We start from the raw sequence: 72,089 nt of genomic DNA, 5'->3' as shown, positions 1-72,089 counted from the left end.
GTATAATAACATTATATATAAAATAATACAGTAATATATATAGTATATGTAAAATAACATAATAATAATATAAAATTAATAATACTATTAAGTAGAAACTGTTTGTAATATTGGACCCTGTCTTTGCCCTCATTAAATCAACTGGATCAATGAATCAATTAAGCAACTTTTATTAAGGCTTCTTATATAATATAATATTATATATTATGTATAATAATATTATATATAAAATAATAGAATAACATATATTGAACTCTATCTTATATCTAACGTTAAACCAGGATGTACAAACGCAAAACTGAACCTGTCTTTGCCCTAATTAAATCAACTAGATCAACAAATCAATTAAAAAGCATTTCTTAAGTAGCTACTATTGGTCAAGTCCCATACTGTACCCTAGGTGTACAAAGGCAAATCTGAAGCTGAATATAATAGCTACTATTTGCCAAGTCTTATATTGAACCCTATCTTATATCTAACCCTAACCCTGGATGTAAAAAAGCAAAACTGAAGCTGTCTTTGCCCTCATTAAATCAACTGGATCAATGAATCAATTAAGGAGCTTTTATTACTACTTATTATATAATATAATATTATATTTTATGTATAATAATATTGTATATAAAATAATGGACTCATATTTATTATATGTAAAATAACATAATAATAATATAAAAGAAATAATACTATTAAGCAGCTATTTTTTGTCATATTAGACCCTGTCTTTGCCCTCATTAAATCAATTGGATCAATGAATCAATTAAGCAGCTTTTATTAACGCTTCTTATATAATGTAATATTATATATTATGTATAATAATATTATATATGAAATAATACAGTAATATATATATATAGTTTAGGTAAAATGATATAATAATAATAATAATATAAAATTAATAATACTATTAAGTAGCTACTATTTGTCATATTGGACTCTGTCTTGGCCCTCAATAAATCAACTGGATCAATGAATCAATTAAGAAGCTTTTATTAATGCTTCTTATATAATAAAATATAATGTAATATTATATTTTATGTATAATAATATTATATGTAAAATAGTAGAATAATATATATTGAACCCTATCTTCTATCTAACCCTGACTCTGGATGTACAAACGCAAAACTGAAGCTATGTTTGCCCTGATTAAATCAAGGGGATCAATACATTAATTAAAAAGCATTTGTTAAGTAGCTACAATTGGTCAAGTCTCATACTGGACCCTAGGTTTACAAAGGCAAATCTGAAGCTAAATATAAGAGCCACTATTTGCCAAGTCTTATATTGAACCCTATCTTATATCTAACCCTAACCCTTGATGTACAAAAGCAAAACTTAAGCTGTCTTTGCCCTCATTAAATCAACCGGATCAATGAATCAATTAAGAAGCTTTTATTAATGCTTCTTATATAATATAATATTATATTTTATATATAATAATGTTGTATATAAAATAATAGAGTAATATATATTATATGTAAAATAATACAAAAATAATATAAAAGAAATAATACTATTAAGCAGCTGTTATTTGTCATATTGGACCCTGTCATTGCCCTCATTAAATCAACTGGATCAAATAATCAATTAAGAAGCTTTTATTAATATTTCTTATATCATATAATATTATATTTTATGTATAATAATGTTTTATATAAAAAATACAGTAATATATATTATATGTAAAATAATATAATAATGATATAAAAGAAATAATACTATTAAGCAGCTGTTATTTGTCATATTGGACCCTGTCTTTGCCCTGATTAAATCAACTAGATCAATGAATCAATTAAGCAGCTTTTATTAAGGCTTCTTATGTAATATAATATCATATATTATGTATAATAATATTATATATAAAATAATATATTAATATATATAGTTTATGTATAATAATATAATAATAATATAAAATTAATAGTACTATTAAGTAGCTACTATTTGTCATATTGGACTCTGTCTTGGCCCTCATTAAATCAACTGGATCAATGAAGCAATTAAGAAGCTTTTATTAATGCTTCTTATATAATATTGTATAATATTATATTTTATGTATAATAATGTTGTATATGAAATAATAGAGTAATATATATTATATGAAAATAATATAATAATAATATAAAAGAAATAATACTATTACGCAGCTACTATTTGTCATATTGGACACTGTCTTTGCCCTCATTAAATCAACTGGATCAATGAATCAATTAAGCAGCTTTTATTAAGGCTTCTTATATAATGTAATATTATATATAATGTATAAAAATATTATAAATAAAATAATACAGTAATATATATAGTATATCTAAAATAATATAATAATAATAAAACATTAATAATACTATTAAGTAGCTACTATTTGTCATATTGGAACCTCTCTTTGCGCACATTAAATCAACTGGATCAATGAATCAATTAAGAAAATTTATTATTGCTTCTTATATAATATAACATAATATTATATTATATTTTATGTATAATAATATTATATATACAATAATAGAATAATATATATTGAACCGTATCTTATATCTAACCCTAACCCTGCATGTACAAACGCAAAACTGAAGCTGTCTTTGCCCTGATTAAATCAACCGGATCAATGAATCAATTAAGAAGCTTTTATTAATGCTTCTTATAAAATATAATATAATATTTTATGTATAATAATATTGTATATAAAATAATACAGTAGTATATACAATATGTAAAATAATATAATAATCATATAAAAGAAATAATACTATTAAGCAGCTACTATTTGTCATATTGGACCCTGTCTTTGCCCTCATTAAATCAACTGGATCAATGAAGCAATTAAGAAGCTTTTATTAATGCTTCTTATGTAATATAATATAATATTATATTTTATGTAGGATAATGTTGTATATAAAATAATAGAGTAATATATATTATATGTAAAATAATATAATAATAATATAAAAGAAATAACACTATTAAGCAGCTACTATTTGTCATATTGGACCCTGTCTTTGCCTTCATTAAATCAAATGGATCAATGGATCAATTTAAGAAGCTTTTATTAACACTTCTTATATAATGGAATATTATATTTAATGTATAATAATATTATATATAAATAATACAGTAATATATGTAGTTTATGTAAAATAATATAATAATAATATAAAATTAATGGTACTATTAAGTAGCTACTATTGGTCATATTGGACCCTATCTTTGCCCTGATTAAATCAACTGGATCAATGAATCAATTAAACAGCATTTATTAAGGCTTCTTATATAATATAATATTATATTTTATGTATAATAATATTATATATAAAATAATAGAGTAATATATATATAGTTTATGTAAAATAATATAATAATAATATAAAATTAATAGTAATATTATACAGCTACTATTTATCATATTGGACCCTATCTTTGCTCTCATTAAATCAACTGGATCAATGAATCAATTAAAAAGCTTTTATTAATGCTCCTTATATAATATAATTTTATATTATATTATATATAATGTATAATAATATTATATATAAAATAATACAGTAATATATAGTTTATATAAAATAATATAAAATTAATAATACTATTAAGTAGTTACTATTTGTCATATTGGACTGTTTCTTGGCCCTCATTAAATCAACTGGATCAATGAATCAATTAGGAAGCTTTTATTAATGCTTCTTATGTAATATAATAAATATAATATTATATTTGATGTATAATAATATTATATATAAAAATATAGAATAACATATATTGAACCCTATACTATATCTAACACTAACCCTGGATGTACAAACGCAAAACTGAAGCTGTCTTTCCCCTGATTAAATCAATGGGATCAATAAATCAATTAAAAAGCATTTGTTAAGTATCTACTATTGGTCAAGTCCCATACGGGAACCTAGGTGTGCAAAGGCAAATCTGAAGCTAAATATAATAGCTACTATTTGCCAAGTCTTATATTGAACCCTCTCTTCAATCTAACCCTAACGCTGGATGTACAAAAGCAAAACTGAAGCTGTCTTTGCCCTCATTTAATCAACAGGATCAATGAATCAATTAAGAAGCCTTTATTAATGCTTCTTACATAATATAATATTTTATTTTAGTCTTAATAATGATGTATATAAAATAATAGAGTAATGTATACTATATGTAAAATAATATAATAATAATATAAAAGAAATAACACTATTAAGCAGCTACCATTTTTCATATTGGACCCTGTCTTTGCCCTCATTAAATCAACTGGATCAATGAATCAATTAAGAAGCTTTTATTAACGCTTCTTATATAATATAATATTATATTTTATGTATAATAATATTATATATAAAATAATACAGTAATATATATAGTTTATGTAAAATAATATAATAATAATAAAAAATTAATAGTACTATTAAGTAGCTACTATTGGTCATATTGGACCCTATCTTTGCCCTCATTAAATCAACTGGATCAATGAATCAATTAAACAGCTTTTATTAAGGCTTCTTATATAATATAATATTATATTTTATGTATAATAATATTATATATAAAATAATACAGTAATATATATAGTTTATGTAAAATAATATAAAAATAATATAAAATTAATAGTACTATTAAGTAGCTACTATTTGTCATATTGGACTCTGTCTTGGCCCTCATTAAATCAACTGGATCAATGAATCAATTAAGAAGCTTTTATTAATGCTTCTAATAATATAATATAATATAATATTATATATAATGTATAATAATATTATGTATAAAATAATACAGTAATATATATTGTTTATATAAAATAATATAATAATAATATAAAATTAATAATACTATTAAGTAGTTATTATTTGTCATATTGGACTGTGTCTTGGCCCTCATGAAATAAACTGGATCAATGAATCAATTAAGAAGCTTTTATTAATGCTTCTTATTTAATATAATAAATATAATATTATATTTTATGTATAATAATATTATATATAAAAATTATAGAATAATATATATTGAACCCTATCATATATCTAACCCTAACCCTGGATGTACAAATGCAAAACTGAAGCTGTCTTTGCCCTAATTAAATCAACGGGATCAATAAATCAATTAAAAAGCATTTGTTAAGTATCTACTATTGGTCAAGTCCCATACTGGACCCTAGGTGTACAAAGGCAAATCTGAAGCTAAATATAATAGCTACTATTTGCCAAGTCTTATATTGAACCCTCTCTTGAATCTAACCCTAACGCTGGATGTACAAAAGCAAAACTGAAGCTGTCTTTGCCCTCATTTAATCAACAGGATCAATGAATCAATTAAGAATCCTTTATTAATGCTTCTTACATAATATAATATTTTATTTTTTGCATAATAAAGTTGTATATAAAATAATAGAGCAATATGTATTATATGTAAAATAATATAATAATAATATAAAACTAATAATACTATTAAGTAGCTACTATTTGTCATATTGGACTCTGTCTTGGCCCTCATTAAATCAACTGGATCAATGAATCAATTAAGAAGCTTTTATTAATGCTTCTTATATAATATAATATTATATTTTATGTATAATAATGTTGTATATAAAATAATAGAGTAATATATATTGTATGTAAAATATAATAATAATAATAATATAAAAGAAATAACACTATTAAGCAGCTACTATTGGTCACATTGGACCCTGAATTTTGCCCTCATTAAATCAACTGGATCAATGAATCAATGAAACAGCTTTTATTAAGGCTTCTTATATAATATAATATATTATATTTTATGTATGATAATGTTGTATATAAAATAATAGAGTAATATATATTTTATGTAAAATATAATAATAATAATAATATAAAAGAAATAACACTATTAAGCAGCTACCATTTTTCATAACGGACCCTGTCTTTGCCCTCATTAAATCAACTGGATCAATGAATCAATTAAGAAGCTTTTATTAAGGCTTCTTATATAATATAATATTATATATTATGTAGAATAATATTATATATAAAATAATACAGTAATATATATAGTTTATGTAACATAATATAATAATAATAAAAAATTAATAGTAATATTACGCAGCTACTATTTATCATATTGGACCCTGTCTTTGCTCTCATTAAATCAACTGGATCAATGAATCAATTAAAAAGCTTTTATTAATGCTCCTTATGTAACAATATAATATTATATTATATATAATGTATAATAATATTATATATAAAATAATACAGTAATATATATAGTTTATATAAAATAATATAATAATAATATAAAAATAATAATACTATCAAGTAGGTACTATTTGTCGTATTGGACTCTGTCTTGGCCCTCATCAAATCAACTAGAACAATGAATCAATTAAGAAGCTTTTATTAAGACTTCTTATATAATATAATATTATATATTATATATAATAATATTATATATAAAATAATACAGTAATATATATAGTTTATGTAAAATAATATAATAATAATATAAAATTAATAGTACTATTAAGTAGCTACTATTTGTCATATTGGACTCTGTCTTGGCCCTCATTAAATCAACTGGATCCATGAATCAATTAAGAAGCTTTTATTAATGCTTCTTATGTAATATAATAAATATATTACATTTTATATATAATAATATTTTATATGAAATTATAGAATAATATATATTGAACCCTATCATATATCTAACCCTAACCCTGAATGTACAAAGGCAAAACTGAAGCTGTCTTTGCCCTGATGAAATCAACGTGATCAATAAATCAATTAGAAAGCATTTATTAAGTATCTACTATTGGTCAAGTCCCATACTGGACCTTAGGTGTACAAAGGCAAATCTAAAGCTAAATATATTAGCTACTATTTGCAAAGTCTTATATTGAGCCCTATCTTATATCTAACCGTAACCCTGGATGTACAAAAGCAAAACTGAAGCTGTCTTTGCCCTCATTAAATCAACCGGATCAATGAATCAATTAAGAAGCTTTTATTAATGCTTCTTATATAATATAATATTATATTTTATGTATAATAATGTTGTATATAAAAAAACAGAGTAATATATATTATATGTAAAATAATATAATAATAATATAAAAGAAATAATACTCTTAAGCAGCTCTTATTTGTCATATTGGACCCTGTCTTTGCCCTCATTAAATCAACTGGATCAATGAATCAATTAAGCAGCTTTTATTAAGGCTTCTTATATCATGTAGTATTATATATAATGTATAATGATATTATATATAAAATAATAAACTAATATGTATATAGTTTATGTAAAATAATATAATAATAATATAAAATTAATGGTAACATTAAGTAGCTACTATTTGTCATATTGGACTCTGTCTTGGTCCTCATTAAATCAACTGGATAAATAAATCAATTAAGAAGCTTTTATTAGTTCTTCTTATGCAATATAATATAATATTTTATGTATAATAATATTATATATAAAATTATAGAGTAATATATATTAAACCCTATATTATATGTAACCATAACCCTTGATGTACAAAAGCAAAACTGAAGCTGTCTTTGCCGTCATTAAATCAACCGGATCAATGAATCAATTAAGAAGCTTTTATTAATGCTTTTAATACAATATTATATTATATTTTATGTATAATAATGTTATATAAAAAATAATAGAGTAATATATATTATATGTAAAATAATATAATAATAATATAAAAGAAATAATAATATTAAGCAGCTGTTATTTGTCATATTGGACCCTGTCTTTGCCCTCATTAAATCAACTGGATCAATGAATCAATAAAGCAGCGTTTATTAAGGCTTCTTATATCATATAATATTATTTATTATGTGTAATAATATTATATATATAATAATACAGTAATATATATAGTTTATGTAAAATAATATAATAATAATATAAAATTAATGGTACTATTAAGTAGCTACTATTTGTCATACTGGGCCCTGTCTTTGCCCTGATTAAATCAACCAGATCAATGCATCAATTAAAAAGCTTTTATTAATGCTTCTTATATAATATAATATAATATTTTATGTATAATAATATTTTATGTAACATAATAGAGTAATATATATTATATGTACAATAATATAATAATAATACAAAGAAATAGTATTATTAAGGAGCTTCTATTTATCATATTAGACCCTGTCTTTGCCCTCATTAAATCAACTGGATCAATGAATCAATTCAGCAGCTTTTATTAATGCTTCTTATATAATGTAATATTATATATTATGTATAAAAATATTATATATAAAATAACATAGTAATATATATATATATATAGTATATGTAAAATAATATAATAATTATATAATATTAATAATACTATTAAGTAGCTACTGTGTGTCATATTGGACCCAGTCTTTGCCCCCATTAAATCAACTGAATCAATGAATCAATTAACAAGCTTTTATTAATGTTTCTTATATAGTAAAATATAATATTATTTTTATGTATAATTATATTATATATAAAATAATAGAATAATATATATTGAACCCTATTTATATCTAATCCTAATCCAGGTTGTACAAACGCAAAACTGAAGCTGTTTTTACCCTCATCAAATCAACCAGATAAATGAATAATTTAAGAAGGTTTCTTAATGCTTCTTGTATAGTATAATATTAGATTTTATGCATAATAATATTGTATATAAAGTAAAAAAATAATATATATATAGTATGTGTAAAATAATATAATAATAATATAAAAGTAATAATACTTTTAAAGAGCTACTATTTGTCATATTGGACCCTGTCCGTGCCCTCATTAAATCAACTGGATCAATGAATCAATTAAGCAGCTTTTATTAATGCTTCTTTTATAATATAATATTATATATTATGTAGAATAATATTATATATAAAATAATAGAATAATATATATTGAACCCTATCTTCTATCTAACCCTGACCCTGGATGTACAAACATAGCAAAACAAGCTATGTTTGCCCTGATTAAATCAAGGGGATCAATACATTAATTAAAAAGCATTTGTTAAGTAGCTACTATTGGTCAAGTCTCATACTGGACCCGAGGTTTACAAAGGCAAATCTGAAGCTAAATATAAGAGCCACTATTTGCCATGTCTTATATTGAACCCTATCTTATATCTAACCCTAACCCTTGATGTACAAAAGCAAAACAGAAGCTGTCTTTGCCCTCATTAAATCAACCGGATCAATGAATCAATTAAAAAGCTTTTATTAATGCTTCTTATATAATATAATATTATATTTTATGTATAATAATGTTTTATATTAAAAAATAGAGTAATATATATTATATGTAAAATAATATAATAATAATATAAAAGAAATAATACTATTAAGCAGCTGTTATTTGTCATATTGGACCCTGTCTTTGCCCTCATTAAATCAACTGGATCAATGAATCAATTAAGAAGCTTTTATCAATACTTCTTATATAATATAATATTATATTTTATGTATAATAATGTTTTATATAAAAAAATAGAGTAATATATATTATATGTAAAATAATATAATAATAATATAAAAGAAATAATACTATTAAGCAGCTGTTATTTGTCATATTGGACCCTGTCTTTGCCCTCATTAAATCAACTGGATCAATGAATCAATTAAGCAGCTTTTATTAAGGCTTCTTATATAATATAATATTATATATTATGTATAATAATATTATATATAAAATAATACAGTAATATATATAGTTTATGTAAAATAATATAATAATAATATAAAATTAATAGTACTATTAAGCAGCTACTATTTGTCATATTGGACTCTGTCTTGGCCCTCATTAAATCAACTGGATCAATGAATCAATTAAGAAGCTTTTATTAATGCTTCTTATATAATATTGTATAATATTATATTTTATGTATAATAATATTGTATATAAAATAATAGAGTAATATATATTATATGAAAATAATATAATAATAATATAAAAGAAATAATACTATTAAGCAGCTACTATTTGTCATATTGGACACTGTCTTTGCCCTCATTAAATCAACTGGATCAATGAATCAATTAAGCAGCTTTTATTAAGGCTTCTTATATAATATAATATTATATATTATGTATAAAAATATTATAAATAAAATATTACAGTAATATATATATAGTATAACTAAAATAATATAATAATAATAAAAAATTAATAATACTATTAAGTAGCTACTATTTGTCATATTGGACCCTCTCTTTGCGCTCATTAAATCAACTGGATCAATGAATCAATTAAGAAAATTTATTATTTCTTCTTATATAATATAACATAATATTATATTATATTTTATGTATAATAATATTATATATACAATAATAGAATAATATATATTGAACCGTATCTTATATCTAACCCTAACCCTGCATGTACAAACGCAAAACTGAAGCTGTCTTTGCCCTGATTAAATCAACCGGATCAATGAATCAATTAAGAAGCTTTTATTAATGCTTCTTATAAAATATAATATAATATTTTATGTATAATAATATTGTATATAAAATAATAGAGTAGTATATACAATATGTAAAATAATATAATAATAATATAAAAGAAATAATACTATTAAGCAGCTACTATTTGTCATATTGGACCCTGTCTTTGCCCTCATTAAATCAACTGGATCAATGAATCAATTAAGCAGCTTTTATAAAGGCTTCTTATAAAATATAATATTATATATTATATATAATAATGTTATATATAAAATAATACAGTAATATATATAGGATTTGCAAAATAATATAATAATAATATGAAAGAACTAATACTATTAACTAGCTACTATTTGTCATATTGGACTCTGTCTTTGCCCTCATTAAATCAACTGGATCAATGAATCAATTAAGAAGCTTTTATTAAGGCTTCTTATATAATATAATATTATATTTTATGTATAATAATATTATATATAAAATAATACAGTAACATATATAGTTTATGTAAAATAATATAATAATAATATAAAATTAATAGTACTATTAAGTAGCTACTATTTGTCATATTGGACTCTGTCTTGGCCCTCATTAAATCAACTGGATCAATGAATCAATTAAGAAGCTTTTATTAATGCTTCTTATGTAATATAATATAATATTATATTTTATGTAGGATAATGTTGTATATAAAATAATAGAGTAATATATATTATATGTAAAATAATATAATAATAATATAAAAGAAATAACACTATTAAGCAGCTACTATTGGTCATATTGGACCCTGTCTTTGCCCTCATTAAATCAACTGGATCAATGGATCAATTTAAGAAGCTTTTATTAATACTTCTTATATAATGTAATATTATATTTTATGTATAATAATATTATATATAAAATAATACAGTAATATATATATTTATGTAAAATAATATAATAATAATATAAAATTAATAGTACTATTAAGTAGCTACTATTGGTCATATTGGACCCTATCTTTGCCCTCATTAAATCAACTGGATCAATGAATCAATTAAACAGCTTTTATTAAGGCTTCTTATATAATATAATATTATATTTTATGTATAATAATATTATATATAAAATCATACAGTAATATATATATAGTATAAGTAAAATCATATCGTAATAATATAAAATTAATAGTAGTATTAAGTAGCTACTATTTGTCATATTGGACTCTGTCTTGGCCCTCATTAATTCAAGTGCATCAATGAATCACTTAAGAAGCTTTTATTAATGCGTCTTATGTAATATAATACAATATAATATTTTATGTATAATAATGTTGTATATAAAATAATAGAGTAGTATATACTCTATGTAAAATAATATAATAATAATATAAAAGAAATAACACTATTAAGCAGCTACTATTTGTCATATTGGACCTTGAATTTGCCCTCATTAAATCAACTGGATCAATGAATCGATTAAACAGCTTCTATTAAGGCTTCTTATATAATATAATATTATATATTATGTATAATAATATTATATATAAAATAGTACAGTAATATATATAGTTTTTGTAAAATAATATTATAATAATATAAAATTAATAATACTATTAAGTAGCTACTATTTGTCATATTGGACTGTGTCTTGGCCCTCATTAAATCACCTGGATCCATGAATCAATTAAGAAGCTTTTATTAATGCTTCTTATGTAATATAATAAATATAATATTATATTTTATGTATAATAATATTTTATATAAAATTATAGAATAATATATATTGAACCCTATCATATATCTAACCCTAACCCTGAATGTACAAAGGCAAAACTGAAGCTGTCTTTGCCCTGATGAAATCAACGGGATCAATAAATCAATTAGAAAGCATTTATTAAGTATCTACTATTGGTCATGTCCCATACTGGACCCTAGGTGTACAAAGGCAAATCTGAAGCTAAATATATTAGCTACTATTTGCCAAGTCTTATATTGAGCCCTATCTTATATCTAACCGTAACCCTGGATGTACAAAAGCAAAACTGAAGCTGTCTTTGCCCTCATTAAATCAACCGGATCAATGAATCAATTAAGAAGCTTTTATTAATGCTTCTTATATAATATAATATTATATTTTATGTATAATAATGTTGTATATAAAATAATAGAGTAATATATATTATATGTAAAATAATATAATAATAATATAAAAGAAATAATAATATTAAGCAGCTGTTATTTGTCATATTGGACCCTGTCTTTGCCCTCATTAAATCAACTGGATCAATGAATCAATTAAGCAGCGTTTATTAAGGCTTCTTATATCATATAATATTATTTATTATGTATAATAATATTATATATAAAATAATACAGTAATATATATAGTTTATGTAAAATAATATAATAATAATATAAAATGAATGGTACCATTAAGTAGCTACTATTTGTCATACTGGGCCCTGTCTTGGCCCTGATTAAATCAACCAGATCAATGCATCAATTAAAAAGCTTTTATTAATGCTTCTTATATAATATAATATAATATTTTATGTATAATATTATTTTATGTAACATAATAGAGTAATATATATTATATGTAAAATAATATAATAATAATACAAACGAAATAGTAGTATTAAGGAGTTTCTATTTATCATATTGGACCCTGTCTTTGCCCTCATTAAATCAACTGGATCAATGAATCAATTCAGCAGCTTTTATTAATGCTTCTTATATAATATAATATTATATATTATGTATAAAAATATTATATATAAAATAACATAGTAATATATATAGTATATGTAAAATAATATAATAATCATATAAAATTAATAATACTATTAAGTAGCTACTGTGTATCATATTGGACCCTGTCTTTGCCCCCATTAAATCAACTGAATCAATTAACAAGCTTTTATTAATGTTTCTTATATAGTATAATATAATATTATTTTTTATGTATAATTATATTATATATGAAATAATAGAATAATATATATTGAACCCTATTTATATCTAATCCTAACCCTGCTTGTACAAACGCAAAACTGAAGCTGTCTTTACCCTCATTAAATCAACCAGATAAATGAATTAATTAAGAAGCTTTTCTTAATGCTTCTTAAATAGTATAATATTAGATTTTATGTATTATAATATTGTATATAAAATAAAAAAATAATATATATATATTATGTGTAAAATAATATAATAATAATATAAAAGTAATAATACTTTTCACGAGCTACTATTTCTCATATTGGACCCTGTCTTTGCCCTCATTAAATCAACTGGATCAATGAATCAATTAAGCAGCTTTTATTAAGGCTTCTTATATAATATAATATTATATATTATGTATAATAATATTATATATAAAATAATACAGTAATATATATATATATAGTATATCTAATATAATATAATAATAATATAAAATTAATAATACTATTAGGTAGCTACTATTTGTCATATTGGACTCTGTCTTTGCGCTCTTTAAATCAACTGGATCAATGAATCAATTAAAAAGCTTTTATTAATGCTTCTTATATAATATAATATAATATAATATTTTATGTATAATAATATTATATATAAAATTATAGAATAATATATATTGAACCCTATCATATATCTAACCCTAACCCTGGATGTAAAAACGCAAAACTGAAGCTGGCTTTGCCCTGATTGAATCAACAGGATCAATAAATCAATTAAAAATCATTTGTTAAGTAGGTACTATTGGTCAAGTCCCATACTGGACCCTAGGTGTACAAAGGCAAATTTGAAGCTAAATATAATAGTTCCTATTTGCCAAGTCTTATATGGAACCCTATCTTATATCTAACCCTAACCCTGGATGTACAAAAGCAAAACTGAAGCTGTCTTTGCCCTCATTAAATCAACCGGATCAATGAATCAATTAAGAAGCTTTTATTAATGCTTCTTATATAATATAATATCATATTTTATGTATAATAATATTGTGTATAAAATAATAGAGTAATATATATTATATGTAAAATAATATAATAATAATATAAAAGAAATAATGCTATTAAGCAGCTACTATTTATCATATTGGACCCTGGATGTACAAAAACAAAACTGAAGTTGTCTTTGCCCTCATTAAGTCTACTGGATCAACGAATCAATTAAGAGGCATTTATGAAGTAGCTACTATTGGCCAAGTCCCATATTGGACCCTGGTTGTATGAAGCCAAAATTGAAGCTCTCTTTGCCCTCAAGGAACTTAGGTCCTTACAATTTGTCTTTATTGTGAACTTCACAAATGCCAAGTAAAATGCACATTGCTGTATACATATGTGTATGTGTATATATATGTATATATTTATATATACGTATATACATACACATATATATACAAACACATTTGTATTTAGTAGAATAGGGAAAGGGAAATAGATTTTTATTATGTATAACTCACTTCTTTTAAAAGATATAATCAATTCTATATATATCTTGCAAAGCTGTCTTACTTGTCTAATATTTTTCTTCAAGTTTCTTCAATATAATTTTTGGAAATATATTTCAATGGCTCTTTGTTCAATTCTTGAAACCCTATCCTTATCCTTTAGTTCCCTTCCCTCATTCTCTACCCCAAGAAAATTGAAAAAAAAAATGAAAATCTTTATAAGAAGGGGATAGCGCAGTGTATAGAGCACCAGTCCTGGAGTTAGGGGGGCATGAGTTCAAATGTGGTCTTGGACACGTATTAACTGTGTGGTCTGGGCAAGTCATTTAACTCCAACCCCAACTGTCTCTCCCTCAAAATAATGAATTTAAAATAAATTTTAAAAAGCAAAAAATAAAAATAAGGAGAAACTGTAACATTAAAAAAAGGAGGCGAGGATGGCTACATAGTGCATTGGATAAAGGACTGGTCCTAGAGTCAGTAGGACCTGACTTCAAATTTGGCCTCAGATACTTACTAGCTGTGTGAACTTGGGCAAATCACTTAACCTCAGTTGCCTAAAAAATTATAACAAATATGTATGGAGAAGAAAAATAAATTTCCATATTGTTTGTGTCTGAAAATACAGATTTTGTTCTGTACCCTGGGTCTATTACCTCTCTGGCAGGAGAGATGGCAAATTTTTTGTGAGTGAATGTGCTGCTTGGTCATTATGTGGGGTGGCCAGAATATTGAAGGAGCTATGTAACAGGCTTCTCGAGCGATTGAAAAGCACCATCTTCAAGATAGCGAGTGGCCATTTGGTGGTTGTATCTAGCTCCTTTGGTGATCACATCCGGACATCGTCATGAATGAGACAGATTGGATCATTTCATTATTTCTTAGTGTACTGTGTACTAAGCAGGACACAGCTCAGAGAGCCTTAGTGCTCATGCATCATCTAGTCAGGTCCTTATCCCATGGTATCCTGGTACAGTGGAAGGAGTATGGAACTTGAAGTCAGAGATCCTAGGTTTTGCAACCTATGTGACTTTGGCCCAGTCATTTATCATCTTAAGGTCCCATTTTTAATGTATGTAAAATGAGAGAGGGGAAGGGGATATATTTTGCCATGATGCTGAGTGATCTTTAAGGTCCCTTCTAGCTTTAAATCATGTAGATTAATAATAATAATAGCTAGTACTTATATAGCATCTTTATGTGCCAGACACTGTACTAAGTGCTTCATAATTATTATCGCACTAGATCCTCACAATGGCTTTGCAAGGCAGGTACTATTGTCATCGATTTGCTTCCATTGTGTCCATCTCTTTGTGATATCATCTGGGGTTTTCTTTTATTTGTTTATTTAGAGCTTTTAATAGCATTTTATTTTTCCAAATACATGCAAAGATAGTTTTCAACATTCACCTTTGCAAACCATTTTATTCCAATATTTTCCCTCTTCCTCTCTCCCCTCCATCATCCCTCATTTGGAGTTTTCTTGACAAAGATGCTGAGGTGATCTTTGATGTCCTCCTGACTCATTTTACAGATGAGAAAATTGAGGCAAAGAGGGTGAAGTGACTTGCCCAGGGTCACACAGCTAGTAAGTGTCTGAGGTCAGATTTGAACTCGGGTTTTCCTGATGCTAGACCCATTGCTGTATCCCCCATACCATCTAGTTTCCTTGATTGTGACCCATTCCACTTTTGAGTCTCCTGAACTGTTAGGAAATTTTTCTTTATATTGAGCTGGAATTCTTTCCCACTTCCCCCTTCTCCCAGACCTCAACTCCAGCATATCAACAGGATTTAGGATTAGAAGAAATATTAGAGACCATCTAGTTCTAGCTCTTCATTTTTCTTTTTACAACTTTTTTTTTAGCATTTTATTTTCTCCAATTACATGTAAAAACAATTTTTACTCCAGCATTTATCAACAGGATTCAGAGTTAGAAGAAATATTCGAGACCATCTAGTTCTAGCTCTTCATTTCTCTTTTTTAAATTTTTTTTAGTATTTTATTTTCCCCCCAATTACATGCAAAACCAAATTTTAACATTTCTTTTTTTAAAAAAAATTTTTTGTAACCTTTTATTTTTCAACTGAAGAAATGGAGGGCTAGATAGAGGGAAATATTTATTTGTTTATTAAGTCCACCTGGCTAGTTAATAGAGTATATTGGGAGGTTGACCAATATTATCAATCAATTAGCAAGCATTTATTAAACACTCACTATGAACCAGGCACCAGAAATACAGATATAACAGTTCCTGCTCTCGGGGAAGGAGCTGACACCCCATCTATGAATGGGGGTAGAAGAGAGTTATCAGAGGAAGGGTCTCACTAGCTGCTCTCTTGCAGATACTGATAAGGGAATGGTGACCAAAGGAAATCCAGGTATAGACCACCCCCCCCCCCAGTTATCCCGGTAGGGGCCTCCAGCAAGCTACCGGCTCAGTAGGAAGTAACTTTGGAATCAGATTAGTCAGATTCTAGCACCGAGCAGCCAGATGGTGTAGTGGGTAGCTGTCAGAAGTCATCCCTCTCTGGCCTTGCCATTCTAAAACACTATCTTTTCTATGGAGTTGTGATTATACATTGTCCCTGCCTTCCCCAAAGCACTATAAGGCTTAATTTTTTTCAAATTAAAATCAATTTTCCTTGAAAACTTTTGATTCTTTCTTTTGAAACTCCAGGAAATGTCACAGGATATTGCAATAGTGGGCACTGAGAATTATGGACATGGTGTCTCTCTCCCAGAAACCTGGAGATATATGGTAATAGAAACCATTTGTACAATACAAGCTCCCCATTTGGAATATTACTCTGGGTATGGAAGCAAGTGAGGAGAAATGGAGGAAAGGTATAATTTAACTCTCAGCTGCAGAGATTACAGATATGAATATACAGATATTTATGAAAAGTTGGCTTTGGGTTTTTTGGCTTGTTTTCAGGAAACTGTATATTATTTCAGAACAGAGTCAAACTTCTGAAGACTTTCTAATAGTGAAACTGGAAGAACCGAGCAATGGCCTTAGCAATGAATAAATGAATCACTGAGCTTTTATTAAGCATCTACTACTTACTGTACAAGTCAGGCATTGCACTAGGAACTGGAGGATAGAAAGAATGAAATAATCAGAAAATGCCATCTACATCCAAAGGGAGAACCTATGGAGATTGAATATGGATCAAAGCATAGGATTTTCACCTCTTTTTGTGGTTTGTTTGTTTATTTTTTTCTTTCTCTCGGTTTTTTCCCCTTTTGGTCTAAATTTTTTTTCGTACAGCATGACAAATATGGAAATATCTTTAAAAGAATTGCACATATTTAACTTAAAAATGAAATAATCTCTACTGTCAAGGAGGTGGCACAGTAGCTAATTCAGGGGTCAGGAAGACCTGAGTTCAAATCTGGTCTCAGATACTGTCTAGCTGTGTGACCCTGGGCAAATCACCACCTCTGATCACCTCAGTTTCCTCACTTGTAGAAATAGGGATAATAATAGAGCTTATCTTCCAGGATTGTTGTAAAGCTTAAATTACAATAATATTTATGAAGTATTTTGCAAACCTTGAAATGCTGTTACATAAGTGTTATATGCTCATGGTGGAGAATGAAATATTATTTATAAGGCCCAGGTTGAAAGTCCAACATTAACTAGTTACTCCTTGAAACAAGGACCTTTTTTTGTATTCTCTGTACCTCACACCTTAAAAATCATGCTGTTGAGATCAGGCACCTCCGGGAAGAATGTGTATTCATATGAGTCTAGAGCCAGACTCCCTTGTAAACAGGTGGTCCCTGGCCAGTGGGTACATCATGTAGACTTTCCTGGATTAATCCAGGTAGAGTTAAAACGCCAAAGGAAGATAGCTTTGGAAGTCTAGCCCCCAGGATGGAACCTAAACTAATTCAATCCAGGGCCCTTGGGCTTTGGAGGGAACCTGGGCCACAAGTTACATTTTAAATGCTTAATAAATGCTTATTGATTCTACATTTTGCCCTGGGCTCATCAGTGATTCTGAATCTCAGAGCTGGAGCAAAGACCTCCCAGCAAGCACAGCTAGTGAAAACCCGATCCAAGATTTAAATATAATTTACAATACTCCTCAGCAATCAAGGAGCATTTATTAAGCACTTTCTCTGTGCTAGGCAAGAGATTATCTAGTGTCTTTTGGAAGCTGTGATGGAGATGTATTTTAAACTAGTGATGGGGAATTCAAAACTATTTAATTTTTAGGAAAGTACATTTCATTGAGCAGTTTCCCTGGAAATTTTTCCCATCGGTCCCTTTTTGTCATTTTGCTGGACACTGAATAATTTTCAAGGGTCTTTAACTCCCAAGATTTCAGTTCAACAAAACCCTTCTCCCTATCCACTAAGGCATTACAGGGCTCTGATTTGCAGAGAACAGAGTATATCCCTGCCAATCCTAATGCAAGGCTCAAATCTGCTTTACAATCCCTCCCCCATCAGTCAACAAGCATTTATTAAGTACTTGCTGTATGCTAGGCAAGTGGTCATCAACTTTCATTAGGAAGAACTCTAGTGATGAGGAATCTAAGAACCAAAGGTTCCCATGGGTTTTGGTTTTTTGCAGGCTGATGCCATCTGGAGGGTACAGAAGAATAGGTGATTCTATAGAATGGAAGAAGCCTAAAGATAGAGATTGTTTTATTTTTACATTTATGTTTCCAGTGCCTACTATGAAGTTGGTACTTAATAATTGCTTGTTAAATGAACCAATGGAGTGTTAGCGCAATTTAACAAGTCAAGAATGAAAGTCTTTCCATGAGGGTAAAGACTTTCATTCTTGACTACATTCTTAGCACTGAGCAGGATGCCTAAAATGTAGTAGGTGCTCAATAAATGCTTATGAATGGATTGATGTTCCCCAAGTCCCTTTTATTTCAGGTCATAATCAGAAATATAGACCATAGCTAATGTCTGAAATTCCCACTGGGATAAGCAAAAGGAATAGGCAGGCAGATGAGGTATTGGCAAGGAATGAAGCCAAAGGGAAGAAATAAGAGATGGATTAGCAGAAGAGAAGGCAACGACGGAATAACAAAGGCAAAGGAGATGTAGAGAAGTAAGTCATAAAATACTTCACAATTTACAAAGTGCCTTACAAAGTAGAGTTATCCCTTCTACATCATGGGATTTAGGAGCAGAGCTGCTCACAAATTGGAAAATCAGAGTAAAATTTTTTGGCCCTTGCCTATAATCTGGAAAATCCAAGTAAAATTGTTTTGGCCTTCCCTTCATACGAAAGAAGAAATCTGAATTTTGTTCTTTTTCTTTTATAGGATGTTTATAATGCCTTATTCTAAAAATTTAAGTAATTGGTCACAGGCTATATGTAAGTCAAAGCTGCATTGCCTACGGCTTCTGCAAAACTCCCCATAAATTCCCATTTACAATGATTTCTTATGCTGACCCATGATATATCAAAACTGCAAAGGGGAAAGTCGCATTGTGGAAGGGATAACTGTACATTCATATTATTGAGTCTCCAAATTTATTAGAATATTAACCATTCCCCAGTTAATAAATGGTCAAAGGATATGAACAATTTTCAGATGAAATAATTAAAGCCATTTCTAGTCACATGAAAAAATACTCTAAATCACTATTGTTTAGAGAAATGCAAGTTAAAAACAATTCTGAGGTACCATTTCACATCTCTCAGATTGGCTAAGATGACAGGAAAAGATGATAAATGTTGGAGGGGATGTGGGAAAACTGGCCACTAATACCTTGTTGGTGGAGTTGTGAACTGATCTGACCATTCTGGAGAGCAATTTGGAACTATGCCCAAAGGGCTATCAAATTGTTCATAACCTTTAATCCAGCAGTCTCACTACTAGGCCCATATCCCAAAGAGATCATAAAAAATGGAAAAGGACCCACATGTGCAAAAAATGTTTGTGAAAGATTTTTTTTGGTGGTAGCAAGGAATTGGAAATTGACTGGATCCCCATCAATTGGGGAATGGCTGAATAAATTATAATGGAATATTATTATTCTGTAAGAGACAATCAGTTGGATGATTTTAGAAAGGCCTGAAGAGAAGTCATGAACTGATGCTAAGTGAGTAGAACCAAGAGAACAGTGTACCTACACAGCAACAACAAGATTCCACAACGATCATTTCTGATGGACGTGGATCTTTTCAACATTGAGGTGCTTCAAGGTGATTCCAGTGGTCTTGTGATGGAGAGAGCCATCAGCACCCAGAGAGAGGACAGTGGGGACTGGATCGCAACATAACATTTTCATCTGTTGTTGTTTGCTTGCTTTTTTCCGTTCTCATTTCTTCCCCTTTTGAGCTGATTTTTCTCATGCAGTATGAAAAATGTGGAATTATGTTTAGAAGAATGGCACGTGTTTAATCTATATTGGATTGCTTGCTGTCTAGGGGAAGGGGAAGGTGGGTAGTGAGGGAGAAAAATTTGGAACACAAGGTTTTGCAAGGGTGCATGTTGAAAACTATTTTTGCATGGATTTGGAAAAATAAAAAGCTAACAATATAAAATATATTATTGAGAATCACAATAATGCAGTGAGCTAGGTACTCAAGTCACTTATTAAGTGTCAGGCACTGTGTTGAGGGCTGGCTCTCTACAGATTCTCAGTGCTTCCCTAAACACTGATGCTATTGATTCTGAAACTCACAGGCTTATAGATATAAATCTAGGAGTGAACTTAGAAGCCTCCTTATCTATTCCCATTATTTTATAGAGGAAACTGAGATCTAGAGAGATTATGTGATGAAAGAGTATGTGATGACCAGCTTTGATAGATTTAGCTCTTCTTAGTGATACAGTGATCTAAGACAATTCCAAAAGATCTGGGATGGAAAATGCCATCCACATCCAGAGAGAGATCTATAATGATTGAATGAGGATCAAAGCATACTATTTTCGCTTTTTTGGTTTGCTTTTTCTTCATTGTGCTTTTCCCCTTTTATTCTGATTTTTCTTTCACAACCTAACAAATATGGAAATATATTTAAAATGATTGTAGATGTATAAACTATATCACATTGCTTGCTGTTTTGGGGAAGGGGGTTGTTAAGGGAGGGAGGAAAAATAATTTGGAACTGAAAATCTTACAAAAATCAATGTTGAAAACGATCTCTACATGTAATTGGAAAAATAAAATACTATTGGAAAAAAATAAATGCATCAAAGAATATTTGGGGAACCTTCCAAAATGGTGGTTGTGGAAGGAGACAGAGTAGAATCTCCCTAGAGAAGCATTATCTATAATGAAGAAACTAAGTGACTTTTTAAAAAATAATAGCTTTTTATTTTCAAAATATATGTAAAGATGGTTTTCAACATTCACCCTTACAAAACCTTGTGTTCTAAATCTTTCTCCCTCCCTTCTTCCCACCTTCTCTCCTAGACAGCAAGTAATTTAATATATGTTAAACATGTACAATTTTTCTTTGCCTATTTCCGCATTTGTCACATTGTACAAGAAAAATCAGATAAAAAGGAAAAAAATGAAAAAAGCAAGCAAATAACAACAAAAAGATGAAAATACTATTGTGATCCACAGTCAAGTCCCATAGTCTCTTTCTGGATGCAGATGGCTCTCTCCTTCACAAGTCTATTGGAATTGGCCTGAATCCACTTCATTGTCAAAAAGAGCCACATCCTTCAGAATTGATCATCACATTATCTTGCTGTTGCTGTGTACAATGATCTCCTTGTCCTGCTCATTTCACTCAGCATCAGTTCCTGTAAGTCTCTCCAAACCTCTCTGAAATTATTTTATTTCTTACAGAACGATAATATTCCATAACCTTCATATACCATAACTTACTCAGCCATTCTCCAATGAATGGCCACCCACTCAGTTTCCAATTTCTGGCCACTACAAAAAGGGCTGCCACAAACATTTTTGCACATGTGGATCCCTTTTCCTCCTTTAAGATCTCTTTGGGATACAGACCCAGTAGAGACACTGCTGGGTCTGAGGTATGGACAGTTTGACAGCCCTTTGGGCACAGTTTCAAATTGCTCTCCAGAATGGTTGGACCAGTGCACAACTCCGCCAACAATGTATCAGTGTCCCTCCAAAATTCATCTTTTCTGTCATGTTAGCCAATCTGAGAGGTATGTAGTGGCACCCCACTAAATTGTTTCGATTTGCATTTTTTTAATCAATAGTGACTTAGGGCATGTTTTCATATGACTAGAAATGACTTAAATTTGTTCATCTGAAAATTGTTCATATTCTTTGATCTTCTATCAATTGGAGAATGGTTTGTAGTCTTATAAATTTGAGTCAATTCTCTCACTATATTTAGAAATGAGGACTTTCTCAGAACTCTAGGATGTAAAATTTCCCCCAGGGTTCTGTTTCCCTTCTAATCTTGGCTGTATTCATTTTGTTTGTATAAAAACTTTTAAATTTAATATAATCAAAATTATCCATTTTGTATCTGATAATATTTTCAGTTTTCTTTGGCCATAAATTCCTTCCTCCTTCACAGATCTGAGAAGTAAACTATCCTTTATCCTTCTAATTTGTTTACAGTATCACCTTTTATGTCTAAAACATAAACCAATTTCGGGATGTTAGTCAATGCCTAGTTTCTGCCATACTAATTTCTAATTTTCCCAGCAATTTTTGTCAAAAAATTTCTTCCAGAGGTTGGAGTCTTTGGGTTGATCAAATACTAGATTACTAGTCATTGACTATTCTGTTGTGTAAGCCTAGCCTACTCTACTGATCAACTACTCTATTTCACTAAGTGACTTTTTAATAAGATGAGTGGTTAAGAAAATCAGTTTTGATCACCCTTTTATGCTAGCTATTGGAAGGACCCAATAAACTGAAGGTAAAATAGGCTGAGAAGAAATAAAATTATTGCCACTGAAGGATAATTACAGAATGCTTAGGTAATCAAGTAAAAGTTAACTGCAACAATAACTTCAATAAAAGTGCAAGATATAAAACAAACCCACAAATGAGTTGCCTTTCTATAATCTAACAAATAATACCATTGAAGCTTGAAAGACAGAAGAGTCAATTCCATTCAAGATAACTACAAAATATTTTAGATAATTGGGAGTCTACCTACCAAGCACCCTTAAGATATATGATTACATCTAGAAAATGCTTCTTCCAGAAACAAAACAAGACGTAATTGGATAAATATTGACTATTTATCTTTGGATTATGCAAATATAATAAAATAGAGACATATAAATTAATTTACAGATTCAGTGCCATATTTTTATCAGTAATTATTTGTTAAACCCTTCTTTTTCTTATAAAAGGTCTTTAAGTTATTTTAAATACATACCAGCTAGCTCTTTTTAAAATTATTATTTTTTTTTACTAATTAACATTAATTCTGATGAATAGATGGTATGATTGTAAATGGACAGCTGTTTCAGAGTTAGCTCTCCATCTATTAAATTTAATCTAAATTTTTTGTGATGTTATTTTGTGTGTACCAAGTCCAGAACTTATCAATTCCTTTCTCAGAGAATGAAATGTTCACCCTATGAAGAAAAAAAATAGAGATGACATGATTTAACCAATTTCACACAGGTAGACATTATAACTCTTCATATATATGGGTCTTCTATTTCATTTCAGTACCTTCCTAGTGCACTTATGTTCATCCTTGTTATATGAACATTTGATTATGTGTTTTAGCTCTCTACCAGATCCAGAAAACCAGGGACTAGGCTTTATTTTGTCTCTGTATCTCCAACCTACAGCTGAGTGCCTTGAGTACAAGACAAGTTTAATAAATGTTTGCTTTTGGATTCTCATAGGCATTGCAAATTTTGCAAATGGTGTCCTAGATAGTTTCTTTGGTTCTATTGTTTTTTTTTTTTCCCTCCTGTCCATTCTGCACATACTATGGAGTAACTTCAAAAGTAGTGATTTTATCTTGTCACTCAAGACCTTTGATAATCCTCCATGATTTGAAGACTAAAGAATTCTTTAACCTGCCATTTAAGGCCTGGTCCATTTGAACTCCAACATAGTTTTTCTGTTTTTTTTCACTACTTTTCTGTATTCGTCCCATGATGTAGCAAAGTTGGGCATTCAGTGTCCCTTTACAACTTCCTGAACTTTCCCTGAACTGAATAAGGTACCTCCATATCCTACTTAGACCAACGATCAATTCTCTTCATTTTCTTATGTCCCAATGAGTAAAATCCTGCCCATTCTCAATGCTACTTTCTCTAAACTTTTCCATGGCCAGTCCAACTCCGGCATCTCCCCAATCTCTGCAGTCTTAGAGACCTAATTGTACCATTCACCTGGCACTTAATGCTATTACTGAAAAAATTAGTTATAGTTTTAAAGGTCCATGTCTTAGACTCTATTGTCTTACAGGGCAAATATCATATATTAATAAGATGTCAGAGCTACAATGAGATCATAAGATTACTTCGTCCAACCTCTTCATTTTGAGGGAGAATCTGAAGCTCAAAGAGGATAAAATCTTTAGTTTGTAAACTTGTAAAATCAAGTGATTTTTCCAGGAAGAGTGGCTCTGATGGATTTTTTCATCAAACAAGGTCACACAGCTATTTAATTATGGAGTCAGAGCTTCAATGCAAATTTCATGAGGCCCTTTGTGCTATATTCCATGTTATGCTTATTTGTGTTTTCATCAACTTGAAGCATGGGAAAAGAAGGTTTTATTATATTATTCAAAACATTTAAATCCAATGTTATGTGATCAGAGGTTGCATGCACCTAGAAGGTTCCCCTGACCTCAGTAACTCTCTGGGAAAGCTGGAAATGATTAAAGGAATTCTTCTTTCCTAAATCTAAAGAATTCTTGGTTTGGTTCTCTACACTCATGACTTTTAATTCCCAAGTAGACTGTGTTCTGGGTGCATCCTTGGAAGTTACACCTTGTCCATATATATCCTGCCTAAGTATTTGTATATCATTGTTGACTGTTTATTCATATTTAGCAAATAGTTTCTTTTTAAATTATCATCCTAACTACACCCAAAGGGTTATCAAACTGTGCATACCCTTTAACCCAGCAGGGTTTCTACTGGGCTTATATCCTAAAGAGATCTTAAAGAAGGGAAAGGGCCCTGTGTGTGCCAAAATGTTTGTGGCAGCCCTGTTTGTAGTGGCCAGAAACTGGAAACTGAGTGGATGCTCATCAGCTGGGAAATGGCTGAATAAGTTATGGTATATGAATGTTATAGAATATTATTGTTCTGTAAGAAATGATGAGCAGGATGAATATAGAGAGGCCTGGAGAGACTTACATGAACGGATGCTGAGTGAAATGAGCAGAACCAGGAGATCATTATACACAGCAACAGCAAGATTATGAGATGATCAACTCTGATGAACTTGGCTCTTTTCAACAGTGAGGTGATTCAGACCAGTTCCAATTGTTTAGTGATGGAGAGAGCCATCTACACTCAGAGGAAGGATTATGGAAACTGAGTTTGGTTCACATCATAGCATTTTCACTCTTTTTGTTGTTGTTTGCTTGTATTTTATTTTGCATCTCATTTTATTTTTCTGGTTTGATTTGATTTTTCTTGTGCAGCAAGATGATTGTATAAATATGTATGCATATATTGGATTTTAAAAAAAAGAAAAGAAAAAAATTATCATCCTACTTGTTGATTCAATCTCTCCAGATACCGTGCTTATATTTGGGGCCAGCATCTATCCGACCTAAGACAGAAGCAAAGCAAAAGTTCACTAAAATTCACAATATCAAGAGAGATAATTAGAATTAAATATTATCAAAATACTATCAAAAACTTAATGAGCAATTCATTATTATACTGCAAAAATTATTCACGGCAATTGAGAAAGAAAATACCATGTCAAATTCCTTTTCTGAGATAAAGTCTTAATACTTAAACCAGGGAGGGATGAAAAAAGATATAGGGATAATAAATAATTATCACCATACTAATGCATAAAATTTAAATACAATCCTAGCAGAAAACTGCAGCTATGTATCCAAATAAATTATTCACTGTGACATAGTTGAATTTATACTAGTGATACAAAGATGGTTCTACCTAATACAACAATTGACATAATCATTTTCCTGAAAGATACCTGAGACAATGAAATAATATAAAAAGAAAATGTATGTTTGCTAGAAGAAGAAAAAAACATGTAAATTCATAAAGGAAAACTCTGCTGAGTTGTAAAAAAAAGACTTAACAACAGTAGGACACTATTGGTTTTTTCTCAGAACTGGGCAAATCTGACAAAGATAAAAAGAAAAATGTTGAATTCTTAGATCTGAAAGACTTAGAATTTCTTTTGAATGGGTACATTAACAACATAAAAAATGGGTACATTATAATTTCACTGTACCTGAGAAATAGTTTTAAATATATCTATAATGTTAGAAATATTAAATACACGAATCAGGAACCACAGTGCATTTAAATAATATTTCACAAAGGAAACACAAGCAAAAGATTCATGCCCAAATAGAGACTAAATAATGGCATGCTGAATAGGAGCGGGTTAAAGAAACAAATAAAAGAAACAATGAATAAGAACACTAATGCTAAGGCAACATACAGGAATTTGGGAATATAACCAAATTAAGTCCTCAGAGAAAAATTACATTACTTATTTAAAAATAATTTTATAATATTTCTTTCTTACCTGATTTTTTGGGGGGTTGGCAAGGCAATTGGGGTTAAGTGATTTGCCCGGGATCACACAGTTAGAAAGTGTTAAGTGAGAACAAAATTGAACTCACATTTTCCTGACTTCAGAGCCAGTGCTCTATCCACAGTTCCATCCAGCTGACCCTGTAATAGTCTTTCTATATAATTAGTTTCATTTGTAATCCTGTATGTTTTATCATTTTAAAAGTATTTTTCCTTCAGAAGGGGTTCATAGACTTCAACAAAATGCCAGAGGGGTCTGTGGTATAAAATGGGTTAGAAGTCCCTGCACTGGCAAGATTTACAAATGAACAAATTCAAATTAAGCACAAAAGATGATATCATGCGAATAAGAGGAGTAGATAAAAAAACAAAACAAAAAACTATAGAAATGGCAAGTAAAATTAAAAACTTGTTCTTTAAACAGACTAACAAAATTGATAAATTTTTAGCCAATCTTATCAAAAAATAAAATCAAAATAGAAAAATACAAAAAATGAACAAAGTGAATTCATAACAGAAAAGAAAAAAATTGTCAGAACACAGTATATATAATTATATGACTGGAGTTATCAGAATTCAAAAGAAAATTGATTACCTACAAAAATAGGAGCTACTCAAATTAAGAAATCAAGAAATAAAGATCTTAGTTCAGTCTGAGAACATGATATTTGAACAAGCTATAGGATGATAGAATTCTAGGATCATGATTAAAAAGGTATTTATCAGAAGGGGGAGATGAATGGAGAGACTGATCCAGAAGATTTTTTAGGTCATTACCACTGAAAATGTAAAGAGCACTTAATTCCTATTCTGCACATTACACATTCACATGTTGTGAATAATTATTCACAACAATTGAGAAAGGAAATATGTTACAAAATTCTTTTTCTGAGACCAGCGGGGTCCTAATGCTTAAACTAAGGAGAGGGAAAGCAAAGAGAAAGAGTAACTGAGCAACATCACTAATGAATATTGATTCAAAAATTTTAAATAAAATCCTAGCAAAAAGACCAGAGACATATATCTGAACAAATTATTTTCATTATTAAATTAATTTACCTGTGATCAACTTGAATTTATACTAGGGATATGAAGATGATCTTATTTAGTAAAACAATTGATATAATTATATTAAAATAATAACAAAATACCCTAAGTCACAGGAATATGTAAATAGATACAGAAAAAGCTTTTAATAAAATAAAAAACTCCTTTATGGAGAAAGCATAGGCATTGCAGAATCAGTTTTTTAATATGATGAGGGTTTGGAAGAGACTGAAAGGGGAAGGAGTAGAACCACAAGTTGTAGATGGCCTTCTCAAGGAGTTTAGCTATGAAAGGGAAGATTGAGAGATATCTAGTAGAGATGAAAAGATCTGGAGATGGTGTTTTAAGAATGTTGAAGACATCATTGTGTTTAAAGACAGAAAGGAAAGCTTAGAAAAGAGAGGGAATGATGAAGGGACAACCTGTTGTCGGAGACAAGATAAGATGAAATTAAGGATGCATGTAGAGCGATTTTCCTTGGCAAGAAGGAGGTCTTCATCTAAGATCAAACTGAAAGAAAAAGCCAAGGAAAGATCTAAGTGACATGAGATGAAGAGGGAAGGAAAGGAAGCTCTTAGCCAATGACCTCGATTTTTCTCAATGAAGAATGGGAGGAGGGAGAACAGTGGGGGTCTTGAGGAGGGATGAAAATATTTGAAATAAAATGGAATAGCAATCAATTAGGGAGATATAAAAGAATTGCCTTGCAACAATGAGGGCCCACTTGACTTTATGTAATATAAATTTATAGCGTATCTAATCAGTATTATTTTGTGACTTTCTCCAGCTTCATTCAGTAGCATGTGATTAGTAATGAAGAAGGAAGGCAGTGGGAATAATCCAAGGCTGAATTTTGACATATGATCATCAATAAGGACAAAGGGTCAAGGGATTTTAGTGTAAAGGATAATGTGGTATTGAACTAAGGTGTCAAGGTAGATAAGGGAAATGAACCTAGCCAGTGAAGGGTGATGGTCTGGGAAAGAACTTAGAAATGAAAGGATTGATAGATGGATGAAGATAGAGAATGAAGCACAGGATTAAGGGTCCTGGGACAGAGAGGAAAATGAAATCATGAGAAACAATCAAATTCAATTCAGTAAACAAGAACGAGAACTACTTGGGGAAGCATTTTATTCAATAAGATCTGCCGGGAAAACTAGTAAGCAATTTGGCTAAAAAAGAGTTTAATCTATATTATCTTACAATCATATACTATAATAAATTCCACATGGATACTTATAAAAGGTAAAATGGTTCTGAAAAAATGGAGAAAAATGGATTGAGGCACCTTTCACAGTTATGACTAGGGGAAGAATTCTTAACGAAGAAAAGTAGAGAGGAGATCACAGAAAGATAAAATTATATGACATTGAAAAGCTTTTACATGAACAAGTTCAATATATCTAGGATAAGAAGCGAAATTGTTAGCTCTGGGATAAAAACTTTTACACCAAATGTTTTTGTTAAAGGTCTAATATATATTATGGAACATGGAAGGAATTAACAAAAATATTTAATCAAGAGCTTTTCCCCAATGGATACCGAGTCAAATAATAAGAGTGAGCTGTTCTCAAAAGAATTACAAACAAAACCAATTTATAAGAAAACCAAAATCAATTATATAAAAGATCACTTCAAATCATGAATAATTAGAGGAGCGTAAATTAAAACAAGGCTGAGGTTTTACCTCAAATCCAGCGAATTGGCAAAAATAGTGAAGGATGTAAATGATCACCATTACAGAGGTGTGGAAAAACAAGCATAATGATAAGAGTTAATTTTAGTGCTGTGGGGAATTGGTCAAAACTTCAGGAAAGCAATTTGCAATTATGTGAAAATAGTTACTAAAAGATCTTGGTATCAAAATATTCATAACAGGCATCTCAGGGCCAGGGATGAGGGTGTTAAAAGAATTTTCAGGATCTTTGCTAGCCACTACATGAATAAACTAGGTAGATGGCACAGTGGATAGAGTACCAGTCCTGGAATCGGGAAGACTTGAGTTCAAAAGTGGCCTCAAGACACTTAACACTTATTAGCTGTGTGTCCCCAGGCAAGTCACTTAACCCCAGTTGCCTTTCAAACAAACAAACAAACAAACAAAGATAATGAATAAACCAACAAGGGTTATAGATTGACAGGGACATTGTTGTGATTTATTTTATCTATTCAAGAGTGATACAATCCATCAGTAGGTGATGGACACGTGTGTCTCACAGTTCCATAGATCTCTCACATGTACACATATATATGTGTGTGATATAAAAAACTACATATAGATAGGAAACTATTATACATCTACTATAAAATATGTAATATATAACATATATATTTACATCTTACTGGGAAAAAGTATGTTTTGAGGAAAAAGAATAAGTCTGCATAACCTGATTCCAAAGGCTTTTAGCATAGCCATTTGTTGTTGTTGTTGTGGAGACCTTAGAGTCACGTGTGACTCTTCATGACCGCATTTGGGGTCCTTTGGGCAGAGATACTGGTTTGCCATTTCCTTCTCCAGCTCTTTTTACAGATGAGTAAACTGTGATAGAGTGAAGTGACTTGACCAGAGTCACCCAGCTAGTTTTTGAGGTCAGATTTGAACTCAGGTCCTCCTGACTCCAGGACTGGTGCTCTATCCAGCATGGTCATTGATACCAGAACAAAGAAAAGAACATCTTCATTGTCAAACAGTTAATTAACTGTGAAGCTACTGTGCCTTATTTGCTAGAATAAAGAGAAGTGAGTGAATTTCTAGAACTAATTAAAATCCTTTGTGCGTTCTTTTGCAACTATAAAGCAACTGGAGGAAGGGAAGTACATTCAGTGTCACACAGAAAAAGAAAGATAATAAGAGCAAATCTAGCAGAAGATAGAGTTAGATCTGTTCCTCTAAAAATCCACTTTCAACAGGGGGAAGTGTGTAGCTGCAAAGGACCAGAACGAAGTAGGAACCATTGATTGGGAAATGATTAAACAAATTGTAGTAATGAAGGTACACGTGTGTATGTGCATGTTGAAATATTGGAGCATTTTGTTCTGCAAGCAATGATATCTATGTAAAAATTCAGAGAAACACGCAGACTGGCATGAGTTAATGTAAAATGAGGAGAACCAAGAAAACAATATACATAATGACTACAAAAATGTAAATGGAAAGAACAATGAAACAAAATACAAAATTGTGCAATTATGATGAACAAATTTGGCCTCTCAGAAAAGATGAGAAAATGTACCTTCCTTCCTTTGTTAAATCTGGATGTGAAATGTTGTATATTCTTTCTGACCATCAATATGTTGCATGACTTTGCTGAACGTTTAAAAAATATCTTAGAGAAGGATTTCTAGGCAAGAACGGAGGGAAGGGGCATATTAGGAAAGGAAGGGCATTAAAAGCAGAAAACATCAATAAAATATAAGTCTAATTATAAAGGAGGCTTGAGATGGAAGAGGGGAGGATCTCCCTTTCTGCCTTCAGTTTTTGGGGGGATGGATGTATTTTTGCGTATTTTCTCAGTAAATACCTTTTGTAAAAGCTAATTGATGTTAATTGCTTATTTGTAGTATTAAAGTAATAGCAATCGATTATTTGAAGAGATAAGTAGTTGATTGATATTAAGGGGAATACATTGGGTGGGGGCTAGAGCCAAGAGCACATTAGAAAAATCCCATAATCCTTTAGGTGGAGTAGTAGCTGAGCTCCGGGGATTCAACCTGTCAGTGCTAGTGGGGCTGGAAGAGTGAGCCCAGAGCTTATATATGACAAAAATGAAATTTGAAAGAAAAAAAAAAAGAGCAAGGTTCCATTACCAGAGAATTTCTTTGGAAAGATCTCTTATGAAAAAAGCATGATTCAGCTCGCATCATCTTTTAGTAGCACTCAGAACGATTTGGGTGTCATTTCTTTGTGGCAAAGGGAATTTCAATGAAAGTTCAACCCAAGGTCCTCTTGAAAAGGGGGAAAGTAGGGGGTGGGAGGCAGCTTTGAAGAATTCTGTTTCCTAATCCTGTCCATTTAGGAGGCATGAGGAACAGCCACTCTATGGGGGAAGCTGGTTTGTCTGAAGAAGGCTTTGAACTTCTGAGCTTATTAACAAACCGAATCAATATGCAGAGAGCTGTCATTACAAGTTGTGGGAATCTGGACTTCTCGGTTCAATGTGATTATTTCCTCCCCTCTAGCTGTCAGAATGAGACTCTTCTCCAGGTTACTCAAACCTGATCAAAACGATGGCCACGTCTGGTGACATTTGGACATGTTACGCAACCGACTATTCATTAATCTTAGGGTTTCATGACAGATGCTACAAGCATGTGTATGTAAAGGTTTTCCTGTCACTGATCAAGCTGTGCCAGTGCCTGGAGCCCACTCGGATGGCGATAGGCAACCTGTACAGAACTGGCTGGGATACAGCAACTAGAAAAAAAAGGGGGTGGGGGAATAGGAATCTTGACATGAGCAACTACATTAGAAGAGTATTCTACAGCTTAATTCTCTTAATGATCCTGAAGGTTTTAAGGATAATTAAAGTTAAACAGCCCAAAAGGCAGCTCACGCTTTAAGCTACATATGGTGAACATTTCTAATAGATACTTGCCGAGGACGTGAAATTATGCATGTCTATTTCTCAGGTAGGAATTAATTTGTAGGGAAAAAATCCTCCAATAAAAATGTTTGTTGAATATTCCTATTTTAGAAGGTGCCAATTCCTTAGAAATTTCCCTGGTAACCCAGAAAAATGGCCCACATTATTCTAAAAGTCTACTAGATTAGAGACTTGGTCTAGTAATCCTCCAGGAAATGCATTTATTAGGGTGTAACCTCTGTTATTAAGCTCTGGGGGAAATCTCTATTAAGTTATAAATCAGTGTCACTGTTGATCCAGGAAAAGGAACAAACGTGTTTTCACTGGTTTTCATGCTAATGTTTAGGCATTAAGAGAAAATGAAGAAATCTGCAATCATGGGTTTTAAATGTCTTTAAGTAACAAGACCTGGAAGCATCATGGAAAACAATAGGGTGCTGAATTAGCACCATTGAACTTGGTGTCTTGGGGTCCAAATTCAAAACTAGACTCTGTAATTGACTACCTGTGAGATCCTTGTGAGGTCCCATCATTTCTGGATCTCAATTTCCTTGTCTGAAAAAATAAGGAGGTGGAACCAAATGGTTTTTGAGGTCCCTCCTAACTCTCAATTTATGATGCTGTAGATTTGTGACCTCTGGCAAGTCAGTTAATTTCTCTGGGCTCAGTTTCTTCATTTGTAAAATGAGGAAATTGGATCAAATGGCCTCTGAGGTTCCTTCTAGCTAGAGATTGATGATAATCTCATTTGTAATCCAGTTGACTTCTTTAAAAGAGAGAAAAAAAAACCTCCTTTCATGACTCTTATTATTAATTCCAGCAACATTCAGGACCTGGGAAAACTACTGGGGAATCATATTTAAAGATGGCTTTATTAAAAATTGGTTAGAAGAGGTAGATTGGGTTGATTTCAAAGCTCCTTTAAAGACCCATAGATGGAAAAAATGCTAAACCCATTCTAGAAAGAGTAGAAGGAGGTTTACAGATGAAATTCCAAAGAGCCTGATCTCAAGAAGTCTGTCCATGTCAATGATCCAATCTAATAATGAAAGGGAAGTGTTCTGGAGCAAAGGGAGGGCTACAGGCTGCCCAGGTCAACCAGGCCAGCTTTACTTGGGAAGCTGCAGGTGGTCATGTAGCTGCAATGTTATTCTTTGGATTTTCATAGATCGGTCCTATGAGAGTAAAGTCAATAAAGTCCAGAGAGGAGTTCAGAGACAATCCAAGAATCTGAACAGAAGAGATGGAAGGGACCTCTAATATCATCTAGTCCAACCCTCTAACCTCATCTAATCTAACCCTCTCATTTTATGGACGGGGAAACTGAGGAAGTTCAGAGAAGGGAAGCGAGTTGAACGAGACCTTTGGCTTGTGCTAGGATGTTAATCCCTGATCATCACAAGCAAAAATTTCAGGAAGGTTTCTTCTCTTCTATCTTTGTGAACTTTTGGTCAACTACAAAATAAGCTGATCTTCCTTGGAAAGGTGGCTTCCTTGATGAGGATCCCCATTTCCCTTCCCTCTTGAAATGGAAAGATAGCTTGAGGGCTACCTCACCTCTGACTAAGGTTGCTATTCCTCCACTCTCAGAAGAGCTCATGGCAGAATATTTCAGGGAGCAAGGAGATGAAATTGGGATCTACCCTACAATCTAAGCCCCTGAGACAACAGTGGGCACGAAGATAATTTCCAATGGTTCACCTTCACTGATTACATGGAACAACCCAGAGCAATCTCTGAATATTGAAGGAGTCCCACTATACCACATCAGATGCTGCATCTGGGCTGCAGTGGGAGAAAGTTTTAGGAACCACAGGCGGAAGGAGCAAACTTAGGCTTGATGAAAGAGAACCTTCCTAGCAATTTGAGTAGAAAAGATGCCCTTAGAAGTGCTGGGTCCTTTGTCACTGAAGTCTTAAGGCAGAAGGGTATAATCACTTATTGGGAATATGGCCGAAGAGAGTCCTGTTTTGGTGTGCTTTGTACAACATGGCCACTGAGGTCATGTCCAAACCTGAGATTTGGGGATTCATTGGAAACTGATAGCATTCATTTTTATTGTAGTAAGTTTATTTATTTTTACACACATTGCTTTATGAATCATGTTGGGAGAAAAAAATCAAAGCAAAAAGGGAAAAACATGGGAGAGAGAAAAAACAAAACAGAAAAAGAAGTGAACAGAGCATGTGTTGATTTCCATTGTCTCCTTGGTTCTTTTTCTGGGTGCAGATGGTGTTTTTCTATCCAAAGTCTATTGGGATTACCTTGGATCCCCAGACCACTGAGAGGAACCAAGTCTTTCAGAGTTGATCATTGCCCATCTTAATGTTACCAAGTACAGTGTATTCTTGATTCTGTTTGTTTCACTCAGAATCAGTTTGTGGAAATCTTTCCAGGCCTTTCTAAAATCAGCGTGTTCATCATTTTATAGCACAAGAATATTCCATCACCAGCTGATGGCATTCTTGCTATATGTTCTGTATCGAAGGCCAACTGGCTCCTGAAGAATTTGCAGAGGCGAGCCAGAGGATTGGGGCCCTGAATGTGACTGGTTCTAAGGCTCTTTTTTGGCTCTGCCTTCAAGACCCCTGAACTCCTTTTTTCCCTCCCATTCTCCTCTTCCTACTAAAGGGAGCAGTACAGCCAATTCAAACTGACGTAAGAGACTTCTCTACTTTTCCATTCATCTTAACTTGTAAAGGAGTTAAGCATAGACTATTTTTATTTTGCAGATGAGGAAATTGAAATTTAGAGGGCTTCAAATTCGATTAAACAAACATTTATTCAATGTTTATTATTTGATGGATGAGGAACTTAGGTGGGCCTGAAGCCAGGAAATCTCGAGTTCAAATTCAGCATCAGATCCTGGACAAGTCATTTAATATCTGTTTGCATTTTTGCCACAACAAGTCTAGAGGGATTATTATCCCCATTTTATAGATGAACACATAGAGGTTTAGAAAATTTTAGTTCAATTCCATTCAATGAGGCGCTTTTTATGTGCTAGGAATTGTGCTAAGCACTAGAGATACAAAATTGGAAATGAAACCGTCCCTTTCCTCCTCCCAGAAGCTTACATTTTCCAGGGTGGGGGAGTGGGGTGGAGAAAACACAAACACGAACACAGAGAAGTAAATACAACATACATACAAAGTAAATTCAAAATAATTTGGAGAGTGGGGTAGGAGATCTGGAATCAGTAAAGGTCTCATGAGAGAGGCAACTTATGAGCTGAATCCTTAAGGAAGATTTAAGGCTCCATGATCTAGAGTTGGAAAGGACATCATGGATAATTGAGTCCAATCCCCTTATTTTACAAAGGAGAAAACTGAGGCCCAGGGAGGAGGACTGACTTGTCCAAAAATCACACCCCAAATCCTAGATCTAGAACTGGAAAGGAGCTCCAAGACCACCAAGTCCATCCAAACTCCCACATTTTACAGAGGAGAAAACTGAGCTTGGGGGGAAGCAAAGTGATTTGTCTAAAATCATATTAGTAAAGAAGTATCCGAGGGGAGATTTGAACCCACATTCTCAGTCTCTATAGACAGAATGCTTTCCTCAGCCCACTGCTTGGAATCTAATACTCAACTATCTATAGCCACTAATTGTTATTGAGCGGTAGTAAGGAACTGATCTCTGGAGCCTTGGCTACTAATCCCAGCTCGATTCACAGTTGTGGGACCTTGGACAAGTGCCTTTCAGTCAATGAGGGTTATTGTTACCAATAATATATGCAAAATAAATTACATATTATTTATGTGTATGTACATACATAAATATTAAATACAATATTATTGTATTTATAACTATTATAAAATCTATAATAAACATTAATTATAAATTAATAAATATTATTACAATAATAAATATTAATATAATAACTACCTTATTGAGTCAATGGTAGACATGCTCCATATGGCCCCTGAAGCAGCTGTTGTCCAAGATATAGAGAGGCTGAGATTAAGCAGAACTGCCCCCTTCCTCTCCTTATACTTTTTAAAGTTGCAGGTAAGCAGCATTAGGACAAATGTGGTACTGCCAAATGGGGTAATTGTAAGCATCCAGATCCTCTCACGGTTAGTGTTGGCTCTACCAGAATGCTGTTGAATGTTTTAGAGCATCATGGGAGAAAAGTTTGTGGCTCGTAAGCTGATCCAGATCTGAGGAATGGAATCCTTGTTTACTTTCAACCTCACAGGGAACTTTGGTTTTGTTCTCTGGAGCTCCTGATTTTAGGAATCACCTGCAAAGAAGGGAAGCCTCATTATCGTGTTCTTTGAGGATGGGTTGGGATGTCGGATAAATCCCTACGAGAATTTCTGTAGCAGAATTTCTCTCAGGATCTGGTGTATGCTCAAGAGTGAACATCTCAGAGTTTCTCCACTTGAGTGGGAAAGAGATCACAGGGCCTTCTCAGCAAGTTGATCCAATAGCATTGTGTTCTAATTTGATAACCTCTAAGTTGCTTTTCTATCAATCAGTCAACAAGCATTTGTTAAGCCCTAGAGATACAAAGACCAAACAGGAAATTGTCCCTCTCCTGAGAACTGTGTGTGCGTTCATGCATACACATATACAAATAAATACAAGGTCATTTGGAGAAAAGAGTAGGAGCTGATGGATAGGTGGGAAATCAGGAATGGCGTCATAGAGATCATTTATTATTGCATATGTCAAATCATTAGTCAACTGTGTCTTGCCTGATTGTGCTCTCTCAAAAAATGCCATTTAACCTCAGAAATCAGAGTTGGGCATGGAGACCGGCGGAGCAGGAAGCAGCGATAGCTTAGCTTGGAGGCTAGTCGGCCCCGAGGAGCAACGTCCTACACCCAAACAAGCAATGGATTGACCCCTCACCCAAAACACAGTGTCCTGCTAAGAGTTAGCTCAGGCAGGACTGGCACCTCTGGTGTGAAGGCTGTTGGGCCATTATCATGGCTGCTCATCCATCGCCGGTGTCCTCTTCCTATCCAAATGTCATCTGAGACTCCAACAAGCTGTAGCATGTATGGCAGCCGCACCCTGGTAAAACTGTCTTGGAGATGGGCTAAGGCCAGTTGGGAATTTCCAATGGGTCTCAAATTTGGTGGTGAGTTAGGGGGATGTCTACCTCAAGCAAGTGAAGACTTCCAAGTCCCAGGGAATGAGCAGATGAGAACAATTTGTTCCGATGGTCACAGAGGTGGCCGAAGCAGGTGCTGTGAAGAACTTAGAACCTGGTCAGACATCAAAGACCTTAAGGTCATATGCCACATCCCAGGCCATGGCTCATCCTTTTGACTTTTGTCCTGCCACTGGATTTCAATGACTCTGGAAGAGAGCGTGAGGCTGATGATTTTATGGCACCTCACTTAAACCCATTTCCTGAGCAAGTCACGACATCACCCTGTGATGTTATTGGTCTTGTGAAAAGGAAGGATGGACAACCAGGTGCTAGGTGTTTGGGGGGAACTGTTTCTTTCTTTTGAGGTAATGATAAAACTAACCAAGGTGAGAAGACTTCCTAACCTGAAGTCATATCAAAGAGCATAAGACAGTTTCTGAATAAGTGCAAAATAGCTTTCTTCATATGTAAAATGAGAAGGAATGGACTTGATGACCTCTAAGATCCCTTGACTTTTTAAAACAATTATTATTAAAGCTTTTTAATTTTCAAAAGCTACGCATGGATAATTTTTCAATATTAATGCTTGGGAAACCTTGTGTTCCAATCCCCCTCCCTTCCCTCCATTCTCTCCCCTGGATAGAAATTAATCCACTATATGTTAAACATGGTAAAAAAAAATGTATGTTAAATTCAATATATGTAAACATATTTATACCATTATCTTGCTGCACAAGAAAAATCAAATCAAAAAGGAAAAAAAAGAGAAAGAAAACAAAATGCAAGCGAACAACAACAAAAAGAGTGAAAATGCTGTGTTGTACAACACACTCAGTCCCCACAATCCTCTATCTGGGTGCAGATGGCTCTCTTCATCACAAGATCACTGGAACTGGCCTCAATCATCTCATTGTTGAAAAGAGCCATGTCCATCAGAATTGATCATCATATAATCGTGTTGCCATGTCCAATAATCTCCTGGATAAGATCCCTTGATCTTATCCTGAGCCTGTTAGCAGAGTAAGATGGGCTAGGTCACTGAAATCCCCAAATCCCAGAATTGGAAGGGGCCTTAGAAGTCATTAGTCCAATCTATACCCAAATAGAAATTCTCCCTATAATATCCTGGAGAAGTAGTTATCCAGCCTCTGGCTGAATCCCTTTAATAAGGCAGAACCCAGGGGCAGCTCGGTGGCGCAGTGGACAGAGCACCAGCCCTGAAGTCAGAAAGACCCGAGTTCAAATCTGACCCCAGACACTTAACACTTCTTAGCTGTGTGACCCTGGTCAAATCACTTAACCCCAATTACCTCAACCAAAAAAAAAAAAAAGAAAGACTAAATAAGGCAGGATTGGCTATCTCTTAACAGTAGCCTGTTCTCCTTGGACAGCTCATCTCTTAACATGAGAACCTTGAGAACCTGATGCTGTAGCAACGGCAACCTCTAAAACAAGGTTGATCTGCCAGTGGCCCCGTGATATGACGCAGTCAGAGAGGAGGGGGTCATTTAATTCTTCTGGGGTATTGTAGTTACTAGGCCATGTTTTGTCTCTTTCACTTGTTAAAGATCCAGCCTGGCATGGTCTGTGATTGGTGGCATCTGTTCCCGAGAGGCTCAGGCCCAGAATAACCAAAGGTATTTAAGGCTGAGACTGGCAGAGCTGAAACTGTGAAGGCTCAGCGCTTCACTCTGCATCAGACCACTCCACTCTTCACTCCCATGAGCACTAATTTTGTTCTCCCATTTAAAAAAAACCCTTGTTTTCTTTAACTACATTTTGAGGGAGGTTTAAAGCCTTTGCAAAGCATGTCTGGTTGGCTTCAACCCAGAGATCTTGCTATATTCTACACAGATCCTGCCACAATTAGAATCGGAGAAAGGCTAGGTTGTAGGTGCGCTCAGGATCCTGGGAGTTTTCAGTGGACAATCATTGAAAGACCCTTCCTTTCCCTGACTGCCACTCACTGCTCCTGCCTACCCTACTCCATAGCTCCCTATCACCTCTATCTTTGTTTTCCATCTCCCACTCTTTTCTACCCTTCCGCTGTGCCTTCCAGAGGCCTTATTTTTGTTGACAAACGGCCTTTCATATTAGAATCATGTTGTAGTTAAATCATTTTTAGTTCTCTCTAACTCTTCGTGACCCCATTTGGGGTCATCTTGGCACAGACATGGACTGGTTTGCCATTTCCTTCTTCAGCTTATTTTACAAATGAGGAAACTGAGGCAGACAGGCTTAAGTGACCTGCTCAGGGTCACCCAGCTAGTAAGTGTCTGAGGCCACTCTATCCACTGCAGTGCCACCCAGCATCCCCCCTAAGAACTGTACCTTCAGCCTAGAAATAAGATATACTTTGTGTTTGCTTACATGTGTTCCAAATGAATATTTACTCCTCAAGATCAGGCACTGTTTTGTTGTGTCCCCATACTAAATATAACACAGCAGATGGTACATAGTAGGTGCCTAATTGGGACCTAATTGGGTGAAATTGCTTAGTATGTGTTTGTTGAGAATTGAACAGTAGTAACTGGTTGCTTTACTCAATTAATAGCAATGAGATCGGCAGTAAGAAAAACTGGATTCAAGTCCCAGTTCGATCCCAGGACAAGGATGCCTCTGTTTCCCCATCTGTAAAATGGGAATAATAACAACTTCTTACCTCACAGGATTGTAAGAATCAAATAAGATAGTAGACATAAATTGATTTGCAACCATAAAACGTTATATAAATTTGTATGATTGCCATTATCATAATCATCGTGATTCCCTAATTCAGTGTTTGTTCGCACACATCCACCTCAGAGTTATTGATCTGTGTAGACCCATCCATGAAGCAGAGGATTAAAGTTTCAGGTAGCAGCTGGTTTTCCTAGCTCCAGAGCAGCTTTGTAACCCCGGTTCCAAGAACAATGTACTTGGAGAAATGCTTGGTGATTGAATGAGATTGATTGGCCCAGATCATCCGCAAGGTCCTATCCAGATTGCAGGATTCTTGCAACTGTTTGGAAGCCAGTTTTCTTTAGGTTTTCCATTTCCTTTTTTTTTTCACAGCCTTCCTTTTTGAGTGGAGTGAGGGGGAAGGAAAAGGAAGAAGGAAAAAACAGCAGCTGGAGTGAGAATGAAGAAAAGAAGGGGTGGAGACAGAAAAAGAGATTCTTCCTAATGAAGAGCAGTAGAGGGGAAGCGCTGAATGGTGGGGCCATTGCTCTTTCTTCTAATCAACTTGTCCCAGGCAGCATCCTGATGGAGCTAATCATTTATTTACACAAAAAGGTGCAGACGCCAGAGGCATGTGTCAGAACAATTAATAACACTTTGTGAGAAAAGAATGGTCTTTTCCTAAGTCTGTCAGCATTGAGAATGTCTTCTCTTTAGCAAGGGCACCTTGGGGTGCTTTAGCTCATGGTCAGAGAAGTATTGTGGGTCCGCTTCAAGAAAGCCAGTACTATAAGACATCCTCTGCTCAAATGTATCCCAGCTTGGCTGAGCATCCGGAAGAACAAAAATCACCCGAGGCCCCGAATTTATTGGGGTTGAGACACAGGCCTTTCTGTTGGCCACGGACAGGACTTTTCCTGGGCTGAAAATGGTCAAGTTCCATGGCACAAACAAAAGAATATGATGTTGCTGGGAATTTCTCGTATGTTTGGGCTTAAAAGCATCAGAGGGCCTCCCAGACTTGGTAACTTCAAGCCAGGTGTTAAACTAAGGATCAGGGAGTAGACATAGTGTTTGCAGTGGAAGTAGAATAAATAGCAGGCTTTAAAAATGTCTGAGGGGGTAAGCGAGCATGCTTTGGGGTCAGGCTGCAAGGTTCCATATTGGTATGAACAGCAGAAAGTTTCTCTAATTTGCCGCATCCATCTTTCTTCAGTGTGTACTTGTTTTCATGCCCAGCCATATTCATCTCATCCCATTTTCCAGCTCCCTCTGAATGCTCTGCCACTAGATAGCTTGCCATTGCTAGTTGAGTTCTTTTCCACGGCGATAACGATTTTTGTATAGCAACATTTAGTGGGCATCGTGGGTCCAGCTGTCGGCAGAAACTATGGGAGTGACATTTGCCTCGGGACGGGGACTATAACAACCAGCTGATGGGTTCCCCCATACTGCTGATCATTGTCTTTGGATCTCTGGCTGCTTCATTTATTGCCTTTGAATCTATGGAGGTTTCATTTGGACAAAGTTGTTTGATTTGTAGCTATGGAGGCTCCCCTATCTAACAAGATTGTTGTCTTTCAGGACCCCCAAAGATACCGCTCATTTGGGTTTTGAGGAGGTTATACTTTTTTCTCTTGATATGTGGCTCTCACATACCCTGGCAAACGTCAGAGAGTTCAATCCCTACTTCAGAACAAGGCTGCCTTGTCATACGTGTTTCCCAGAGGGTTTGGGGGGCGCTACTGCCCCATCCTGAGTGTTCCTCTGGGTCAGGGAATTTAGAAGGTGATCTTATGTTTGCATCTCTGGGGTCTCCTTGGACTTGTTGGTGCCAAACAGAACCATGTGAGATCTAGAGGAAAACCTTGATTTATAGAAAGAACTCCCCTGGAATTGACTTTCTTTCCCTTCTTTTTTTTAGTTTCATCCCCTTGTTCCCAAGTGATCACTATCCTATATTCTAGACTCCAGAGGAAGAGATTCTTCTATTTTACAGACTGGAAAAGGATATGGGTCAGAAGCTCACATCTGTGTTCCTCTGTCAATGGAAAATCTTCTATCAACAGTGGCAAATCCAAACTTTCTCCTACTTATTAGAGGTAAGGATAGTTTCAGAGTCTTGGGACTCTTCCCATTCCTCTCAGCCCCAACCTTGGGGAAGGTCAAGTTCATACTGCATCTGGTAGAGCACTTTGTCTTATGAGTTGGAAGGCTAAGAAAGATGAACATCCTGTTCTGGGGGAGTCAGAACATCTTAAATGGCCAATTTTCTTTAAAAGTATAACAGACAGGGCAGCTAGTTGGTATAGTAGATAGAGCACCAGCCCTGAAGTCAGGAGAACCTGAGTTTAAATTTGACCTCAGACACTTAACACTTCCTGGCTGTGTGACCTGGACAAATTACTTAAACCCAATTGCCTCAGCAAAAAAATAAAATAAAAGTAGAACAGATTACTTCTATTCAGGTTGGAGCTAATTATTTTGGGGGGAAACTGAAAAAAAAAACCCAAACTGTGAATCTCTATTACATGGAGTTTGGTTCTTTAAAAAAATGTATTAAATGTAAATGACAGTACCAACTCTGTCCTGTTTGTCTGTGCCCCCCACGTTGAATTTCCTTCTGCTTTCATCTGAATATTTTTAAATTTTCATTGATACCTTTTTCTTCTTTGTCTTCTGTTTTCACCACTATCCTTCCCTATTTCCTCTTTATTCCAAATTCTCCCCTCAGGTAACTTCTTCAGCACAACTCATCCTCCTGGGTGAGATTGTAGCTATATCTCCTAATTTGGGTCTATCCATTTCATCTGTCCTTCGTTGGCACATATTTACCTGTTTTTTCCTGCTTTCTAGCATCCTATTCCTGTCTTTTTCCTCTCAGCTCCTCATTTTGCCTATTTCCATGAGATATTTCAGTTTTTAGCCCCCAGGTCCATCCCTACTCATTGGGCATCCGTCCATGTAAAACTCAATCAATCAAGGGAATTGCAGTACTGACTATGTGGGGGGCTGGGCTCCCCTAATGTTGGCCTCCAGTTCCCCTGTGGGGACTGACCTTGCCCACCAGACATTCTAGCAGAAGGTCCTGTGAAAGCCCAGCCGGAGTCAAACTATGTCAGGCGGTTGGGTCCCATATGTGACAGCGGGATTTCGGCACAGGCCCGGCCATGTTGTCAGTATCAACACGTGCTTGTCGACAGATTAAGAATCCTGAGAATACAAGAGACTTTGCTTTGAAATCCAGCAGTCATCACGGCAAGTCAGAATCCGTCTGGTGCTTTGGGGAGCATAGACTAGCTTCACCTAGACAGCGTTTACCTCAAAGTTTCGATCTCACCATCTCAAAGAAGATGGAAGAGATGCTGGAGGAAGAAGGCAACAGTTACTTATTTAGTGTTTCCACTTCACACTACGTGGAATCTCCAGGAGAAGCGACAGCAGCAGCCTAGGCCCAACCTTGGCCAACTGAGCATTTAATTGACACTGTTTCACGGGCAAACTTGACTGCTATTAACTGGGAAGTCATTATTATGGTTAAATATAATCTTATCCCAACAGAGGACCAGGAGAGCTTTTGAATATTTATGTGGCAATAATTGATCTCTTACTACTGTCAAATGCTGCTAAAGATTATCAGCTTGCTATTTTAACACCATATGCTGTATCCGAGATGCGCTCCATGCGTCCTTCCTGTGCCTTAGGGAGAGAACATTTGTGGTGGATCAGAATAGAAAATTGTATCGGCTTCAAAAAAGCAACATGCTCTGGGAGCTCCTTTCCTGCATGGGGGTACACGAGATGTCTCTAAAGTAATGAGACTGGTTCTCTGTAGGATGCAGGAAAATCAGTCTTAATCTCTTTTTGCAGCCGAGAACTGGGTGGCCCATTTAAGGAGAGAGTGGGAGAAGTCACAGTGCGTTGCGGGGAAGTGTCAGGGAGGAAGACCTTCCATCTAGTTAGAATTGCCCAAGTTTGGAATGGACTGTCTCATTAGGGACCGAGCTCCTCACCACCGGAGGTGTTCAAGCAATTGTCTTTCAAGAATATTGAGAACTAAATTGGCTGAGAAGCTGAACTCCACCTGAAAGGTTCTTATACTGCATTGGATACAGCTTATTTTATTTTGTCTATTTATATATTATTATGATTATTATTAAAATTATTAATACTATTGTTTTTACATCATATTCATTTCCATGTATATTCCTCCTTTTTCCATCATCCAGAAACACTATGGATTCGAAGATCTTTATTTGTTAGGGATCTGTGGGGCTATTTAATCTAGTCCAACCCTCTCACTGCATAAAGGGAGAAACTGAGTCCCAGGGTAGGAAGTAACATTCTTACTCACCCAATGGCAAATGAAGCTGTTTTCTGATTTTTAGGGAAAAAAGGGGGGAAAGGAATTGGGGTGCACCAGGAGAAGAATAAATGAATCTGGAAGTACTGTGGGAGGAGCAGATATCTCATGAAGGGTGGATTCACAACCAAAGAGTGTTAAACCAATTAAAAAACAGAAGTACAAGGAAGGTGAAGGGCTGAGTGGGGGAAGGAACATTCATATGGGAAACAAGGGAGCAAGAGACTTAAAAGGAGAAAGAATAAGGCCTGAGTTCAAATCCAATCTCACTTACCAATTTTTTCATCCTAAACAAGTCACTTAATATCTGTGGACCTTGGTTTCCCTCGTGAAATGGGGTAATGATACCACCTGTTTTACAGGGGATTTGAGAGAATAAAATGAGCTATTTGTAAACCATTTTGTAAATCTTAATGTCTTAAATAAATGTTAGAAATCCAGATCCGGGTTGGGTAAAGGGAAGAAAGGAAATGGCAGAGCCATGACAATGGCTAGTTGCCAATAGGGTAGCCATCCCTCCCACCTTGAAGAGAAACTGGGGTCCTAACAAGGGAGGGAATTTGAAAGTGTGGGACTTCTACCTCCTCTCCCTCTGATCCATAGAGCACAGATGAGACAGGAGAAATCCTCTACTCTATTCTTCTGTGCCCATCAGAAGAGCCCCCTATCCTTTGTAAGCCTGGAGGATACATAGCCAAGGACTCTTGACACTGAAAAGAGAGAACGATGCTAATGGCAACATATATGCAGAAACTTTGTGACATCTAAGTGTGAATCAGAAGTAGTTATTTCTTAATGCCTTCCAGTTCAGCCCCATGCTGAGGACAATGGGGGGAGCCCTGATTACATACATATTTTTAGTGTATCTGGGGTAAGTGTGTGTGGGTAGGTTGGTGGAGAAGACCGTGGATTTTGTTTTAACTTTCCACAAGCTGAAAGCTTTGGGCTTTGTGTGACATGTAGAATTACAAGGGGAGGAGAAAATGGTATTGTTAAAAATTGATTACCAGGTGGGAGCAGAATAAATGGTCTTTTATACCTTAAATATAAATGAAGGACTTTTTATTTTTAAAAGAAAAGGGGCCATTTGAGGGGAATAATAGACTATTAGTTCAAAAGGTAATTTGTCTTAAAAATGCTTCTTCTCAAATACCATCTCGGTAAGAGCTGCCCTTACACTCCCAGCATCCTAGATGCCATTTAAATAAGGTATGAACTTTTCCTGTCCAACTTCCAAACGAGGAAGAACAATTAACGGCTCATTCACTAGTGCCTTTTCTAATTGTTCTTTACTTTTATTATTCATAGAATCATAGATTTTTAAATCTTCAAAGGACTACTTAGGGGCCATCTAATCTAAATCCCTTACAGATGAAAAACTGAAGTTCAGATTTAAATGCCTTGCCTAAGGTCACACAGAAGTTAAGTAGCTGGTTAGATTTGAACCCTGGACTTCTGCTATTATCTATTGGATATTTCATCTGCATTCAACTTGAATGGAGCACCCACTGTGGGAAAGGTCGCCTGCCATGATAATGAGCCAGCTTGATTTTTATAGCTTACAGCAAGGAACTTGGGTTCAACCACTGGGTTAACCCTTTTCCGTATGTTAATATTCTCTTTACTTTCCAAGAGGATATGAATGAATAAATTTGCTAATTGTTCTTCTCTCTTGTCCTTGATCTTCATATTTAGGGATCATCTAGGAAGGTGGAGACTCTTCTCCATCCTAATCGCCTTGAAATTTCACATGACAGATACCAAAAACTATATGTTTGAGATCTTTGCATAGAAGGGACCTAGTTCAGTTGTGACTGGCAGAATGGACAAACTTCAAAAACCTTTCTAGTCAAGTTTCTGAGGTATCATTTCTAGACATCTCAGATACCCTTGCTCCATCTTGTCCATGGAGAAACATAAGGAGGGATTCTGTTTACAGGGGATCAATATGTGCCAGGGGAATGGTAATTTCCCCCCACCTCCCAGGACAGAGGAGGTGGAGCCAAGTTGGGAGGAGAATGAGTAAAAACTAAAACTAAAACCAAGTCATACTGGTGTTTATAAAGCATTGAGATATATGGTGACTCTAACCCTAACCCTAGAATACCTTAAAAGAGAAGCAAAGACATCTCCGACGGGGAAATCCAGAACCTAAATCCCCAAAGTTCTGATCTTTTCATTGCAATTGCATTTATTCCCTCTCCACCTCCAACCCATCTTCCCCCTTAACTGATATCGTTTAGGGACGGTGGGCAGGTTTACCAAGCTTCCCATCTCAGCTTCCCCTGCTGGATAGGAGAACAGTGTTTTTCAAAGCCCACGTAACCCACTGTTGATTACTCTGAGGCTGTTAGATTCTGGTTATTTTCTTTCTGGTAGGGCAGTGGTTTTTCAGTGATTTGGGTGTCACTGGGGCTTGTGAACTCCATCTCTAAAGGACAGACTAGGAAAGATCATCTTTATTGGGTTACTTTCTTTTTTTTAGTTTTTTTTATTGTGGCTTTTTATATATAAAACATATGCATGGGTAAATTTTCAAAAAGTTTCAAAAACTTCTGTTTCAACTTTTCCCCCACCTCTTCTCCAAAATGGTAGGCAGACCCATACATGTTAAACATGATAAAGTACATGTTAAATACAACATATGTATACATATTTATATAGTTGTCTTGCTACACAAGAAAAATTGGATTTAGAAAGAAGGTAAAAATAACTGGGAAGAAAAACAAAAATGCAAGCGGACCAAAACAGAGTGGAAATGCAATGTTGTGGTCCGCACTCATTTCCCTGTGTTCTTTTACTGGGTGTAGCTTGTTTTGTTCATAACTAATCAAATGGAACTAATTTGGATCCTCTAATAGTTGAAGAGGGCCATGTCCATCAGAACTGATCCTCATATAGTATTGTTGTTGTTGTGTACAATGATCTCCTGGTCTTGCTCATTTCACTTAGTATCAGTTCATGAAAGTCTCTCCAGGCCTCTCTGAAATCATCCTGCTCATTGTTTCTTAGAGAACAATAATATTCCATAACTTATTCAAGTCATTCTCCAACTGATGAGCATCTGCTCAGTTTCCAGTTCTTTGCCACAACAAAGAGGGCTGCCACAAACATTTTTGCACATATGGGTCCCTTTTCCTCCTTTATAATCTCTTTGGGAGATAAGCCCAGTAGAGACGCTGCTGGATCAAAGGGTATGCACAGTTTGATAGCTTTTTGAGTATAGTTCCAAACTGCTCTCCAACATTCATCATCATCTTTTGCTCTCATCTTAGCCAATCTGACAGGTGTGTAGTGGTATCTCAGAGTTATCTTAATTTGCATTTCTCTGATCAATAGTGATTTGAAGCACTTCTTCATGTATCTACAAATAGTTTCAATTTCTTCATCTGAGAATTGTCTGTTCATATACTTTGACCATTTATCAATTGGAGAATGGCTTGATTTCTTTCTTTTTTATTTAATAACTTTTTATTGACAGAACCCATGCCAGGGTAATTTTTTACAACATTTTCCCTTGAGAATGGCTTGATTTCTTATAAAGTTCAGTCAATTCTCTATATATTATGGAAATGAGGCTTTTATCAGATCCTTTAATTGAAAGATGTTTTCCCAGTTTATTGCTTCCTTTTAATTTTGTCTACATTAGTTTTGTTTGTACAAAAGTCTTTCAATTTGATATAATAAAAATTTTCTATTTTATGATCAATAATGATCTCTGGTTCTTCTTTGGTCATAAATTCCTTCCTCTTCCACAGGTCTGAGAGGCAAACTATCCTAGGTTCTTCTAGTTTATTTATAATTTCATTCTTTATGCCTAGATCATGAACCCATTTAATTTCATTCTTTAAGCCTAGGTCATGAACCCATTTAATTTCATTCTTTATGCCTAGGTCATGAACCCATTTGACCTTATCTTTCTGTACAGTGTTAAGTGTAGGCCAATGACTAGTTTCTACCATACTAATTTTATTGGGTTACTTTCTAGGAAAGTATGTAGGAATTACCGGACCATCTCTGTGCCTAAGCATTTGCTCATTCTGTTTTCATTTGGAATCCCACCCCTTCCTCCCAGAGTTCCACCATCCACCAACTACTCCCAATCCCAAATATTCCTTCAAGGCCCAAGTCAGTTCCTTTTTCCAACCTGGAACATTTACACTTTTCCTGAACATTTCAGGCCATGTTGATCTTTTCCTTCTTGGAACCTCTATAGTATTTGTTTTCTAGTTTTGGTGGTGGTGATAATGTGAATTATCGTTCAGCCTTGGAATCAGGAAACTTTGACTTATAGTCTGGCCTCTTGATGTAGACTCCCCATATGACTCTAGAGAAGTCACTTAACTTTTCAGTATCCAAGCAACACTCTAAGATCATAAGTTATATATCAGTTTAGGAGTTTCCCTACTTCGATGAGATCACAAAGGAAAAGAGATCATTTACCTGGGTAGACTGTGAGCTTCTCAAGGACCTGAGACACTGCAGTAGGACAGTGGGTAGAGTCAGAAGACATAAGTTTTCAATCCTGGCTCCTGTGTGTATTTGGAAAAGTCACTTTTACTCCAGTCTCTCTGGACCATTTGTAGAAAGAAGGGGCTGGACCAGATGTCCTCTGAGTCCTTTCTTGCTTCAAGTCTCTGATTTTGTGGCTTGTGCCACATTCAGTGTGACACTGGAGACATGATAAGTGATTAATAAATATTTGTTGACTTGACTGATGTTTCCCTTTGATCTCCTCTCAGTCCCGTGGGCCCCGTTTTAAAAACATCAGTTTTTTGTGCCAACCAAATGAGATTTCTTCATTTTCTTCCCATGATAACCTTTGTTGCTTGGTCCTGGAATGAGAATCAAGGTGGATCTAAGGTCTGAGCCAACTTGGCAAAGGGCTTGGTCTCCTTGTTCCATCTCCTGCAGACTTCCATGAGTGACTACCTAGGTGCTACTCATGTTGGATCCTGGATCTTATTTTTTCCCCCTGAGGCAACTGGGGTTAAGTAACTTGCTCAGCGTCACATAGCTAGGAAGTGTTAAGTGTCTGAGACCACATTTGAACTCGGGTCCTCCTGAGTCCAGGACTGGTGCTCTATGTACTGTGTCACCTACCTGTCCCACTGGGCCTTATTTTGATCAGTTGGCAACTGTGGTGATTGAAGTAGGAGACAATCCAAGGCCTTGCCAAGTTGCTCCTTTCCTCCCTCACTTCACTTCAGAGACTTTTCCCGATTTCCTAAGGTATTCCCAACCCATTTTGCTATAGTTCAAAGTGAGGCACAGAGGCCCAAGCAGGCAACCCAAGCCCCGAGAGCTGAGCTGCTTTCAAGACAAGGTTCTTGTCAACACAAAGCACAATATTTTTGCAATTTTAAGGAACTATAAATTTTCACTTACCATCTGCCTGTTATTTTTTTTTTACAAGTTTTTGCCCAAAGTAGGTTTGCATTTATGCTGTCAGAATTTGAAGGAATAATTGTGATATTGTTCTTCAGACTTCCTGTTCGGCTGTCTTTCTAGCTGATTTCCCTTTGCATATTCTAAAGGCTTATTTATTTTCACTGAGAAGGAATCAAACACATATCAATGGGGCCAATCGGATGTCACCGGGAGGGAGCACATGGTAGTTAGACTGTCAGAGTTAATAAGTCAGAATATATTATTAAAGAATCCACCTTACAATATTCTTTAATATAGGTAATTTAGTTATAAAAAGCTTTTATACCATCTCTGTCCCTTGATAAAATAGACAGTAAGAGTCTTCCTTCTCTACCCGACCCTTCTGTTACATGTTCTTTGTAATTTCTCTTGTCCATTTGGATCCCTTGTGTTTCAACAGGGTTTGAGCCCATGGGATGCCGGAATCACAGATCTCATGTTCCCTTTGTTCATCACCGACTTTGGCCAGACAGCCGGACCACTGTCTCATCCAATTGGGCCTTTTGGCCTTCCATTGGGGTTTTTCAGCCATCCAGTCTGTAAATTGGACGGTATGTCTTGCCATTGTTTTTGCTCTGTTTCCCCTAGCATCTCTCTTCGTGATAACCTTCTCCCAAGACATTGGTCGCATGCTGATCCTTTGCCAACATTCTGCATTTCTCTGCTGATCTGCAGTGCTGGATACATCCTTTGCATTAGCCACCGAGCCATTGCTCTTCATTTTTGATTCCAGGCTCACATCCAGATGCAAATACAATGTCACGGAATCACAAAATCATGAGTTAGAAGGGGCTTCAGGCATTTAGCCCAACCTATACTCTGTTATGATGTACCTGGTAAGAGGTTCTGCTTAAAAACCTTCAAGAAGAAGGGAGTCACTTACTTCCCATGGCAGATAGCTCTATGAAACTGAACATTTTCCTCTAAGTTTCATGAGCATGTAATTCATGAACTCACATACAAGTATACATGAACTCAATACCTCAGAAATACCCTTTGCCTCTGGAGCCCCTTCCTCTGATCGGAAGGTAGAAGACTTCTTTTAGAACTTCCTTTTAAGAAAGGTGCCCAGGCCAACCATCCCTTCATTTCCCACCTCCATCATGCCATAAAGCTACTTGGGGTCAGAGATTATCTTTCTTTTTGTTTATACTTGTATCTCAGGTACTTAGCTGAGCTAGACACATAGCAAGTGCTTAATAAATACTTCTTTACTGATTGACTGGCATGTGGATGAAACTAATCTAGGTCCCTTTCTTTCTTGTGATCAATTAATCAGTCAAACAGCAAGCATGGATTTAGTGACCACAATGTCACCAGACACCGGAGATACAATGACAAAAGGGAACCGGTTCCTGCCCTTAGGCAGCATATATTCTATTGAAGGAAAAAATATGTACACATAAAAAGTGTAAGTAAAAATAGAGGGAAGATGATGGGGGAAGGGGGAAGTCAGGAAAGGTTTCTTGTAGGTGACAATAGAATTGAGTCCTCTGGCCCAGTCTCTTATCAATCTCCAACCATGATGTCAGGAGTGTGCTGGTAAATATTTAATAATTAGCTTTCCCCCAAAGAAGGAAGCTTTACAGTTTAATCTGTATTATTAAAATCATCTCTGTTACTTTCTTAAACCTAGAGAATCAACAAAACAATAAATTGAGCCTTGTTTTCTGAGGTGCAAATACTCAGTGCAAATTTAACAACCGACTCTGATGAGCCAGTTTAGGTTGCTTCCAGTGCATCCCTAACTGTTTCTTTGACTGAAAACAAGGGTGGTGATACATGCCTTAGCTCCATTTGAGAGGTTATTTGTTGTGAGTTGTCCTGCTGAAGGTAGAGAATGAGGTCTCTATATTTCTTCATTAGAGGCCTTTTTGATTTCCAAGTTGTCTGTATGGACCATAGCTTCCTTTGAACAGCCTCAAACTGAGCTGGTAAGCTGGTAAGGTCTACCTGAAGCGTTCCAATGAGAGGGCGCACCACACAAAGAACGCCTGCTGCTGTCAGTGCTCAGATTCTAGTCAGATGCTTGAGAAACCCAAGAGACATAAAATGGCGAGGGCATGCACCATGGGAGGTAAAACCAAGACAGGAGACGGGTTTTCTGACTCCCTCTTCAATGCTTTATTCATTATAACATGCTTCTTCTAGGTTTCTATTCATTAGTAATGAGTGTTCACTACTCTATGCAAGGCAAAGGATGCTTGTTAAAGGGAGGGGAGTTAGAGATGGGCCACGGAGATGTCAGAGATGATCCTTAGATAATGGGATGGATTAGTTAATGGCTACACCTTGCCTTTTAACATCAGCAGGCCATGATGCCTTTGATGATGATGAACATCTGTAGCCCATTATTGTCAGCGGTGATAGCAGCCTGTTAGTGTCTCAATTTTTAATCGGGTCACTAGATGCCAACAGTTCAGTATCCTAACTCTGGCTCAGTGAGCCTGAATAATTTGCATGGCTGATCTCGGGAGAATAATCGCCCTTATTGTTCTATTTATGTTTTCCAAAATGCTTCTGCATGCATTATTACTTTCATTAAATACAACACATAGTGATAAAGCTACTGCCATGTGTTAGGCACAGTGCTAGTCCCTAGGGGTGCAAAAAAGAAATCAAACAGCTTCTATTTTCAAGAAAGTTATATTCGGAAAATGGCAGAAATAGAGAAATAGAGAAAGCCCTCTATTGAGTTTTCCCAATATTCCCCTCCAAACAACTTTAAAATGATATCTCAAATAGAATTCTGGAGTGGCAGAACCAACAAAAGGTCACAGTGAGACATTCTTCCAGCCCAAGACAACTTAGGAGGGCTGTAACACAAGGGTAGAGGCCCATGTAGATGAAACATCAGTGGTTGGACTAGGTGATGGTGACAAAAGCAGCAATAATTTAAGGAACTCTCAAGCCAGAGACAATAAGAGGATCTGGCAACTAATCAAAAAGAGAGTACAGGGTACCCTTGGAGTAGCACTGGAAACTTCATTGGCTATGTCCACTTTTTTTTATTATAGCTTTTTATTTACAGCATATGTGCATAGGTAATTTTTCAGCATTGACAATTGCAAATCCTTTTATTCCAACTTTTCCCCTGCTTCCCCCCATCCCTTCCTCCAGATGGCAGGTTGACCAATACATGTTAAATATGTTAAAGTATAAGTTAAATAAAATATATGTATACATGTCCAAACAGTTATTTTGCTGTATAAAAAGAGTTGGACTTTGAAATAGTGTACAAGTAGCCTGTGAAGGAAAGCAAAAATGCAGGTGAGCAAAAATAGAGGGACTGGGAATTCAATGTAGTGATTCATAGTCATCTCCCAGAGTTCTTTCCCTGGTGTAGCTGGTTCAGGTCATTACTGTTCTATTGGAACTGATTTGGTTCATCTCATTGTTGAAGAGGGCCACGTCCAACAGAATTGATCATCATATAGTATTGTTGTTGAAGTATATGATGATCTCCTGGTCCTGCTCATTTCCCTCAGCATCAGTTCATGTAAATCTCTCCAGGTCATTCTGAAATCATCCTGTTGGTCATTTCTTACAGAACAATAATATTCCATAACATTCATATACCACAACTTATTCAGCCATTCTCCAACTGAGGGGCATCCACTCAGTTTCCAGTTTCTGGCCACTACAAAGAGGGCTGCCACAAACATTCGTGCACATACAGGTCCCTTTCCCTTCTTTATGATCTCTTTGGGATATAAGCCCAGTAGTAACACTGCTGGATCAAAGGGTATGCACAGTTTGATAGCTTTTGAGCAAAGTTCCAAATTGCTCTCCAGGGCCATGTCCACTTTTGGGTCATAGTTCAAGGATGGTGAGAAAGACTTTTGATCAAAAGCCCTGAAGGGAAATTGTTTGATGAAAGGGAAATTGTTTGATAACTCCATTCTCTATATTCATTTCTGGGTCATTGTTCAAGGGCAGGGAGGAACACTTTCAGCCAAGAGAGAATGGAAGTCCTGAGGGACAGTGTCACTTTTGGTTCCAAAGGATCAAAGAGCCTGAGAAACAACATCCAGGACCCTTCCTGGGCAGGGAGCAGAATACAAGTACCAGAACAATGACCATACCTCCCCCTACCCCAGATCATACTACTTTGGAAACCCCCAGAACTAGTTCTGAAAAGAACAGTAGAAAAAAGCTTGAAGCTTGTCATAGTGACTCTTCTTCCCCAAATCTGGAAACAGGGCTCAACGTAAAGTTCTAAATCAAGAAATAGAGTGAGAAATAAATAAACAACAAAAAAGGACCTGACCATAAAAACTACTATGGTGACAGGGAAGGTCTAGACACAGAGAAGATAATGAATTCAAAATGGCTATAAGCAAAGTCTTAAAGAAAAACATGATTTGGGCACAAACCCAACAAGGATTCCTGGAAGATTTAAAAAGCACTTTGATTTTCCAAATCAAACAAGAGTGGTAGAAGAAAAATTAGGCAAAGAAATAAAAGTAAAGGAAGAAAATTATGAAACGATAATTAACAACTTGGTAAAAGAGGTATAAAAATACTGGAGAAAATAACTTTAATAAACTAAATGGACTAAATGGAAAAAGAGGTCCAAAAATGCACTGATGAAAATAGCTCCTTAAAAAAGCAGAATTGGCCAAATTGAAAAAGAAGTACAAAGGCTCCTTGAGTAAAATAATTCCTTCAAAATTAGAATAGGGCAAATAGAAGCTAATGACTCCATAAGACATAAAAAGCCCCAACAACAATAAAACAAAGTCAAAAGAATTTTAAAAAGAAGAAAATGTAAAATATTTTAAGGAAAAATCACTGCTGGAAAATAGATCAAGGAGAGATAATAACTTAAGAATTATTGTATTATGTAAAATCATGCTCAAAGAAGGATAGCAAGGTAGCACAATAGAGAATTAGAATTGGCACCTTCTAAGTTCAAATTTGGCCCCAGACATTTGCTACTTGTGTGACCCTGGACAAGTCACTTAATCGTATTTACCTCATTTTCTCATCTGTAAAAATGGCCTGGAGAAAGAAATGATAAACCACTCCAGTATTTTTGCTAAGAAAATCCCAAGTGGAGTCATAAAGAGTCAGAAACAACTGAAATGACTGAACAACAAAAATTATCAAAGAAAGAACTTATTTCAAGAAATTGTCTTTGCTATTTTATTAAACCTTCTTATTTACAAAGCATATGCATGGGTAATTTTTCAACATTGACCCTTGCAAAACCTTCTGTTCCAAATTTTTCCCTCCCTTTCCCCCACCCCTCCCCTAGATGGCAGGAAATCCAATACATGTTAAATGTATTAAAGTATATGTTAAATCTACTATATGTATACATATACAGTTATTTTGCTGCACAAGAAAAATTGGATCAAGAAGGAAAAAAAAACTGAGAAAGAAAACAAAATGCAAGCAAACAATAACAGAAAGAGTGAAAATGCTATGTTGTGATAGACACTCAGTTCCCATGGTCTTCTCTCTGGGTGTAGATGGCTCTCTTCATCACTGAACAATTGGAACTGGTTTGAATGATCACATTGTTGAAGAGGGCCCCGTCCATCAGAATACATCCTCATACAGTATTGTTGTTGAAGTGTATAATGGTCTCCTGGTTCTGCTCATCTCCCTCAGCATCAGTTCATGTAAGTCTCTCCAGGCCTTTCTGAAATCATCCTGATGGTCGTTTCTTACAGAACAATAATATTCCATAATATTCATATACCACCATTTATTCAGTCATTCTCCAATCGATGGGCATCTGGTCAGTTTCCAGTTTCTGTCCACTACTACGAGACCTGCCACAAACATTTTTGCACATTTAGGTCCCTTTCCCTCCTTTAAGATCTCTTTGGGGTATAAGCCCAGTAGTAACACTGCTGGGTCAAAGGGTATTCACAGTTTGACAACTTTTTGAGCATAGTTCTAAATTGCTCTCCAGAATGGTTGGATCTGTTCACAGTTCCCCCAACAATGTATCAGTGTCTTAGTTTTCCCACATCCCCTCCAACATTCCATGTTATCTTTCCCTGTCATTCTAGCCAATCTGACAGGTGTGTAGTGGTACCTCAGAGTTGTCTTAATTTGCATTTCTCTGATCAATAGTGATCTGGAGCACATTTTCATATGACTAGAATTAGTTTCAATTTCATCATCTGAAAATTGTCTGTTCATATCCTTTGACCATTTGTCAATTGGAGAATGGCTTGATTTCTTATAAATTTGAATCAATTCTCCTATATTTTAGAAATGAGGCCTTTATCAGAACCTTTGATAAAAATGATTTCCCAGTCTCATTGCTTCCCTTCTAATCTTGTCTGCATTAGTTTTGTTTGTACAAACCCCTTTTAACTTAATATACTCAAAATCAAATATTTTGTGATCAATTATGATCTCCAGTTCTTCTTTGGTCATAAATTCTTTCCTTTTTCACAGAGCCTTGAGGCAAATTATCCTATGTTCTTCTAATTTGCTTATAATATCACTCTTTGTCTAAATCACAAGACCATTTCAACTTTATCTTGGTATATGTTGTTAGGTGCCTAGTTTCTGCTATACTAGTTTCTAGTTTTCTCAACAGTTTTTGTGAAATAGTGAATTCTTATCCCAAAAGCTGGGGTCTCTGGGTTTGTCAAATACTAGATTGTTATAGTCATTGGCTATTTTGTTCTGTGAACCTAACCTATTCCACTGATCAACTAGTCTATTTCTTAGCCTGTCCCAAATGGTATTGATGACTGCTGCTTTGTAATATAGTTTGTTTGGTAGAATTCGCATGTAAATACATCTGATCCTGGGGATTTTTTTCTTAGGGAGTTGATTGATAGTTTGTTCTAATTCTTTCCTAAAATGGGACTATTTAATTAATTTATTTCCTGTTCCGTTAACCTGGGCAATCTATATTTTTGTAGGTATGCCTCCATTTCACTTAGGTTATCAAATTTATTGGCATACAGTTGGGCTAAGTAACTCCTAATTATTGCTCTAATTTCCTCTTCATTGGTGGAACGTTCTCCCTTTTCATTTTTAAGACTAACAATTTGATTTTCCTCTTTCCTCTTTCCTTTTTCTAATCAAATTAACTAAAGGTTTATCTATTTTTTTCATGAAATCAATTCTTAGTTTTATTTGTTAGTTTCTTTTACTTTTAATTTTATTAATCTCTTTTTATTTTTAAATTTCAAGTTTGGTATTTAATTGGGGGTTTTTTAATTTGTTCTTTTTCTAGCTTTTTTAGTTGCAATTCCAATTCATTGATCTTCTCTTTCTCTATTTTATGCGAGTAAACAGCTAGAGATATAAAATTCCCCCTTATTACCACTTTGGCTACATTCAAGTAATTGTCAAGGAAAACTAGCCAGATATACTCAAACCAGAGGGTAAAATAGAAATTGAAAGAATCCACTAAACATTACCTGAAAGAGATCCAAAAATGAGGACTCCCAGGAATGTTATAGCAAAATCTCAGAAGTTCCAGGTCAACAAGAAAATACTCCAAGCAGCCAGAAAGCAACCATTTAAATACTGTGGAGCTACAATCAGGATCACATAAACTTTAGCAGCTATCACAATAAAGGAGCAGAGGGCTTGGGATATGATATTTTGTAAGGTAAAAGAGCTGGGATTGCAACCAAGAATAACCTACCCAACAAGATTAAATATAATATTTCATGAGAAAAAATGGATATTTAATGAAATAAACACCTTTAAAGTATTCTTAATGAAAGGCCAGAGTTGAATAGAAAATTTCATTTTCAAATAAAAGACTCAAGAGTAGCATAAAAAGGTAAACATGAAAGAAAAATCATAAGGGACTCAAGAAGGTTAAACCGTTTACATTTCTATATGTAAAGATGATGTAAGTATCTTTTAAGAGCTTTATCATTATTATACATGAAGTTATGCTAAGGAGTAGAGCCAGGAAATCATTGTATACAGCAATAGAAAGATTATGCAATGATCAGTTCTGATGGATGTGTCTCTCTTCAACAGTGAGATGATTCAGGCCAGTTCCAATGATCTTGTGATGAAGAGAGCCATCTACCTCCAGAGAGAAGACCGAGGGAACTGAGTGTGGACTACAACATGACATTTTTACTCTCTGTTGTTGTTTGCTTGCATTTTGTTTTCTTTCTCATTTTTCCCTTTTTGATTTGATTTTTCTTGTGCAGCATGACAATTGTGGAAATATGTACAGAAGAATTGCACATGTTTAACATATATTGGATTACATGTGATCTAGGGGAGAGGGAGAAGGAGGGAGAAAAAAAATTAGGAAAACAAGATTTTGCAAGAATGAATGTTAAAAATTATTTATGCATATGTTTTAAAAATAAGAAGCTTTAACAAAAGAGGAAATGCACAGTTAGTCATCATAACTATGAGTGTGAATGGAATAAACTCACTCATAAAATGGAAGTGAATAGCAGAATGCATTAAAAACCAGAATCCAACAATATATTATTTTCAAGAAATGTTTGAAAACAGAGTGACACATACAGAATTAAAATAAGGGACTGGAGAAGAATCTATTATGCTTCAGCTGAAGTGGAAACATCAGGGGTGACCAATCCTCATCTCAAACAAAGCAAAAACAAAAATAGACCTAATTAAAAAGGATAACTAGGGAAACTATATCTTGCTATAAAGGAACCACAGATAGTAAAGTAATATCAATGCCAAACATATATGCACAGAGTGGCATAGCATCCAAATTCTTAAAGGAAAAGTTAAATGAATTATAGGAGGAAAGAAACAGTAGAACTGTATTAGGGAGACCTCAATTTTCCTCTCCCAGAGACAGACAAATCTAACCATAAAGTAAATAAAATATAAGTTAAAGAGATAAATAGAATCTTAGAAAAGTTGGATATGATAGATTTCTCAAGAAAATGGAATGGAATAGGAAGGGGTATGCCTTTTCTCAGTTGTACATAGCACCTTCACAAAAATCTCATAACCAAATGCAGAAAAACAAAAATATTAAATGCATCCTTTTGAGACCATAATACAATAAAAATTACATTTGACAAAAGAATGTGGAAGTATAGATTAAAAGTTTATTGGAAGTTGAATAATCTAATCTTAAAGAATGAGTGGGTCAAAGCATGTCATATAAATAATCAATAGTTTCATTAAAGAAAATTACAACAATGAGACAACATTCCAGAATTTGTGAGATATAGCCCAAGAAATACTTAGGGGAAATTTTATATCTCTTAATGCATATATCAGTAAAAAAGAGAAAGAGCAGATCGATAAATTGAGCATGCAACTAAAAAAAATAGAAAAAGAAGAAATTTAAAATTTCCGATTAAAATACCAAAGTGGAAATCCTGAAAATCAAAGGGAACATAAACAAAAACGAAAGTCAAAAAGTTGAACTAATCAGTAAAACTTTGGAACTGGTTTTTGAGGCAAAACCTAATAAAATAGAAAAACCATTGTTTAATTTGATTTTTAGAAAGATGGGGGAAAAGGTTAATAAAAATAAATGACAGTAGCTTTCATCAAAAATGAAAAGGTGAATTCCCTACCAATGAAGATGAAATTAGAGCAGCTATTAGGAATTATTTTGCCCAATTGTGTTCCAATAAGATTGACAATCCAAGTGAAATGGATGAATATTTATAAAAATATAAGTTACCCAGATGAACAGAAGAGGAAATAGTATACTTAAATACCCCTTATTTAGAAAAGAAATTGAACAAGTCATCAATGAGCTCCCTAAGAAAAAATCCCAGGACTAGATGGATTACAAGTAAATTTAAGGAATTATTTAATCCCAATAGTATATAAACTATTTGAAAAATTAGGTAAAGAAGGATGATTTGTGCAAAAATATTTCTAGTGGCTCTTTTTGTGGTGGTAAAGAATTGGAAATTGAGGGGATCCCCATCAATTGGGGAATTGCTGAACAAGTTGTGCTATATGATTGTGATGGAAATACTATTGTCTATAAGATATGATATTCAGGCTGCTTTCAGAAGAAAACTGGGAAACTTATATGAACTCAGGCAAAGTAAATTGAGCAGAATCATGTGAACATTGTACACAATAGCAGCAATATTGTGAAAAGGATCAGTGGGAAACTTGGCTACTCTGATAAAGACTGATCCAAGACAGTTCCATAGGACTCATGATGAAAGATGTTGTCCATCTCCAGAGAAAGAAATGATGAACTCTGCATGCAGAGTGAAGCATGTTTTTTAACTTTATTTTTATTGTTTTATTTTATTTATGTTCTCTTTTGCAACATAACCAATACAGAAATATGTTTAGCATGACTTCACATGTGTAATTGATATCAAATTTTTGTTTGCCTTCTTAAAAAGAGGAGAGAATGGAAGGGAGGGAGAGAATTTGGAACTTAATATTTTAAAAAATAAATGTTAAAATTTTATATGTAATTATGAAATAGTTAATGAAATAAATAAAAATAATTTAAAACAAAGTTATAGTCTATTGTAAGATTCATTGTCTCAGTTGATTTTTATAATGTCTCTGTGAAGTTAGTGTAAACAGATATTATTTTTATGTAGTGGGCCAGTAAAATAATTTGAAAGTCAATAATTCATAGTCAGTAAACATTTATTAAATACCTACTATGCGGTAGGCACTGTGCTAAGCTCGGGATATGCAAAAGTATCAGTCCTTATTCTTAAGAGTAAGCAATCTAAGGAGTAGAAAACACCATGTAAAAAGAAACTGGAAAGTGGGAGACAGGGGTAGGTGGGAAGACACCAGCATGGAAATGTAATAAATTCCTACTTCTAGGGTAGGAAATTATCTGAAGAAGTACGAGTTTCAGAATTGACTATTTCACAGATTGATGAATTTCTAGAGATCATAAAACCAGTAAAACATTTATTTGGAGGTTGGAATTTGAAGCAGGGCCTTGAACAGTTTGGGCAGCTTGGTGATGCAGTAGATAGAGTAGCAGGCCTGGAGTCAGGAAGACCCGAGTTCAAATTAGGCCTCGGATATTTACTAACTGTATGATCCTTTCCCCCGTTTGCCTCAGTTTCCTTATCTGTAAAATAAGCTGGAGAAGGAAAGGGTCAACTTTGTCAAGAAAACGCCAAATGGAGTCATGGAGAATTGGATATGACTGAAAATGGCTAAATAGTAAGACTTGAATAGTTTAATCACCTGCTTCCCTTCTCTAGCCACTGATATTATTCCTGCTCTCATTCCTCAAAGGTTAGCATATTCCTATCCTCTCATACTGTCTCCATCCCAATGATTCTGAGCCCTTGGCTATCATTGTGTAAATCCCATTGCCCTGCTCCCTTATGCCCATCTTCCTCAATTCTCTCCTCTCTCCCCCCAACAATGTTCCACTTGCTATCTGCTCCCTTCCACTGTGGGCCACGTCCATCAGAACTGATCATCATATAGTGTTGTTGTTGAAGTATATAATGATCTCCTGGTCCTGCTCATTTCACTCAGCATCAGTTCATGTAAGTCTCTCTAGACCTTTCTATCTATTCCCTTATTTTGAAGTAAGCAGCCAATAGATGAGAAAAGATTAAAGATTAGAGAAAGGCTGGCAATAATTGTTGGGACAAATCGGCTGTAAAATATGGAGTGAAATGAAAACAAATGTTCATGTAAAAATGGCTGACTCTTCATAAGAGTTAGGATTGAAGAAAGAGAGAGTGGAAGAAAACACCCGACATGAGGTAAGGAGATGTTAATAGGGATCTCTCAGTGAATTGTCTTAAATTTTTTTTTGGGGGGGGGGCAGGAGTCTAAAGCAATATCCTGACTTGAGACTGTGGAGACCTGAGAGAGAAGGAGAGATTTGTAAAAGCCACAGTGTTGAATGAGACAGCAACTCAAACAGGGATGTATATACAAGGATGGCCTTGCTGCAATCAGGTTCTAGTTGAGATTATGAAAAATAAATTTGTAGTAAATCCAATCAGCATAGTTTTGTAAAAAGGACTGAGGGCATCAGAGAGATGGCAGGAATAATTTGAGGCTGAGGTGTGGCAAGGCATGAGCAGTGATAGAATAATGTAGTAAAGGACAGCAGTATATTGGATAGTATAGAATTAAACTGATTCACCAAAGCTTCAAAATGATACAGCCAATACAAATGGAGTTGGGAGATAGAGTATGGTATATGAGAAAGTTCTCAAATGTACCCATGTCTCTCTCATCATTAAAAAAAAACAAAAACAAAAACAAAACAAAACAAAAAAAACTTCACTTGATTGATCTCCACTAATTACCATCTCATAGGATAAACTGATTCACCAAAGGTTCAAAATAATACAGCCAGTACAAAGGGAGTTGGCAGATAGAGTATGGTATATGAGAAAGCTCTCAAATGTACCCATGTCTCTCATGTCATTTAAAAGAAAACAAAACAAAAAAAACTTCACTTGATTCATCTCCGCTAATTATCATCTCATCTTTCTCCTCCCTTTTGTGGCAACACTCTTTGAGAAAGTTATTTACAATTGGTGCCTCCATTTCCTTTCCTCTTGCTCTCTTTTTAACTCCACAGAGTTGTTTTCCGACTTCATCATTCAACTGAAACTGCCCTCTGCAAAATTACCAGTGATCTCTTTTTTTATTTTATTTTATTGAACATGTACATAAGAAGATGAATTCAAATTCTGCCTCAAATCCTTATTAGATTGTGCCTCTGGATAAGTTCCTTCATCTTTGTTTACCTCAGTTTACTTATCTGTAACTGGGGATAATAATAGAACCTGACTCCAACTTTTTCTATACTTTTAAGCATGCTGTGATCCAGCCATGCTAACCTCATACTGAGCTTTCTCACACATGCCAATTCCATTTGTTTGGTTTCCCATCCTCACTGCCACCTCCTGCCTTCCTTCACAATTCATCTCAAATTCTGCAGAGGTCTTTCCTCCAAAATTATTAGATTGTGAAACTCTTGAAAGCAAGTACTACTTTTTGCCTTTTTTTCCCTAAGGCAATTGGGGTTAAGTGACTTGCCCAGGGTCACACAACCAGGAAGTGTTAAGTGTCTGAGGTCATATTTGAATTCAGATCTTCCTGACTTCAGGGCTGGTGCTCTATCCACTGCGCCCCCTAGCTGCCCCTTTTGCTTTTCTTTGTATCCCCAGCACTTAACACTTTGTCAGATTCATAGTATCTGCTTAATAAGTGCTTGTTGACTGGTTGGATAAGAATACAACTCCTTTGAATGTGTATCCCAGGCGTAGCATGAGTCTTCATGCCTTCTTAACTTCCATAGACAAGGACAGATCTCTTCTGTAATGATCTCTTTGGTAGAATGTTCAATGGCGGGCAATCAGCAGAGTGGATCTTTGGCAGAGTATGGTCAGAAGCTGAGTTGTCCTTTATAAAAAAAAATTAATGTCTGACATCACTTAGCTGCAAGGTCCCACTTCATGATCAGCCTTGAAGATTTAGGAGAAGTAAATGTCCAGAGTATATGTGGTTGAGCTTATGGATAGTCTTTACTACGATTGTGATTGGTCCTTCAAATAGCTCACCACCAATCAGAACCCTCCATGCCTCAAATACAGGTGACTTATCCTGGAGATGGGGGAAGGCTTACCAAGGGAAGTTTCTCATAATTTGTCTAAGGATGATACACATTCAATGACCTTGGGAGGTAGCTGTTATCTCAGAACGGGCAATCCGCCCAGAACAGATACTAATAATTATTCTGAGAACAACCTTAGAAGCACTACTATTGTCTTGTGGGGGAGATGGAAGAAGCCCACTCAGGTTCTTGAAAAAGGGGGAAAAGCTATTGAACTTTTAACATTCAAACTATGGAGCCACAAACAGCTGTGATGCAGGGCAGACTGTTAATTCAGCCTGAAAGCAAGCACCATTAAAATAGACCATAATTAATAGAAATGTCTCTTCTGGTTAAGAAAGGAATCTCCCCAAATGAGAACTGGGCTGATAGTTTCAGTATGTAATAAATAATTTAAAAAATCCAATTCCACACAAGGCTCAGTCCTTCATTTAGCTTTATTTCTATAATATTCATATATCAATAGCATTTGAATCATGAGATAGGTCACAGCCAGGGAGGTGTGTAGGAGTAGAGAAAGGGTCCAAGAAAAAGGTAATCAAGAACATTACCCCACTCTAATTCTCCCCTCTCCCAAAAGGGTAGAGAGGAGAAAAGAAAAATCGGAAAACCAAATAGAGATGGGGAAATCTTGGTGTTATAGTCACCACTCACCCAGTCATGCTGGGATCTGAGTGGGATCTATACTGATACACCTCTAGTTCTGTTTAAGCCTGTAGTATTAGAAAATGGTAGTAATAGCAGCAGCAATCACAGCTAGTATTCTAGTGTTTTAAGATCTTTAAAGATACAAATATCATCTCTTTTGATCCTCATGACAACCCTGAGAGGTAGTTGTTTTTCTTATCCCCATTTTACAGATGAGGAAACTTAGAAGTCAAGTGATTTGTCTAGTACGTGTCCGAGGCTGGATTTGAACTCAGGTCTTCCAACTCCGCTGAAGTATCACCCAGCTGCTTCAATTTGTAGGATAATAAGCTCAGGAGTAGGTTGGTTTTTATTTTGAAATTTTAGGGATGAGGGAAATTGTCAATGGAACGGAATTGGACAAAGACAATAAATAAATCAGCTGTGTTCACTCATGTCTCCACTTCTCACTGAACATTACAAAGCCTTGATTAGGAGCATTCCCACCCAGACTAGCCCCTGGTGTGTATCATAGAGAAATACTATGTGCAGAGTGGCTGGAAAGTCAAATCTCCATAGGATGATTTGGCTTTCAAACTCTTACCAGACTTATAGGTTCAGGGAGGCCTGAGATTTAGCCTGCTTCAAACACATTCTAGTTGTGTGGCCTTGGGCAATTCACTTTACTATTCTCAGCTTCAGTTTCCTCATCTGTAAACTTGAAATCACAGTAGCGCTCACTTCCCAGAGTTGTTGTAAAGATCAAATAAGACAAATTAAGTGCTTTGAAAACCATAAAATGTTGTATAAATTTGAGTTATGATTATTATACTTAATAACCTCCCTGGGACCCAGTTTCCTCATCCTTAAAATGGAGGGGCTGCACTAGATGGTATCTGAGGTCCCTTCTATCTTTAGTGCTGTGACCCTAAGCTCCCAGTTGCAGAAAATACTTTTGGGACTGGAACAAAGCAACAGAAAAGAGAGTTTGGGGAGGGGTTAGTTAGCTTAGTAGGTTAACATTAATTAGTCTTCCACCTATGTTAGTGGGAGATATCTTGGTGTCTAGAATATTTCTGTGGATGCTCAGAGAGTAGAGTCAGGTTTGGGATCTGCATTGACCCACTCCCTCAGAATCATGGTCTCTTGAACTTAGAATCAATCTCACTGTTAATCTAGTAATAATAGTTGATAATAACAATGAACATTTCTATATTACTTAATATGTGCCAGATACTGTGCTAAGTAATTTACACTTGTTATTTCACTGGATCTTCACAACAGTCCTGGGAGGTAGTTATTACAGCATCTCCAAAGCTCTCTCTTTTCTAGGTGAAATATCTCTAGGCCCTTCATCCGACACTCATGGCATGATCTCAAGGCCCTTGTCCATCCTGCTTGCCTTTTTCTGCTTTTCAATGGCCTTTCTATTAATGCATTATCTAGCAAGGAACTAGAAACTGAGTGGATGCCCATCAATTGGAGAATGGCTGAATAAATTATGGTATATGAATGTTATGGAATATTATTGTTCTGTAAGAAATGACCAGCAGGAGGATTTCAGAGAGACCTGGAGAGATTTACATGAACTGATACTAAGTGAAATGAGCAGGACCAGGAGATCATTGTACACGGCAACAACAAGACTATATGACGATCAATTCTGATGGACGTGGCTCTTTTAAACAATACAGTGAATCAGAGTAGTTCCGATAGATTTGTGATGGACAGAGACATCCACATCCAGAGAGAGTTGGGGGTGGGCTGAATGTGGATCACAACATACTATTTTCACTCTTGTTATTGTTGTTTGCTTGCTTTTGTTTCTTTCTCATTTGTCTCCTTTTGATGTGATTTTTCTTGTGCAGCATGATAAATGTAGAAATGTCATCTAAAAGAATTGCACCTGTTTAACTTATATTGGATTGCTTGCTGTGTAGGGTAGGGGGGGAAAGGGAGAAAAAATTTGGAATACAAGGTTTGTTGAAAACTACATTTACACGTATTTTGAAAAATAAAAAGCTGTTGTTACTTTAAAAAAATGCAATTCCTAAATCCAAACACAGACTCCCTACATACAGCCCAACTGGATCCCACCACCTATTATTTTCGTAGGCTTGGAGACTGTACCTCTTTCAACAAAGCCTAGGATAACATTGACTCTTTTAACTGCCTTATTAAATTGGTGACTCCTATTTTGTTTGCCCCCTCCCCACATTCCCCAGACACATTCGTATTTAGCCACATCTCCCTCATTTTGTTTGCGAGGTGATTTGTGGGAATCCGAGTGTAAGACTTGTTAAATTTCATAGAGTTAGATTTAGCCCACTCATTATCACTCTATCCACTCGAAAGCAACTGTCATCCTGTTCTCTTTGATCTTCTTTTCCCTGGCATGGCTAAAACTCTCTTTTGTTGCCCTTGGCTTTCCCCACCAGCCTCAGCTCATTCCCAGCTCTCTTCCACCTGACACTTTTCTTATCAAACAGTGCCATGTTTTTTGTATTCATGCCCCATCACCTTCTCTTTTGTCCATCCTTTGGAGATCTTTTAAAAATTTAAGTTGCTTGCTGTGCAGCCCTGTGAATTCACATCAGTCTCTTCAGACATTTTTTTCCCCTCCTCATTGGAATTAGTTTTTTCCCCTTGTCTTCAGAATTCCGTTCTCAAACATCTCCGATTCTTCCTGGACTATAGACCTTCAATCCATCGAACCTGGGTTTGAATCCTGTTTTTCTTTCTTGCCACTTGCTTTTGGTCAAGTCGCTTGTTTCCTTCAAGTTCCAATTTTTTCCTCTGTAAAATGAGAGTTGGCCTAGACCAGAAATGTTAATGTTCTTTGTACCATGGACCCCTTGGGCAGCCTAGTGAAGCTTCTAAACCCCCTCTCAGATAATGCTTTTAAATACACAGAATTACAAATGAACCTGGTTAGATTCAAGTAAAGTTATCAAAATATTTTTTAAAACCAAGTTCTTGTTAAGAACCCTTATTGTTTTTCCATCATATTCAACTCTTCATGACCCCATTTAGGGTTTTCTTGGCAAAGATAATGGGATAACTTGCCATTTCCTTCTCCAGCTCATTTTATAGATGAGTAAACTGAGGCAAACAGGGTGAAGAGTCTCGTCTGCAATCCCATAGCAAGTAATTGCCTGAGGCCATGATTGAACTCAGGAAGATGAGCCTTCTTCCTGACTCCAGACCTGGTGCTCCATCCATTGTGCCATGTAGCTATCTTGTAAGAACCCCTACACTAGATAATCTCTGAATCTATCTCTAAAAGGCAGAGCCTGGTAAATAATAGGTGCTTAATAATTACTATTAACAATAGCAAGCATAATAAATAATGCTTGTGGATCGATGGATTTGAACCCAGTCTCCTGACTTACAAACCCGTATTCTTTGGGCGACACATGCCTAGGAGCCAAAATGTCCTTTGAACACATTAGCTACCTTTGCCTTGGTGGATTCATTGGTCTGGCTTAAGGAAGTACCTTCTTTTTCTTTCTCTTGGGGACACCTGCTACCGATTTTCCAGTGACAACTTTTATTGTTGCTTATGGTATCGAGGACAGTTTTTGGGTTGTTTCAATACTCATGGTTACCGAATGTCCGGATCAGAAGCGTCTTGCCTGGTACCCTCCAAAGCTACCTGCTTGTATGGCAACTATTGTTTCCATAAAGGTTCCTGGTTGACTAGTCTGTTCCAGTCTTTTGCAAATGAAGACTAAGGTGCTAATGGCCACTATTTGATTTCTGTGCTTTCAAGGTCCTAGGGGCTGTCTGCAAGAAATGTGTATGTAGAATAGGTTCCATAGCAGGAGCTGAATAGCACATCCAAATTGATGGTAATTAAATGATTTAGTACTTTCTAGAGAGATTATATTTCAAGTAGGCAAACAAAACAGAATTAATCATTAGCTAATTGTGATTCTTACTTCTCTTTCCTCCTCCTCCCTCCTTCCCTCCCTTCCCTGCCCTTTCTGTGTCTCTATCTGTTTCTGTCTCTCTGTCTCTCTCTGTCTTTATCTGTCTCTGTCTGTCTCTGTCTATCTGTTTCTGTCTCTATTTGTCTCTGTCTTGGTCTCTCTCTCTCTCTCTCTCTCTCTCTCTCTCTCTCTCTCTCTCTCTCTCTCTCTCTCTCTGTCTCTGTCTCTCTGCCTCTCTTTCCCTTCCTTTCCTCTCTCTCTCCCTCCAGAATTGACTACAGGGTATTTCCCTATGAGCAGGAACCAGTAAATCAAGACACTGGCTTCAAGAAAAATGGATTGTTTTTCTAATACTTATTGAACACCTGAAACAGATGTTTAACTCTATGCTAGTCTAAGATAATGAAAATGATCAATCTACGCTCTCTGGAAAGGAACATGAGGCAAGATCAGAGGGCCCGACAGAATCCGAGCCAAATAATTTTTCTTGTGTCTACAGGACTATATCCCTGCAACAGGTGTTAGTTACCCCAGGCTTGATATTGTCTTTGGAGACATATTGCCACCCCTCTTCTCACCCCTTCCCGGCTAGGATGCCCTGGACTTTGCTCATGACTCCTATCGCTTTCAACTGTCAAAATCCTATGACCTCGGATTCAAGCAATCTCTAAGTCAAGATTGCAGCCACCAAGGAGTCATCATCACTCTGAGGAAGCTTGAAATTTAGACTGGTATACAAGATTTTCCCAGAGGTACCCAGAAAAGAAGACACAAATTCAGATATAGGGAGAGCAGGGGATAAAGGAATACAGAAGCGCACCCTCAGATTCTCACTGTTCTGAAATGGAGATTAGACCGTCCTCTCTTGCTCTTTCTTTCTCACATAGAAAGCTTGAGAACCACACTGTAGTGGGCCAACCTCCTATGGAAGAAACCCCAGCCAGACCAGGATTTCTCAACTTTTTCGTTGACCCCCTAACTTTAGCAGGTTGCTGAAACCTATACATTTCTTCCCAGATGATCTTCAATTATGGGAGGAAATGCAAAATTTCAGTTAAAGATGAGTGAAAATAAAGAGGTGATTTTCCCCCATGTGAGTTAATAAACCCTCTGGAATCTACCCATGAACCCCTTGGGAGATCTGGAGATTCCAACTTAAAGAGCCCTTAAACTTGTAGCTTGGATCCTCTCTGATTTTCTCCTCTTCCTAGGAACAGTTTTAGAGTCAAATAGAAGCTGCTGCCTCTGTCCCTCATAGATTAACCTCCCTGCCTCTCTGACTGTGGATCGTCAGTCCCTCCATCAATCCAACCACATCTCGGCTACTTGTCTCCTGCTGAATAGGTCCCAGAGATGAGCTTTTATCCCAGTACCTGTAATTGAACTATAGAATGTAGTCATTTTAGCCATCCGTCCAATAGTCCTCTGAACTTCAATATATAAAATAGGAGTCCCAGGATCACTTCTATCTGAACTTAAGATGAACAAGGTAATAACAGCAACGGCAACAATTTCCCCTGGAGTTAGGAATTCTGGATTCAATTCCATCTATGATGCTTACTACCTTTGTGACTTTGAGGCTCAGTTTCCCCCTCTATAAAGAAAGGGGGTTAGATTAAAAGGTCTTTAGAGTCTCTTCTAGCTCTAGGTCTAGGAGCCTAATTGTGACCTTAGGAAAGTTCCTTCCTCTCCGGAGGCCTCAGTTTCCTCCTTAGTAAAATGAGATTGGACTAGATGGGGGTCTGAATCCCTATGGTCTTTCATTCTTTTTTTTTAATAGTAGCTTTTTATTTTCAAAATCCATGCAAAGATAATTTTCAAATTCACCCCTGACAAACCCTCTGTTCCAAATTTTCCTCCCTCCCTCCTCTCTATCCCCTCCCCCAGATAGCAACTAATCCAACATGTTAAATGTGTGCAGTTCCTCTCTCTATATTTCCACAAATATGCTGCACAAAAAAATCAGAACAAAAAGCGGAAAATGAGAAAGAAAATAAAAGGCAAGCAAAACAAAAAAGTGAAAATCCTATGTTGTGATCCACATTCAGTGCCCACAGGCCTCTCTCTGGATGCAGAAGGCTCTCTCTATCCCAAGTCTATTGGAATTGCCCTGAATCATTGTACTGTTGAAAAGAGCCACGTCCATCACAGTTGATCATCACCTAATCTTGTTGCTGTGTACCATGTTCCCTTGATTCTGCTCATTTTCGTTCATGTCAGTCTCTCCAGACCTTTCTGAAATCATCCTGCTGGTCATTTCTTACAGAACAATATTATTCCATTACATTCATATACCATAACTTGTTCAGCCATTCTCCAATTGATGAGCATTCACTCAGTTTCCAGGTCCTTGCCACTGTAAAAAGGGCTGCCACAAATATTTTTGCATATGTGGGTCCTTTCCCCTTTATATGACCTCTTTTGCTGAATCAAAGGGTATGCAGTTTGATACCCTTTGGGCCAGTTCCAAATCGCTCTCCAGAATGGTTGGATCAGTTCACAACTCCACCAACAGTGTATTAGTGTCCCATTTTCCCACATCTCCTCCAACATTTGTCATTACCTTTTCCTGTCATCTTAGCCAATCTGACAGGTGTGTAGTGCTCAGAGTTGTCTTAATTTACATTTCTCTGATCAATAGTAATTTAGAGCACTTTTTCATATGACTAGCAATGGTCTTCATCTTAAAATGGTCTGTTCATATTGGTTGAGAATGGCTTGTAGTGTTATAAATTTGAGTCAATTCTTTATATATTTTAGAAATGAGGCCTTTATCAAAAACCTTGGATGTAAATTTTCCCCCAGTTTTCTGCTTCCCTTCTGATCTTGACTACATTAGCTCTGTTTGTACAAAACCTTTTTAATTTAATATAATCAAATTATCCATTTTGCATTCCATAAAGTATCTAGTTCTTCTTTAGCTTTACGTTCCTTCCTTCTCCACAGATCTGAGAAGCAGACTATCCTTTGTTCTTCTAATTTGCTTAGAGTATCACTCTTTATGTCTAAATCATGGACCCATTTCCACCTTATTTTGGCATAGGGTGTTAGTTGTGGGTTAATGCCTCATTTCTACCACACTATTTCCCAATTTTCCCAGCAATTTTTGTCAAACAATGAGTTCTTATCCCAAAAGCTGGGGTCTCTGTGTTGATTAAACACTGGATCACTATAGTTATTGACTATTTTGTCCTATGAACCTAACCTGTCCCACTGATCAAGTACTCTGTTTCTTAGTACCAAATGGTTTTGATGACCGCTGCTTTATAATATAGTTTTATG

The sequence above is a fragment of the Sarcophilus harrisii genome, chromosome X, assembly GCF_902635505.1.
Source record: "Sarcophilus harrisii chromosome X, mSarHar1.11, whole genome shotgun sequence".
Classification (NCBI taxonomy): domain Eukaryota; kingdom Metazoa; phylum Chordata; class Mammalia; order Dasyuromorphia; family Dasyuridae; genus Sarcophilus; species Sarcophilus harrisii.
Note: the sequence above shows the minus strand (reverse complement) of the source record.